The sequence below is a fragment of the Globicephala melas genome, chromosome 18 (assembly GCF_963455315.2).
Source record: "Globicephala melas chromosome 18, mGloMel1.2, whole genome shotgun sequence".
Lineage (NCBI taxonomy): Eukaryota > Metazoa > Chordata > Mammalia > Artiodactyla > Delphinidae > Globicephala > Globicephala melas.
The window spans coordinates 73604058-73675880 of record NC_083331.1 but is presented as its reverse complement, the minus strand read 5'-3'; the positions used below and the strand labels follow the sequence as shown (position 1 = coordinate 73675880).

The 71823-nt window shown below is 42.3% G+C and overlaps 2 protein-coding genes across 3 annotated transcripts in view; both read left to right on the top strand.

Annotated features, from left to right (window-relative positions):
* The window catches only part of ARGLU1 (arginine and glutamate rich 1), a 25277-nt gene extending 5849 nt beyond the window's left edge, over nt 1–19428 (top strand). The window contains exons 2-4 of the mRNA XM_030856773.2: nt 2779–3004; nt 5288–5371; nt 18591–19428. Of these exons, the coding sequence (XP_030712633.1) occupies nt 2779–3004; nt 5288–5371; nt 18591–18755 (475 nt within the window). The 3' untranslated portion in view covers nt 18756–19428. The remainder of the gene's footprint in view (nt 1–2778; nt 3005–5287; nt 5372–18590) is intronic.
* Nucleotides 19429–26684: 7256 nt separating this feature from the next.
* Nucleotides 26685–71119, top strand: EFNB2 (ephrin B2). 2 transcript variants are annotated; one of them, XM_030856776.2, is made up of 5 exons: nt 26685–26983; nt 49791–50074; nt 66339–66431; nt 67158–67271; nt 69002–71119. In XM_030856776.2, exons 1-5 carry the CDS (start codon nt 26862–26864, stop codon nt 69388–69390), a joined length of 1002 nt encoding a protein of 333 aa, XP_030712636.1. In that variant the 5' UTR covers nt 26685–26861; the 3' UTR covers nt 69391–71119. The 2 variants fall into 2 exon arrangements, with proteins under 2 accessions (XP_030712636.1, XP_060144041.1); XM_060288058.1 differs by lacking the exon at nt 66339–66431 and having other exon boundaries at nt 26728–26983.
* Nucleotides 71120–71823: the final 704 nt, after the last annotated feature.

Here is a 71823-nt window from a genome sequence, read left to right as displayed (position 1 = left end):
TTAAATTTTTTTCTGAGTGCTGAAGTAGCAATTTTAACCTTACTGAAAATAACAGCGACAGCAAAAATTATATCCTTGATCATGCTTGTAGGGGAACAGCTCTGCTCTGGTGCCCTGACCTTGCCTGTCTCCTTGTGTAGGGCGCAGCAGCAAGGCTTAATTACAGTCCTGGGGGTGTGCCGTGGTGCCTTCAGGAACAAAGGGGGATGAGCAGCCTTGTAAGAAACTCCACTAGGCCATTTCTCATCCTCTGGGTTTCAGTTGAGCTTGGGAGTTTCCGCTTGCCCTCCCCTTTAGGCTGGAAAACTGCTGAGCTGTACTTAGAACGGACTCCTTAGCAGCAGCCACCTGTTGCCTACATTGCTTGTCACCCTGTACGGCCTGTCACCTGGCCTCTCTGGTTTGGTGTCCATCAGTGGGAGCAGAGACACAGGGAGCTGACAGCATGCTGATCTGGCTCCTGCTGTAAATAAGGAACTGGATTGGTTTGAGCTCTTTTCTCCTTGCTGACCAGATCTGTGGAGGTGTGGTCCCACTGGCCATTGTGCCATATTGCTGTCCTCTAGGGACTGTTTGCCTGACAGAAACCCTGAGCATGTGTCAGATCTCTTCCACCTTTACCAAATTCCTGAGTTAATTAGGCAGCTTTTCTACTGATAAACAAACCCAAAGCCTTATCCAATTCTTTTCCCTCATCTTTTACTTTGTGTGGAAAGTTTTAACTGGAACTTGGTTTACAGTGTTGTGCTTTAAGAGTTGTACCATTTTTGAAATTTTAAAATGAGGTTTCTTTGTAGACGTCGCTACATTTACTAATTTTATAAGAACCAACTAACAGAAGAAAGTGTGGGGCGGGGTGTGTACGCTTCTGAAACTTCGTGTCATGAAAGCTTTCCAATTCAGCAAAATAGGGTATTAATCCTCATACAGCTGTCATCCAGGTTCAGCAGTTGTTAGCTTGCTTGTTTCATTTCATATTTCTGTCTTTCTCTTTGGATGAAGTAGAGAAACAATATTTTTATGTTTGGAATGTAGTTTAATTTCCATTGAAATAGCTGCCTGATGGCTTTTAGGTATTCCTGGCCATTCTAGCGTTGGGGTGGATATCTCTTCTCTTTTACTAGGCTGCTATAGCTAAAGGCTTATTGAAACTACCCTAATACTATATTTCATTCAAAGTTAAAAAAGGAAAAGGAGTATAGATAGAGAGTACATGTTAGGCTTTTGTGGGGGGGGGTTTCCCGCAGTGAAAATCACCAATAATTTAGTGTTGGGGAAGAGATATTTAAGAAACAAGAATGGTTATTGCAGATATCTAGAACCTAACAGAAATTATGACTTCTCAAGTAGTTGCTATCTCGCTGACAGAAGTATGTAGGGATTATAAATGCAGAAACAGATATGAATCAGAATATTAGATACATTGGTGTCAGTATGGTAACACTGTGAATAAATAACAGGAGTTGAGAATGAAAGCACTTCAGTGGGAATTGAATCACCCCCCAGAGTAGAGTTGGGTTGAAGTGGATTGGGTATTTAAAGGTCACTTAGAAACTGTAAAGCCTTTACTAAACAGATAAATTGAATGACTCATACATATGTATGAGTCATCAAAAGATGGAAGGGTTACAGATTTTGTTTAATTTTGTGGATTGTGAGAAATATGCAGCATTAATAGATTGACCTCTTAGGATTTAGGTATACTTCCAGAGTCTCTGCATTCATTCCAGCACAAATTATTGTCTCAAGTAATGCCGTTCAAGAGAAATACAGTGTGAGCCACATTAAAAAGGAACTAGTGAAATTAATTTTAATATATTCCCAGTCTGTCTCAAAATACTGTCATTTTAACATGTAATCAAATAAAAGTACATGAGATCTTCTATATCTTTTCTTCTTACTAATCTTCAATTCAAACCAGACATATCTGGCTAGTGGCTATCATATTGGAGATCATTGGTATAAAATGTGCAAGGTTTCCACCATAGTGCCATGATAAATGTCAATATTTTCAGCACAGAATTTCATTTTGAGTGAATAAGTTCATTTATAATACCTAAATGGGGTTAAAATAATTAAACGATATCATGCTTCATTGAACTTTTTAGAAGTGATACTAATATATTTCATCCACTTTCCCATATCTAGAAGAGCTTTGAATTGAAAGTCAGTTAACAAAAGAAAAGGTGCAGTAAAGGGCAAAAGTTTAGAACCTGAATAAGTTTGCCTGTATTTTTGCTAAAAACCACAGTATGTTGCTTTAGCAGTCTGAATCTCTTTGAGTCTGTCTTTATTCTGATCTTGCTTGGGATGGGGGAGGGGAGAATGAATTTAGCTGGTCTGAACTGCTTGCTACATAATAGTTTCTCCTGACTTGTCTGTAGCTCAACCCTTAGACTGAATGGATTGACAGAGGAGCAAATCATATATTTAATAGCTTGTCTTTTCCTTATGAAGCTGGTAACGAAAGTAGATTTCCTGTTTCAGATTCACTCTACAGTTCCTAAAACTACTGCATTAATAAGCTGTTTGTGTACACTAGTCTTTTTGTATTTACTTTAGAAAGTGACAAAACCATGATTTTATATTTATTTGAATTTCTGTATCACTTAATCTTTTGGTATCTATCATTTCCTTGAATGTTACATGAAAATGAGTTGTAAAATCTTAGAAATATGTAAGCAGACTCAGTGTTTTACAGACTCACAACTAGTTCTATTTCAGTTCTTAGGTTTATTTCTTACATTATCTAAGTCCTTTCCCCACTTTGTTTGCTAGTCGGCAGCAGGAAATAGAAGAAAAACTCATCGAGGAAGAAACGGCACGAAGAGTGGAAGAATTGGTGGCAAAAAGGGTGGAGGAAGAATTGGAGAAACGGAAGGACGAGATTGAGCGAGAAGTGCTCCGAAGGGTCGAGGAGGCCAAGCGCATCATGGAAAAGCAGTTGCTCGAAGAACTCGAGCGACAGAGACAAGCTGAGCTTGCAGCGCAAAAAGCCAGAGAGGTAACGCTCGGTCGTTTGGAAAGTAGAGACAGTCCATGGCAAAACTTTCAGTGTCGGGTGTGCCTCCTGCGCAGTTCAGAAAGAGATGGAATGCAGACCAATTCCTTTCTCATCTAAACTTAACATTGCTGCGAAAGTTAATTTTTTAGCCTATTCACATGTGCTGACTGATATTTAAAAGCTATTTTCATAAAACTATCCAAGGATACTTTTTGATTTAATGGAGCTGGCTTACATATTTGAGAAGTGTTTGAAACTTTTGCCATGGCTGCAGGACTTACATTCTTTTTTTGGGAGGGTGGGGGGAGACAGGGAGTGGTAAAGGGAAAAGGATAAAAATCCACCTGTGGTTACGTGTTCTTCTTTTCTGTTTATCTCTCTTATTGCCTAGACTGTGAGAGGCTTTTTGCCTTCAGTCAGATTAAAAAGAGCAGGGCCTAACATTGAGTGATAGCACCTGCTTTTGATAAGTAGGTTTTCTTGCTCTTCTTTTTTTCCTTCTTTTATCCCTCACCCCCTACCCCAAATCCTGCCTCAACACAACGGACTAATTCTAGCATTCTGATCATAAGGCCCTCCATTTTCCTAATGTGTTTCAAAGATCTTTTTAGGAAAAATGTCCAGATTATTCGTCCACTTTTTTAGTATCTACTAACAACTCCTTTTTTTCTCTAGAGAGTTATGAAGGAACAGGTTGTCCTTGTCTGGAGTCAAGCTAAACACATGATTTGTTTTATCAGCAGCTGGAGCAGAAGTTGAAAATGTCTTTCTGTGAGACAGTAATTTGCTACTGAAGCTTTATGGCTTATTTGCACTGATTACTCCAGGATCCTAAAACTTGTTGAAAGTCACTGGAACGCTCAAGGCAAATTACCTTACAGCACTGAGTGTCCCTCAACATAGTTTGCATAGTGACTGTGAATTCCATTGGTGTGTGCCATAGGAAATCCCGTGGTTATATTTTCTTGAACTTCAATGTTTGACTCAAAATATGTGACTCATTGTCATTTTTAATCTTGGCATTATTGTGGACAAGTTGACATCTTATTAAATCTCTTGTTTCCCAGTAAGCTTAGTTTTTCAAATGCATTTTCCCTTGTGCTGTCTAGATATACATGTCTATATTTGGTGGATATCCCAAACTCTGTGCCATTGAGTATATGAAATTTTTGTTAGTGCCTTTAATATTGAAGATACTTTTGGAGTAATGGTGCTGTCTTGTAGCGAGTTATTAATCATAGGAAGATTTTTTTCTCTTCATTTGCTTTTTGTTTCATATTAACAATTTTTTTTTTACACGGACACAACCCTCTGACAGTCTTTCCAAATATTAAAATCATTTGAATATGTATGCTGTGATCTCAACACTGCCCAAACCATCAAGCAATCTTCATATAGCTTGCATTATAAAATCTCATGAAGTTCTCCAAGAAAAAATAAATTACAGAATTTTATTTCCTGACCATGCACCCCCTGGATTCCTGAATTTCAGTTCAGATTGTAGATGACAAGATAAGCTGCCTTTAGAAATTGTCAACATCTGAATGTTAAGTCCATTCTCCCCATGGAAGAAGCCCTTAGTTCCATGAAGTATGGATTACCATTTGTATTTTTCACTAACAGTAAATGTATTTTTCTTATTAATTGTTTGCCTTAGGAATGATGAATTACATTTTTTGTTCCTTCTTACCATAAACATCTGCATTCCTCAGCTCAGCCTTCCTTGTATGTTGTTTCTTTATAAATGGTTGAGCTGCTGATGCAGGTATTGCCAAGCTAACAGTACAAATCATTTTAAAGAGGAAGCTGGCGCGTATGGCAGCCGAGGAGCACACTCTGCAGGACACTGGACAAGACAGTAAATATTCAACTTTTAATGCTGATTAAAGGAGTATAGGTAAAGAATACGTAGGTATACATAATTGGTGAGACAAATATTCACTTTATTTATATTTTATATATTATTTTTTTAATTTGGTAAATACTATCCAGTTTTGTAGTTGTCCTTGTTGATTTGTGTGATATTAAAGTATTAGTAATAATTGCCAGGAAACTGTCATTAGGGAGGGTTTAGTTGGTTGCTGTTTGGACTGGGAGGGATGATTTAAATTTAGTACTAGAAACAAATTTTAGTGGCTGCACAGTTTATCATTTGTCAGACAGAAGGTAGCTATAAAGCTACCCTGTTTAGTCAGATCGAAATAATTCAGAGGAAGATTAGTGAATATTTTATCAATAAAAAAAATTTATTTTTCTAACATCTTAACATGTCCTCCCCTTTAGGAGGAAGAACGTGCAAAACGTGAGGAGCTAGAGCGAATACTAGAAGAGAATAACCGAAAAATTGCAGAAGCACAAGCCAAACTGGTATGTATGAAGCATTCATGAAAAACATTTTAGAGTTCTCGGGACTATTTTAAGGGATTTGAGGGAACAGTAGGAATAGTTGAGTAGATTTTAGCTACTGTCTTCTAGAGGAATCTGTTTGGGGCAAGCCAGAAATTCTGATTAATCTGGAGAAAGTTCCAAAATTCACAGTGGTTTAAAACAGCTTTCCTAGGGGAAATTGTACTGTCCCCATCCCTAATTTCTTCTGTACCTAAAAAGACAAAAACAAAAACTTGAAGGTTAAGTTCTTAATTAAGTCTACTAATACGCAGCGTTTCACTTGGCATTAGTTGCTTTGTTACCAATTACTAGATAGAATAAGTAGAGAGTATATATTTGATACTAAGTGTACCAGATTAATAAATTTTTTTCATATTTCATGTTTATAATCTAACAAGGAATACAGAGACTTACAGAATTACAATATGAGATACAGGTGTAAAAGGAGATACAATTTTTACATTTTAATAAAGAAGTCAGTATAAGAATATTGAAGTAAATTTTTTAAATAGAAAAATGAATACATATCACTTCTATTTTTCTTTCCCATTCTGTATTTTAGTACTTCTATTTGTTTGTTTGTAGCATATGCTAACATTTAAAATAGAATTTAAAAATAGGTACAATTTTTGGTGTAGCAGGGTTTTCCCAATTAAAAGTATGAATATATTTTGAAGCATTCTCAGTATGATGTAAAAGAAAGCTAGAATTAAAGGACTATGGATATAAATAAATCAAAAAATGAAGAAGGATAGTCAGACATTATAAGGGAAAATTTTCTTTTCCTTATGAAGATGGCATATAGGAATTCTACTTCAAAGTAAGAATATAAATCAGAGATAGAGGGAAATTTACTTAGAATGAATGAGGATTAGTGGTATTTACTGCCCAGGAATGAAGACATGACCCTAGAGGGACTCTTGGTTTTAGACAAGTTTTGTCTAGTTAGAAATGTGTTGAGAATAATGCAGCCATAGGAAGACATTTGCTGCTAAGTCATACTCTTGACTGGGGGAGGAAGGCAAGATGGAAGCTCCAGTTAAGCGATTCAGAAAAAACAAATTCTGTGACTGTGTTTATAAAGGCACAGAAAAAGATCTGGGAGGATCTAAGTAATTAACAGTGAATCCCACTGGGGGGTTGGTGAAGGAGGACTGTAAATAACTGTTTTATAGTGAATAAGAATGTGAAAGTTAAAACCACCAGCAGTTGGTTCTAGAGTATGATCTTTTAAAAGATAATCTGCCCCAGATAAGAGCCAAACTAGAAATACCCTAAACAACTTACTGAACATGACACAAGGGATTCTTAATATCACTGTCCTGGTTACTGTGAAAGCCACAAGGAAAGGGGAAGACCTACTTGTGCTTTACCAATGAAAAGACCTTAAAATCTGCTTAGGTGGAAGAAGCACCATGAATATGAGGTGGGTGAGAAGTCATAATAAGATGTATCAATACATTGCTGATTAATACATATGTGATAACGCTTTTTTCTTTTAGTGATTCCACATAAGGAGAAAATCTCAGTGCAAGTGCGAGAGAAAGTAAGAGGGGAAGTGTGCATCTTAATTTTAGTTTTGAAGGTTGAGCTTTGAAAGGTAGATACAGTCTTGTTTGTAAGGCCATGGGTATTTGCAGGAGAGATGAACAGTATAGTTGGTGCTAGAAACATTGAAGCAAAATTACCCAGTACGTGGGATAGAATTCCTCTTAGAACGTGGTGTAAGAGACTGTATAGGGAGTTCAGTTTGCAGATGTCCTGAAAGGCCAGATTGTGACTTCTAGAGCAAAGGTTCTAAGCTTGGTATACCCTGCCAAGGTCTTGATCCCTTCTGACCCTGGGGTAGCTGTCTGAGTGCCTGGGGACAGCTTGGCCTCCTTACGTTCCTCTAATAGCCTTCTTTGTTTACCCAAATGAACCATAAAAATAGGAGATTAGCAAAGCATATTCTAAAGCAGTGCTTTTCAAGTGGTGGTAAAGTTGCCCAGGTTTTGTTTTTGTCTTTTAATCCCAGTTTGTCTCAGACCTCTACTTTTGCAAAATACAGTTAAGATGAATTATTAGAAAAATGAGGTCAAATTGCTATAGAAGTTTCTAAAATGCTTATTCTTGGCTTCTGCATATCTTATTGTGGGTCAGTTACAGTTTGCACTGTCGTTGGTCCATGGGCCATCCTTAGAGTAGCACTGCTCTAGAACCCTTGAGTTTGACTTCGTATTATTAGACTGCAGTGACGCTGCTCTGACTGCATGTTATCAATAAAACTTCAGTGAAAGGGTATCTTAGGGAAGAAGCAGCTTGAATTTGAGGAAAATTGGTAAAAATCTGGACATAACTAATTTGCTTCTTGTTTTCAGTAATGTTGGAAGCATAAGAAATTATTGTTCCTGTTGGAGAGAATTAATTTTTATTTGGTTCTATTGGTGGCCATGTCCTTGCAGGGAAAGTAGAGTACCCTTTGTGTAAGAAGAGACAAGAAAATGTTACTGTATAAACATGCAAGGCACACTATTGCAGTTTCTCTCATTTTTATCGTCCTTTCCCTTTCCTCTCAATTTTGAGCACAGTTCTTTAATCTTTATACACGTTTCTTAGTATTTACACTAGGAAATACTACATAGAATGTATTGAAAGTCTTGTTAAAATAATAGACATATGAATAAAAAGCAATTTGGAGATAAAAGTAGTCAGGATGTTAAGTTCTCTTAAAGGCATTAGTGTATTAATTGTGGAGACAAGGACAACTCCAAGAAAAGTCAACTAATGATATGGAACTATTTGGTACGTGGTATGAGTTACATGAGGTAACTGACATAATTGCCCTGGGAACCTTCCTGGAAGAGATACCACTGCTCTGGACCTTGATGGACAGTTAGAAATTGAATTTAGGGTGAGGACAAGAGGGTGAGGAAATGAAGTAGGGCGAAGACCTTTAGGGAAGTACAATTAGAAAAAAAGCAAGAATGTGTGGGATCTCTTGGGATAAGCAGTAGTAGTTGTAGTAAACCCACTTTATGTGTAGTCAGAAGTTCAGGTTTTGAAAGCAGATTAGACAGGTTGGAAAAGAGTGTACCCTGGGGGAGATTTCTTGTCTATAACCATGAAAGAATAACACAGTGATCTCTTGTAAATCAATAAAGGAGACCAACTTCCTGAAAGGGGTGGGGGGGGACTACTTCGAGAGGTAAAAGAGGTAACTTCACACGAGTAAAATGAAAAGTAGCTGTAGTAAATTCCTGAAAATAAATCCCAGCCTTAATGGGAAAACAAAGAAATGCCCCCTCTCTTTTCCTTTTTCTCTAATACTATATACCAAATTTGAAAAGACTTTTTTTCCCCGTTAGTAGCAAGTGTTGGCAAGAATATGGTATAAAGAGACCCTTTATATAGTGCACTATTCTGGGAGTTTAAATGGATGTGACCATTTTAGAAAATAACAATAAATCAGTATATACCAGGAACCTTAAATTTTAATTCTGCGCCTAAGAACTTACCTAATGGAAACTGAATCCAGTACAAATCAATTCACACACAAAAATGTTTTCCCCTTATTTGAATAGTGAAAATTGCCCAGGTTTTTAGATAAATTATAACACATACATACAGGGGATTTTTCTGTAGTCAAAAAGCATCTGATAATACAGGGGAAGTATGATTTTCCTAATTTGAAATGTATATTTGTACATTTAATAGAAAAATATACCAAAGTACTGAGAATAGTTATCTCTAATTGGTAAGCCTATAAGTAATTTTATACTTTTCTCCAGTTTCTACTTTTTTTTTTTTTTTTTACAAGTAATGTGTATCACCATTATGATCAGGTAAGAATAACTAGTAAAGAAAGTAAATTTAAGCCACACTTAGACTAAGTTTTAAGTAAGCCCTCGTGACAAAACTTCAAAGATTGCTCCCAGTAATGTCTGTAGTAAGGAACCAGATTAGCTAAGCCATACGGACTCTCATATATGATACATGTTAAGTGGTCTAGACCAAGAGTAGTTTTTGCTCATTTTAGTTGCAAGTTGTTTATCAAGATACTTGATTTTATCTGTCCATAAGGAGGCAAGAAAATATTAACGAACATACGTATTTGATTTATAAAATCAAACAAAAACTAATCCAAAAGTGGATTAGCTTGACTTGGCTTTTTGGCAGATTGGTTCCTAGTTCTTGGGTTAGTATTGGCATTGCACAGCTATCATCAAACATTTGAAAGGCTGTTGTTAGTACAATGGAGAATTTTAAGTTTCTTTAAAATGTTAAAAGTAGTACTTAAAATTTTTCAAAGTCCTCTTCTTCACACAGTTTTTAGTGATGCGTCTGGGATAAGCCCAGATACTATTCTGAAATGTGTATGAATCTTATTTATTCAGAACAGGAAACAGACTAAGTGAAGGTGGTAGGTGTTGCCATGGAATGAAATGTTCTAGGAGGTTATGTCAGTAGGAAAAACGACCCCTCAAACTGTCTCCTGAAATTCTGGGTCTATAGTATATTTCCTCTCTTTAATATTGAAATAATTTTCCTCTTTTCCCTTGCCAGTTAGGGAGATTTAGCGTGCTCATTGTGCTGTGTAACACGTGGTATCTCACCAGTTTGAGAGATGAAAAGATAGTACCATGTTTACAAGCTGACTATATATGAAATGTATTCCACATACTTAAGTTTCAAGTAAACCAGATCTCACTTTGCAATTAAGAGATAGCTCTGAAAAGAGTTCTTAGGGAGATGTAAGAAAGAATTTTTTAATGTTCGTGTAGTAGACAGAAAAATGTCTCCTGCCCCCCAAAAAAGATATCCATGTTCTAATCCCTAGAACCTGCGAGTGTTACCTTATATGACAGTTAAAGAGTCTACACAGATGTGAATAAGTTAAGGATCTTGAGGTGGGGAGTTTATCCTGGATTATTACTGTGCCCTAAATGCCTTTACATATATTCTTATAAGAGGGAGATGGAAGGAGATTCTACCACAAAACACAGACAGGAGAAGCCAAAGACAGAACAGAGAGAGATTTGAAGATACTGGCCTTGAAGACTGTAGTGATGTGGTCAGAAGGCAAGGAGTCCTCTTAGCAGCCACCAGGAATTGGAAGAAGCAAGGAACAGACTCCCTTTAGATCCTTGAGAGGGAGCACACCCTGCTGACACCTTGATTTGGGCCCAGTAATCCTGATGTCGGACTTCCGGCTCTCAGACTAATCATGTGCTGTTTTGAGCCTACCTAGTTTGTGATAACTTGTTACCTAAAAATGTGCAAGTGTTTTTGGTATTGGACAGTGGGTAGAGGCTGGAAGAATTTTGAGGTACATGATAGAAAGTGCCTAGACTGTTAGTAGGAATATGGGCTTTAAGTGCACTTCTGGGGACTTCTCTGGTGGTCCAGTGGTTAAGAATCCGCCTTGCAATGCAGGGGACGCGTGTTTGATCCCTGGTCGGGTAACTAACTAAGATCCACATGTCGCAGGGCAGCTAAGCCCACTCGCAGCAACTAGAGAGCCTGCGTGCCGCAACTACAGAGCCCTTGCAGTCTGGAGCCCATGCGCCACAACTAGAGAGGAGCCCGGGTGCTGCTACTAAGACCCAACACAGCCAAAAATAAAGAAAGAAATCCCTTTTTTAAAAAGGCACTTCTGGTTAGGGTTAGAAAGAAAATGAAAGCATGTTATGCAAACTGGAGGGAAGGAATTCCTTGTTATATAGTGGAAGAAAACCCAACTGAACTGTGACCTACAGTTGTGTGAAAGGGAGAACTTACCTAAGCGATGAAGCTCATGTACAGCTGAAGATATTTCTAAGTAAAGTGCAATCTGGTTTCTTCTGAATATTTATGTAAAATGCAAGAGGAGAGTAATTGAGGAAAGAATCAAGAAGTAAAATAAATGAGAACTTGATTTTTGGGGAAATATTTAGCCTATTTAGATTGCAAAAGATGCTAAAATTAGATTCACTATTAGAAAAACTTGTTCTGGAAAGAAGTCTAAGGGTATGATTGGACATCCTTTTGCTAATGCTGAAGAGTTTATGCCTGTGACTCATAGGTTACCTCAGCCATTTTAGCAAAAGCCAGGATTAGATGAGATTATCCAGAAAAGACCTGTGGAAGAGCCTGTTGTCTAGTGGCCTGATATACATGGGAGACTTACAGTGTTTTTGAGATGTTATATCAGCAGAAACACTGCCAACATGGACTGAAAGGGAGAGAAGACCTAATGATGAAAGGCTTTCAGACTTCACTAACATAGGAAAAGGTGATATGAAGTCAGAACAGAGATATGAAGGTACTGGCCGAAGGAATGTGGCCCTGGAATATCAGCATCTTGATTTTGTTGCAGTGATACTGATTTTGGACTTCTTGCCTTCAGAATAAACTTCTGCTGTTTTAAGCTATCCAGTTTGTGGTAATTTGTTACAGTGGCTACAGGAAACTAACATAGTTGGAAAGAGAATGGGGCATTTATGCTAGAGTGAGTGTATTATGTAAGTTGAAACAGCACAGTACTTAGGATGGCTCATAATGACATATTTATACATTTTAAGAGATAGGAAAATATGGTATGCCATCAAATGTAAATGTCAATTAAATATTTTAATTTGAAAGAGTGGGCAAATTAGGTAAGGATTTTAAATCACTGAGAGGCTTGTTCCCAGTTGATAAGGCAGAAGGTTGATTTAATGATGTTCATGTATTCTTGGCAAAGATTTTTTAAAAACTTTCTGGACATTAATGTATTGCCGTCGTGTGGGGTGGTGTGAAGGATGGAGACTAGAAACGAGAAAGCCACTGAGGTCAGTGAAAAAGATGGGCACTTGATCAGGTGGGAGTAGAAACAGTAACGAGAATAGTTGAACTTGGTGAGTGATAAGGGTGTACAGAGGGAGGGAGAAGAGGAAAAAGGAAGGAAAGTAAAAGTCTATTGTGGGAACCAGGGAAGACCTGATGTAATCCTGCTAAGAGCCAAGGATCACCAGGCATTGAAGGAGAGCTTTCACAAAAAGGAATGAATACTGAATAAGACAAACAAAAGAACTGAGTAAAAGAACAGAGAATTTAGGCTACAGAATATTAAAAGAACCACATCTAGAACAGTGCAGTTTTTTTGTTATGTTTATAGACATGAATGGTAAAATCCTGAAGGTATCAGATTTCTCTTTTGGCAGTAACACAGAGCACTCTCTCCAGAGGTCTGGAAGGCAGTGAGTTTTGTACCCAATGTTTCTTTTCAAACCAAGCTCAACTATCAGTCAGTTCCTTCTTGAAGCAATTATTTGTACTTTAAGTAAAAGGGGGCTAGAAGGAGTGTGGTGGTATGATTTCTCTTTAGATGAGTAGCTAATGATATCCCGTAATGATAGTTAGTGTATATCCTAAGGAGGTAACTCTCAGAATAACTAAATTGCCATGGCCCCTGGAGGAAAAGAGGGAATTGCTTTTTTCAGTCCTTCTTTGTTATTTTCTTTTTTAAACCTTGTACATGAATAACATCATAATAGTTTGCTAAGGGTCAAAACTAATTACATTAAATTTCTTTTTATAATTTTTTTTTACTCATTGTTTATCTAAAAGGGGACATACATTATAGTTTTTATGGAGGGGAGGGTGCATTAAAGAAACGAAATTGCAGAATGGCAGAGTGAAACAGGAGGTATGTTTTGGGAGGTTAAAATGCAGAAATTCACATTTCCCAGTAGGGGCATGATTCCTAATGGTAAGATTTTTTTAGTTCTTTCCATCATCCCAGTAATCACTCCTGATAAATATTTCTATCTTTAGATTTTTGCAGTAGGACCTCTAGGTAAAGTGGGAGGGGAAGACAAAAGATACTGGGAAGGGGGTTAAGTAGACCCTTCTACTATAATGGTATGTTTTGCTCTTGTGTATTTCATCTCAGCAGTCATTCTTTTTGCATGGGGTGCAGGGTTGAAAGCCTTTTTGAGACCAAACAGGGTCCTGGGTGTAGTGGCTGGGAAGGACTGCCCCACTGTAATGGCTCTAGTATGGTGGGTGTGTTACCTTTCTCTTTGGCCTCCCTGATGTCCACCACGTTAGTCTTGTAGGAGAATTTAGTGTTGTTCACCTGTATCAATACGAATGTGCATACCCTACCCCCACTTGGAATAATGTTTTCTTTTGCATACATTTGAAGCGAGAGGAGAGGAACAGTGTATATGTGCCAGCAGATGGGACCATCAGGAACAAAGCAGCCTTTCAGTCAGTTAACTGCAGAGGGAGGTGGGAGGCAAGGCTTTAGAAGAATACCTAGCAAGTAAGGTGTAGAGTCATATCACACTTACAGATGGATAGGCAGTTTTTCATCACTTGAAAGCCACTGTATTAAAATGAGAGACAGGTTTGGTTTTTCTCAACTAGCCTGTTTTTTTTTTTCTTTTTTTTTGCGGTACGCGGGCCTCTCACTGCTGCGGCCTCCCCCGCCGCAGAGCACAGGCTCAGCGGCCACAGCTCACGGGCCCAGCCGCTCTGCGGCACGCGGGATCCTCCCGGACCAGGGCACGAACCCGCGTCCCCTGCATGGCAGGCGGACTCCCAACCACTGCACCACCAGGGAAGCCCATAACCTGCTTTTTTTTAATATATAAAATTTACTTTTATTGTCAAGATTTATCAGTTTATCAAGACATTCATTAACTTCCAGTTGAAAAAGTTTTGTAACTTTCAGTTCAACATAGTTTTCTTATTTTATCTTTATTTATTTATTTTTGGCTGCATTGGGTCTTTGTTGCTGCGCGCGGGCTTTCTCTAGTTGCGGCGAGCGGGGGCTACTCTTTGTTGCAGTCCATGGGCTTCTCATTGCTGTGGCTTCTCTTGTTGCGGAGCACGGGCCCTAGGCGCGCGGGCTTCGGTAGTTGTGGCGCACGGGCTTAGTTGCTCCGCGGCATGTAGGATCTTCCCGGACCAGGGCTCAAACCCATGTCCCCTTCATTGGCAGGTGGATTCTTAACCATTGCACCACCATGGAAGCCCCAGTTTTCTTACTTTAGAGCTAAAATAATTGTTTTCCTTCTCTGGTCACTGTACTTAGGCCCTCAAATATTTTTTGTTTGGTTTAAAAGATAATTTCCAGCATTTTAAAGTATTGCACTTTACAGTGTGTTCTCTCATAATTATCTTATTTCATCTCATAATTACCCTGTCATAATTTCATGGTTATTGTCATTGCTGTTAGAGCCATTCTTTATAGTAAGGGTCAAAAAAATAAGATTTTCCCAGGATTATTGAAGTACTGAAACTTAAAGACCAACTATGCATGTCATAAAATTCTTCTTTGTTTTACAAAAACCTTATGAGTGTTAGTTTTACAAATAGGGAGTCCTCCCCTGATGTATTAGAATTGTTGAAAACTTATTACAGGCCACATTTTAGGATACACGTTTTTTTACATAAAGTAAATACACTTGTATCTGTATCATTCTTTTTATTTGAAAATGTCTTTTTGTTATTTCTGCAGTTTTATTGAGATATAATTGACATAACAGCACTGTATAGCATAAAGATTTAACATATGATTACCATGATAAGTTTAGTGAAAATCCATCATCTTTTTTTTTTTTCTTTGCCAAGGTGTAATTGAATATGCTTAGTTTAAAGCTGTAATAGAACAAAATACAAATATTTATACATAAAGACGGGAAGGACCTGCTTGGTTTCATTTTTTTAAACCATTCCATTGTCAGGTACTTGTAATAGGCATTATGTGCTTAAGCACTGGGGATAACACTTAGCTATCACTCCTGGTTAATTACAGCTCTCCCTCTGTACACACACACACACACACACACACACACACACACACACACACACACACACACACACACACACACACACACACACACACACACACACACACACACACACACACACACACACACACACACTTTTGTCTCCTGTATTTGTAGACTTCAATGAAACTGAACCTTTTCTTTCTCTTCACTGAAATCTAAAGATAATTTCAGTGCAGTAGAAATGGTATTTTCTGTCTGTGAAGGAAGTTACTTTTTAAATCTTGTTTAATTTTTTGATTAGGTAATATGATCACATGATTCAAGATTTAACAGCCACACAGTATTTTTTAAAATATATTTTCCATAATATATTTAATAGTCCATATTGATGAATATTGGGGTTTTTCCAGTCTTTTACAAACCACGTTGCAATAAACTTGTTCAATTTTGCATGTATGCAAGTATGTTTATAGTATAAAATCTAGAAAATTAAATTGCTGGATATAAAAGTACTGCGAAATGTAGTTTGGGGTGGATAGTGCCAAAGTAGTTTTCATAAATTTCTCAAATGGGTTGAAGTTGTGATGTTCAAACCGGTTAGTCCCCAAGCTTCTTTCTAATCTGCTTTCCTAGGGGCTGAGTTAGAACCTTACGGAAAAGCGAGTCTGTGGTGTTTATCCTGGAAAGAGTTTCCAAAGCACAAGCGTGCCCCCTAAGAGTCTTTATTAAGTCTTGATTCAGTTGCATGTGCCATGCTCTGACCCCAATGTGGGATGATTTATTAAAACTGGATGAATTTGCATATGAATTTACTAATGGTGATCAGAAGCAGATGATTATTTCTCTTGTAATTATCATTGAAAGTCTAAACAAGAGAATGGTGATTTGCAATGGACTTTGACACACAGGTAGGATTGTCGTAGGAAAGAATGGCATGAGCTGAGCTGGTGGAGGGCAGATAGAAAGGATATGGAAAGTCACAAATAGTATGCTAATCTAGGAAGTTAGGCCATGTCTGTGCACAGTGGAAATCATTGGAAGGCTGAGGGCAGGAGAGCACAGTGCTCAGGAAAGGTGAAGCCAGCAGCATTGTGTAGGGTGGATTGAAGGGCAGAGACTGGAAACAAGACCATTTTAGGTCTGCGAGAGATCTGGGGCCCTGAACTGGCACGGTGGCAGAGGGAAGGGACAGAGCTCTAGGGGAGAGAATATAAAGGAAGAGAGGGATATAAGGGGGGAATTGACAAACCTGAGGGCTGTTTGGTTGTGTCGAGGGAGGAGGGAGGAGGGGAAGGAAATAAGCCATACTAGATGCGTGGCAGGAGGGAGGCCAGAAAGGGCTGGTTCATTTTAGGGTTAGGCTTGAAGAATTTAAATCTTGAACATGTGGAGTTTTGAAGGTATTGAAGAGGTTTCCCAGTTGGATGTTCCTCAGCCAGCTGGAAATGTAGCTTAGGAGAAAGGTATGGGAGAGGTACTTCAGCTCTCTGTTGGGTTTCCACCTTATGAGAATATAAAGATACAGAAGTTTGTGAAAATCCACTTGCCCATCTTGCCTGCCCACCTAATTCCCACTCCTTCAGTTTTGGGTCTTCCTCACCTCTGACCGTACTTGGTAACAGTGGATTTGGCCCACTGTCTTCCACCTTTTAGGGTCATGATCCTTCTCCTTACTTGCTCCCCACCCCACCGGCCTCCATCTTAAAGTAAAACAAACCTCTTTCTGGTGTGACTTATGTATTTAAAAGTTGGTTTGTTTTTTTTTACCTATAAGATAAAATTTAAACGTTTTATTAAGTTGAATACTAGAACTTGTCACCTTTTCCATCTTCTGCCATAAAGCCTATAATTCAGTCACATTGACTTTTAGTATTCCTGAAAAGAAAAACCTATCCATGGAGGACCTTAGCCTTTTGAACCTTAGTGTTTCATTTATGGGAGGAGAGAAAATTTTTAAAAGACAAGTTCAAGTGAACAGAAGAATGAGTAAAGGGAAAGGCCACTAAACTTATTGTTAGTTTTTGACCATCTAAAAAACAATTTCAGTAGAATAATGGAGATGTAAGCAGTGAATTTTTAAAATTTGACTTTGAATGGAAATAAGGCATTCGAAGGATGCAGTGTGTATTTTAAGATCAGGGTCAGATGGGGGGGGGAAGGACAACTCAGTGATGGTAGCTGAGATTTAAAAGTCAAGAGTTAGAGCAGGTTTCCTAAACCTTGGCACTGTTCATCTTTGGAGTTAGATAATTCTTTGTTGTTGGGGAGGGGGGCTGTCCTGTGCCTTGTAGGATGTCTGGTGGCCTGTTCTCTGCCCACTGGGTGCAAGGAGGGCCACCCACACACACGGCACACACACGACACACACCACACACACACCACACACATGAGACACACACGCGCACATGCCACACACACGAGACATGACACACATGCACACACGACACACTACATGCACTCACGACACACATGCACACAACACGGCACACACATCGACGCACGACACGAGACACGTGGCACACATAACGCACGCACACGACACACACATGACACACAGCATGTGCGTGCACACAGCACACATGCACGCACACGGCATGCGCGCGCGCACACACACACACACACACACATTGTGACAACCAACCACACACTTCCTAATGTCCCCTGGGAGAGGAATAAAACTACAGCTGGTTGAGAATTACAGGAGTGGACATGAAATCTTTGGGGAGAGGGAGCAACTTGACGGAGCTCGTGAGAATGACCTGATTTTCTTGGTGCAGAGGGGAGTCTTCTGTAGAGAGCACAGGAAGGAAGTCGGTTGCTTGAGACTGAAGGAGTTGTGAAGGAGTCAGAGGCATTGCAGGAATTTGATTGATATCTATTTGAAATTAGATGGCGTTTTATAGTTAGCCAGGTCAAAAGGTCTCATTTTTCTCTCCAGAAAAAAACTTACTATTTCATGGTTGTATATTGACAATATAATGTAGTTCTGTTGGGGATTTTTGTCTATAATTTTTGTATGCCTTTCTAATTATAAACTTAGTTATAGTGATTGGTAATGACATACTCTGAAAATTCATGCCTTGATTCGTATTTGACAGTTTGTTAATCTGGTGCATCGAGGGTGTAGATAAAATAAAAATAGGTAATAGGACAAAAATGTATACTGATCTCGACATGATTTGTAGAAACTTCTTTTCATTTTCAAAATGTTCCAGTGCTTTCCTACAATTTGTTCATATATTTTTCATTAAAAAAAATCAGAAAATTTTGGAATAATTAATAAGGAGTTCTTTTCTAATTCCTAGGTATGTTTTCCTGATACTTTCTATGCGATCTTAGGCAAGATTTTTTAAACATACACTTTTGTGTGCCCCTGTTGATGAATTTGTCACACAATTTCTGGAATATTACTAATAGAAGACATGAAATTCTAGTTTTTTACTTTTACCTTTCAGGCTGAAGAACAGTTGAGAATTGTTGAAGAACAAAGAAAGATTCATGAGGAAAGGATGAAACTAGAACAAGAGCGACAGCGTCAACAAAAAGAAGAACAAAAAATTATCCTGGGCAAGGGGAAGTCCAGGCCAAAACTGTCCTTCTCATTAAAAACCCAGGATTAAATTGCAAACTCTGAACTTTTTACAAAGAAAAATGGAAAAACTTTGTATGGTAGCTTCATGTTGAAGTGGTTTTTTTTTTTGTTTGTTTTGTTTTTTTTTTAATTTGGAAAATCTGGAAAGTTAGCTTGTTCTAATAGGGGCTATGCTCTGCAATTCCTTTTTTTCCCCTCCACTCCTTTAATGTCCATTAAGTCAAATCCTTATCAGATCATTGTTATCTTCCACAAAGCGATATTTTTTCACCTGTTGGATTCTGTATTAGTGATCTGAAGAAGAGCAGATCACTTTGTAAACTATGGATGGTCTGATAAGGTTTTTACTGACCCACTGACTTCACCGTTATACTCTGTTTACTACATCATAATGCTGGTTTTGCTGACTTTTTGTTTTTTTATATATTTATAAAAAAAGAAAAAGTTGGTAATTGCATCGGAAGCGCCCAGGGTGTTGCCGGACCTTTGTGGTATATTGTTAACCAGTGTCCTCGTGGTACTGTTACTCTTGATGTTCCTGACACAGGTAAGGATACAGTTGGTCAGCTCTGATACAACATATACATACAGTTCAGTATTGTCTCTGTTCAACTTGTTTTTATTTCATTGATGAAATCAAACCAGCATTCCCCATTGTGTAAATAAATGATTTTGCTGAATAAAGTAAAGTCTTAAATTCATATGTTGAAGCAATTTTTTTTAAAGTTCTGTTAAGTCTTAAAAGAGGGTGGTTTACTTTTTGATGGTCAACAATCTAGAAATCCTAGGACTATGCTGTATATTTCTTTTCACTTTTAACATAGGATTTATATGTACATTAAATATACTTGAGAATTAGTATTTAATGGCTATTTTACAGATACCTAATTTATGCTGATACAACAAATTATGACAACAGGATTACCGTTAAGAATGACTAAGCACCCAGAAAAAGATTTAAATTCTCAATCCTGTGCCTCTATTTTAGGATATAAGTATTATTACCACAAATTATACTTAATAAAGACTAGAAGAATGATTCTAAAAAGTTATACTGTTTTAGATTATTTTCAAAGTGGGCCATCAGAAAGAACTTAGCTTTGTACTTTTATAGAAGGCTTAGGTAGTCAAATCATCTTCAGTGTAGGGTACCTGCACGTTTTTTGGGGGGACAAACACATTTAAACTTCCAAGCTTTCGTTTTGTTTTTGCATGTTATATCTTATGGATGACTTTGCTACACTAAAATCTGCCTCATTTATCTTTACATATGTTTAAGTGAACTGGTATTAAAACATTTATTCAAGAAAAGGATATGGATATAAAAATGCTACCTGAGATGCATAGATATGTCATCAAAGTAGAGAAACTTTCCAGTATTTTTGAGACAGTTTTGATCAGTCTTTTAAACGTGAAAACATAACTTCATGAGATGACTAAATGGTAGATTATTTTGTTTGTGCATGCTAAGAAAAATGCTGTTGCTTTAGTTTGAGCTCTTCCATAAGTCTCATTGTGGTAAGGAACAATAAAATAAGTTTACATATCTTTAAAGATAGGATTTTAAATAGGCATGAACTCGTGAGAACTGACTTTTAGTAAACATGATACCTATTACTCGAAAACATTCACTTTATTTACCTGAAGAATTTAGGTTAGCTTTAATTATTTCATGATTCTTACACTTTTTTTTTCTAATGTAACCTTTTTTTTTTGGTGCCAGATCCATTGTACCTAAGTTGTATATGCAAGTTTTTGGAAATGTGCATTTAAAAGTTGTTTTGGTATACAAGTGTTCTAAGCATTGTATCTAAGAGAGTAGCCTGGACTTTAAAATATTAGAAATCAGCTTATGCCTGCCTTTTCGTTTTTAAAAAATTTCTTCCTGCCACATATAGTGTGAAATCACAGTAAGTTGCTTAGTAACGTGCTGCAGTATCTGCTTGCTGTTGGAGGCTCACATCAGATAATGGAACTGTTCCTGTGTCAGGCTGCAGGAAAGAGGATGTCATTGTTAATAAAACGCACCCAATCCTTTCTGTGCTACAGCAATGTGTAGTAATTTGTTTTCTTCATTTGTTTCCACTGGTTTTGTAAAAAGTTCAAATTCTTTCCAAACTATTAGCAGTTCAGATGTTCCCTAATTTATTAAGTATGCCTTTATTCACAATTTGTTTTTTAAAGTTGCTCTTAATGCATTATAGAATTAACTAATGACTGTTTATTTTTATTACAGTATTTAATATATGTAGTTATTGCCATTTATATTGTGGAGTTTGCAGAATTAAATCAATTGTATAAACTAAACCTTTAAATTAGCTATGTGTGAGGACTCTTTAATGCTTGCAAAGAGGGGAAGGGGTTTGTAGTTAAAGGTTTACTGCTCCAGTTTCTCTTACGAAGATGTAGCAAATTAGGCTGTGTCCTCAGTTAATTTCTGAGTTAGTTGTGCTAGTAACATATGTTCATAGCTTTTCTGTATGGCCACCAGTACTTCAAGAATTTCCCCCCAAAATAACAATAGTTTACAAAAAAAAAATTGCAAAAGGAAGTTTGTACTTTTTAATTTTCTGAGGTAAAATAAGTACAGAATCCTGGCCAATTGAACTCTGTGTGTTGTTTCTAATGCCTCATTTTATATTCGGGTCCTTCTTAACTAAAATTTCTCCAAAGCTGTTAATAAAACCAGAGCTTCTGTTACCATTTGTCCCAATTTTCTGCTCCTTTACCCCAGAACCATCCATCTGCTTTGTATTGGCCATAAGAAATTCTGAAAACAGTATATCTTAATTTTTGAGACTTGCCAGTCCATCCAGGAGTCTTATAAACAAATACCAGAGTGTTATTAATTAGCAGAAGGACCACCGAAGGTAAAAAATCTAGAAAGGGTGTTGAAGCCCAAGCAGGAGGCCCCATTCTTTCATTTGTTGAATTGCCAGTTTTGATTCTTCACCATCACCTTTGTTATTTGTAATGTTTCTTGTTTACTCTTATGTTTTGAGGGTGGGTTTGGTTTTTTTTTAACGTTCTGTTGTCCATAGGGAGTTGCCAGTGGTGCGGTAATTTGCTAATAACACTGCACTGTATGTTTTGTAGCAGATTTGCCATAGTTGGTTTTTAGATGATTAGATGGCATTGTCTGATCTATTATATATGGTGTATCTATAATTACTAGAGTAACTGACTTGCAGCTAGGAAGCAATGGAAGGGGGATACAGAGGGCCCAATAGAAATTAAAGTTGGTGTCTGTATGATTGAAATGCATTTTAAAAGAAGATTGTTCCTTACTTGAGTCTCCAGTGGTTGACCAGAGGATGTTGGAACAGTCTTGTTTTTTATACATATTTGTTTATATTTCCACGTCTAAAGCCAGTAGGTTTCAGAGTAAAAGAGTAAAATCATCGTTCAGTAGTTTTACTGTCACTCAGGCAAAGGTGTGTGTGTGTTCAGTAGTGTCAGTATCTTCTAAGATTAATACAACTGCTGGTCACTAAACCTGGTTTATTAGGGTTCGAATAAAATGGGCTTTTTGTCCTTTGTATACATTTGCATGATGATTGTTGCCTTCCTCATTTTCCAGGCTTTCACCATCAATTAAATTTATGACAACATGAATTAACAAAGGAATATATAATTGCAGTTGGCTCTGTTGAATAGCTTACTGTAAGGTGGGATAAAGGAGCAAAAATGGTTTGATGGACCCATAATAGGAGATGGGTTGTCTCCTTATGACTGCTGTCAGTAATACCCCTTATATGCTGAGAGCAGAATTTAACTTTATTATAACATACAGTATGTGTATATCATATCAGTCCGCAAAGTGGGAGTCACAGAAATGCTAAAGTTAATGAGTGATAAAAGTGCCCAGCTAGCTGTTTTGTTACCTGCGTGTTTATCTCCACCGAACTACCTAGGCGAATTTGGAATGGTGACTAGAAATAGCTGGCCCTCTCAACTTGTTGGATTACATGTAAGGAAATGAGGTCTTGAGCCAGGTACCCTACCTAGTTGGAGCCAAACCTGTATTCTTTCCACATAGGCTGCTTTTGCGTTAATAACGTTATAAAAGCAATGATAATTTGAGCTAGAGATTTAAATTACTGTAGTGGAAAATAATGGTTATTTTGATTCCATAAAGAATAGGTATGGTCTGTAAGGTATGAGTTAAGAAACTTCCCAAAGGGAAAAATGATTCTTTTGACCAAGAGCCCCATGTAATGACTAATACTTTTCCTACCAAACTAATAAGTAGATATTAATGTGCTACAATGTGTAATAGGAATTTTAGAAGCAGATAGATGGACAGAAATGTATGGCGAAGTTGATCTAAAGAGTTTTACTCTTGTTTTGAAAGGTCTTCCCGTGGAATAAACCAAGCAAAGTGTCATTTGTGGGAGAGTTCTAAAAATTTCAGTGACTTGTATGAGGTAAACTGTATGCAGTTTAGTAGAGTCTTCCAGCTATGTAGAAAGTTCATGGCTTGGACAAGATTTAATCAACATACATAAAGCAGAATAATCTTTCTGTAACATTACATTTAGATAAGGCTTTTGTTCTTTGTTTTTATAGGAGTTAAAGATGTCTTTCGAAGTACATCTTACTGTACAAGGAATATGTAAGAAACAACTATAAGTTCTAAAGACCAAAGCTTGCGTATGGATTCAAAAGGGGCAGAAACCTGACTAGTAAGGCACACTTACTTGGGCAAAATTCATTGCCCTCTTATTTTTTAAATTTTTTTTTTTTCTTTTTTTTAGCGGTACACGGGCCTCTCACTGTTGTGGCCTCTCCCCTTGCAGAGCACAGGCTCCCGACGCGCAGGCTCAGCGGCCATGGCTCATAGGCCCAGCTGCTCCGCGGCATGTGGGATCTTCCCAGACCGGGGCACGAACCCGTGTCCCCTGCATCGGCAGGCGGACTCTCAACCACTGCACCACCAGGGAAGCCCTGCCCTCTTATTTTTAAAACTGGAACTATCCAAATTTTATATTTGCCACTTCATTCTACATTTATTCAAATTTATATCCATCAACATTTATACTTGGCTATGTCTTTGAAATCCCCCCAATTTTTATTAGGCTTTTAGAAATTTCTTCCTTAACTCTGGAAACAGTTGAAGTAACTTTCTTTGCTGAAATAAAATCTCATTTTTTGATGTCGGGTTAAATATGTGATGGTAGAATTACAGATTTGCAAAAATAACCACGTTTCTCCAACAATTGTAAAACAAAAGTCCAAATACAAAGAGGTATTCAACTGATGTGACAGGATTTAAAGTTTCAATGTCTTGTACATGCAGATGTTGCTGATTTTTTTTCCTCGCATGATATATGTACAATAGATACAAGTGGCTTGAGGTGATGCTTTTAATTACTGAAATTACTCTCTAAAGAGCACTGGAGTTGCTACTGCTGATACTTTTCACATAGTTTCTACAGCTAATTATATTTACTGAAAGTAAGTTAATACATATTCACACACTTAAGTTATACAATAGGAATCTTTGTGTAGGGATTTATTTTTTGGTCAAATACACACTTCGTTTTTTAAAAAAAGGAAGCAGTTTAAACATGTACATTTTTCCCAAGGTAAAGGGCTTTGGATTTGAGAGTATCAGATTTACTAAAAATGGGAGCCAGGGTTATTTTCAGACAATGCAAATTTCCTTTATTTCCTCTAGTTTACTTGGCGAGAGAGCATGTAGGTGCTAAGAGTTCACAACTTAAATTTCACAATATAGGTTTGCTAAATGTGAAACAGTTACTGAGATACACTCAGTTTTAGTTCTTTTAAAAGAGTATATTAAACTAGATTTATATTAAATTTCAAATGAATCCCTTAAATGTTGTAAGCTTATTAGAAAACGACTCTTTTGCCTTTGTGAAATAATACCGCCTGCTCCTTCCTGGTTTTTCAGTCCTCTGGGAATCTGACGATGACTTCGAATCGGTTTACTGTCTTTGAGCCTTTAAAGAAAAATGTTCCTTCAAAGTGGAGGCTTTCATTTAAAACTAGAAACTGCAGAAAATAAAGTTGTTTTCTTCGTTCACATACTTGGAATAATATGAATGTATTCGGTGCCTCGCGTGCCTCAGTGTTTTCGGTCTTAACAAACTAGTCTTCACAATTATGTAACACTCCCAGTTAAAATGTACATTAACGTTTAATGTTCAAAAAACGAATACTTAACTCACCCATAAAGCCCTACAAAAGTTATTACAAAGAAGAGTGAAAAGAAAACATAAGTATCTAAACGAGATGTTTTTACCATATATATTTTCTCTTTTAAATTTAAATTCGTGGATAATTTGCCTTAAAAACAAAAAGAATTTGTAGGAATACTGGCCGGTTCTTTGCTTTTAAAACATTAAGGATGAGAACTGTTACATTTGTACTGTGCCTGATTTGTGCCGAGCTCTCCCTGCTGTTGGTCAGGTCATTTCTGCCGACCCTCCTTCGGACCCTCTACGCGGTTAGCTGCGCGGGGTCTGGGTCCGGGTGGCCCAAAGAGTCGTGCTCTCGCCGGCAGAGCGCGCAGGCCGGCCGCTAGTGGGCGCTGTGGGTCCGCGGAAGCGGCGGCGCGGTGGCGCTCGTCCCAGAGGCTCTTAGGCAGGCGCTTCGCCGGGAATCCAGTGGAAGAATTCCTGCCGCCTCCCTGTTTCGGCGCTATTCGTCACGGTCACCCCTAAATTCCCGGTCACTCTGGGGAGGTATGAGCGCGGCCCGGAGGCTAATTAAGGAGAAGATCCCGCGGCGGGCGCGGGTGTGCCGCCGCGCACTCGGGGGAGAGGTGCTGCCTTCGCGGGAAGCGAGGTGCGGAGGGAGCGGGGCCCGGGCGGCCGCGCCCCGGGAGTCGGCTGCCTCGCCGGCGCCGCGTCCCCGGCAGTCGTTTTGCGTCTCCCGGCCCCACTGACTTAGCTCGGGCCCCAGCCGACGTTCGGTACCGAAACCAGGTGTGAAACACATCACTGAGAGGCCTGGTGGGCGCGGCGAAGGGCTGCGCAAGCGGGGTGTGAGCCAGTCTACGCAGAGGGCGCTCTGCAGTGAAGGAGGGAGACCCACGGGAAGCCCACTGCCTTCCGCTCCGCAGGGAAAGTTTCGCCCTCGACGTTGTACCTCTGCTGAAGTTTGGACACTTGCCGGGCAATGAGAGCGCGTGCTGGGCGCGGGGGCAGGTGCCCCGGGCTGTCCCGCTCCCCACTCGCCCGCCCCTACCATCTCGGGGGGCGCCGGGTGCACGCGCAGGCCCGTCGCCTTCGCGGGCTCCCCCGCGCGCCGCTCGCGCCGCCGCCCGGGACAGGGGGCGGGGCTCACCTGTCAGCCCGCGCCCCGCCTCGCGGCGCCCAATGTCGGGCGGGGGCTGCTGACGGACCGGCCGGCCGCCCAACCGGCTAGCGGCTGCCGAACGGCGGGCCAATGGGCTGCACGGTGTGGGGCGGGGCCCCGCGTTTATAGTGCTCTGACAGCGCGCTGGTCGAGCTGACTCTCCTCGGCGGGGACGGCGGCGCCGGCTGAGGCGAGGAGACGCGCGCGGAGCTGGTCCCGGCGCCCTCCCCGCACACAAAGGCCCGCGCGCATCCGGCGCCCGCGGCGAGCACCGAGCCCCTCCTGCCTGCTCCGCGGGCTGGGAGCCGCGAGGACTGTGGAGGCTTCTGTGCGCCCGGAGACGCCCCTCGCCGCCCGCGCACCGCGCTCCGCGCTCCGGGACATGGAACCGCGCCGAAGCGGCGCCCGCGCGCTCGGGCCGCTGCCCGCCCCCCTGGATCTATAGTGCGAGGCGGCCCGCCGCCTCCGCCGAGCCGTCTCTTGGCCTTTGTGTCCCGGCCGAGCGCCCTCCCTGACGCCCCGCGCCCGGCACCCTGGAGCCGCACGGGAGCCGGCTGTCCGAGCTGCGTCCGGCGCGGCGACCCGGAGCCCCGAGCCCGCCGCGCCGCCGCGCCCCTCGCGTGCGCTCCCGCCCCGCGCTCTGAGGGCCCCGAGGGCAGCGCCACCGGCCTCGGCGCCCGCTGGAGCTGCTCGGCGCGCCCCGGAACTGCCTGCAGTCTCTCCCTTGTCTGCCCAGAGGATTGGGGCTCCCGGCCCGCACCTTGTCCCTCCGACGCCAGGAGTGCGCGGAGCTGGGAGCGGCTTGGCCATGGCCGTGAGGAGGGACTCCGTGTGGAAGTACTGCTGGGGAGTTTTGATGGTTTTATGCAGAACTGCGATTTCCAGATCGATAGTTTTAGAGCCCATCTATTGGAATTCCTCGAACTCCAAGTAAGTCGCGTCCACGACCCCCCTCGATCGCCGCCCCGAGGTCCGCCGCGTCGCGCTGTCCCGGCGGGAGGAAGGGTCGGGCTGCGGAGCCTCGGAGCCTGTTTCTGGACCCTCGATTCCTCGCGCCCCCGGGTCCCCCACCACATTTTACTTCGTGGAGACTCCGCTCGGCCTTCCAGCCGGAGCGCCGGCCCTAAGGGGCGCTCTCCTCGTCCTCCTTCCCCCTGGGAGCTCCCCGGCGCTAAAAAAAAAAAAAAAAAAAAAAAAAAAAGGCCCTGTTGACTCGGGTGTCGCGTCCGGGAAGGTGTCCGATGGCGAGGCCTGACCCTCACTTCCTCCAGAGGACGGGAAGCCGGGCCACCAACAGGCTGAGCGGCACGCAGGGGCTGGCGGGCTCCGGAGAGGCAGGGATGCTGCGCTCCTGAGGAGCGGCGGAGCGCGGGCCGGGGGCAGTGAAGCGCACCGCGGAGAAGGGAGCCTGTGCTCCCTGGCACGCCCGAAGCTCGCGCGCCTGGGCGCCGCGCCGCCTGCCCGGGGGGTGCGCGGGGAGCTCGCCTGCTCGGGACAACTCGGGCAGCGGGCCCTTTTCTCCTCGCCCGGGAGACGGGCCTTAGGCTGCTCCCGGGGAACCCTCTGCACGTCGGCCTCTCCCTTTGCTTCTGAACCGATGGCCCCGAATTCTGTGGTCCCGACAACTAACTTGATTTTTTTAGGGACGCTGTCTGCAAAAGCTTAATTAAGGCCCTGCCCAGTCGACGCAGCTCCTGAAGCCTTCGCGCTTGGGGAGCCTGGGCGGGAATGGGATCCTTGGATCCGACTTGCTTTTATCAAACAGTGCAGCCGGGAGAAAGCCAGGCCTTGCGGAGGTTTTCAGTCCGCGCAACCAGAGTACATTTAGAATTTAGAAGAGGCGATCCATCCATAAATATATATGGCCGTGACTCGTAGTCGTCTGTGCGTTCAGGGTTGCATATTACCTCATTCTGGGGATACATTTCGAATCCTAGCCAAAAATATTTTACAGAATCATGGAATTTTAACCTTGGGAAGCTTGGGGAAAGTATGAAGACACTGGCTGTTCATACTTTGTCAGAAGCAAAGTCAATGACCTATTTGAAGTTGAGTAAATCGGCCATGGATTTAGAAATAAAGGGATGGGGGATCGATTTAAAGATCACATCGTAATTAAATAATTACATCCACTCTTAAGAGTGGTCAGTTTCAGATTCACCAACATGTTAACCAAGAATTCCCTATTAAAGGGCGAAAGACGTCACCGCTGTAAATGGGATGAAACAAGAGATTCTTGCAGGATGCTGGTTGGCGCTTCCCAACACTGCTCCTGTGTAGAAGTTACTTAATGCAGCCTCCTTCCCTGGAGCCTGATCTTGGATGGACTTCTTTTTTTTCCCTGGGTGTAAGATCATCGTAATTGCTGAGAAAGCCGCGGCAGTGACGGCTCTCGTCCACCACCGCAGCGTGAGGCGACGGGTGGTGCGGGAAAGCGCGGGGCTGGGACCTGCGGCCCGTGAGCCGGGCCGGGAGCCGGAGGAGCCGCCGGCTTCGCTTTCTGCCTCCAGGGGTCACTCTTTCCTGCGCGATGCTCGCCGCGCCGGCCGCGCCTCTGCACCCCAGGCCTCCTGCTCTGCCCTGCTTGGCGCTTTCGCTCGCCGGCCGTCTTCGGGAGCCGGTTTTTGGTTTGGCGTTTCCCTCCCCGCCCCCCAACAGGATTTACTTTTTACATTTCTATCTTGTTTAAAGAAATTCCCATTAATCCCTTCAGCGTTCGGCTCAGTAGACGTTATCTGGTTTGTAGGATCACAAATACCTACTTGGGGGGAAAAAAAAAAAGGTAGAGCAGTCATTATTTCAGCCTAAGGTTTCGACACGAATGTCTTCTTTCCCTCGTGCGCTGGGGGAAGGGAGTGACTTATATTTCCTCACTGATATTTACTCACTAGCCTTCTGTGAGGGTCGGGCTGTTTTTCTGAGCTGTGGCCACTGATTTAGACCGTCCTGGAGGCCTGCTTTTGGAGAAGCCTCCCTCCCCGTACAGACGATGTTGCTGTTGGCGTGATTGCTCCTTGCCCTCAAGACTAGAATTTCTTTTAAAATTCGCACGTAATGGCTGGCCTAGAGGAAGGGATCATTTGTCCCCTGGAAAAGGTCTGCTTAACAAAGTTGTGCAGCTGAATGCTAGCTTGAAATATCAGAAAGATTTCTTCCTGGATGAATGATATGAAAGAGCCTTTTCTAAGTTTGAGAATGAATTAAAAAAACCCAGAAAAACCCGGTGCCCAGGAGTTGCCTATTTGTTGGGGAAGTCTCATGTTTATTTCCAGGGAAAAGTTTCCGTCAGTAAATGGGATGTGGCAGGAAGGTAATCAAAGGCATTGAAGTTGCACATCAGTTCCTCGGGACTGTGGAACAATTCATTTGTAATGAAGCAGCCATCAGTAATTAGATTTGTTTCATTCCGAGGTCAGCTTTTTTAGCAGGTGGTGGACAGAGGGAGCGTGCAGCAGCTGTTTGGATACAGGGTCCAGAAAATCCTTTGTAAATTCACCGTCTCCATAACTACTTTAATCACACTGTCTGCCTCTCCCACCCCCGGGAGTTTTTGCAGTAGTGGGAAGAAGTTCCAAATACTGAAACGGTAATCACTGCACCCATAGGTTCTGGAAGAGTTGTGTCAGTTGTAGCCATTCAGGTTGTGTAGTTTGTTGGTTTTTTTCTGTTTTTTGGTTCTTTTTTTTTTAACTCTGGAGAGAAAAGCAAAGCCTGGCTTAGCATTTCAGTAGAACAATTTTTTTCCAGCACGATGTTTTTGCCAAAGTAAAATGGTTGGCTCTTTTTTAAAAAAGTATTGGTATGGTATTCTAGAGTGAGTTACACTGACTTTGTTGAAAATTTCAGCAGAGCATTCATTTCTTACGTCTAGGGGTGCGATTCCCTAGGCACCATATACTAGTTAACCAAGCGTTTTGCTTTTCCCAGGTCATTTTCCCCTACATAATGGTGAATTCCTGGTATTGATTGCCTTGATACAAAAGAATGGCTGGATAATATCCAGATAACCTATAATACATGGGCTCCACCACAGTCAGGCTCTGAATAAATACGGATCTGTCAGAGATTGATAAAATAAACTACAATGGATAGTGCTGTTTAAACAGTCCATTCAGTACCATATATAAGCCAGCCTGCCTTCCATTGTGTCTGAAATTCTTATTTTTGTAGGTAAACAAATGCACATTCAGCACGGATTGAATAGCTCCTTGAACTGTGCTCCCCAGTTTGCGTTTGGGTTAATCTTGTCGGTTTTAATATAGAGAGGAAAAAAAGCCCAAAGCACCAAGGGGTGGAATTGTTAGTGCTTTCACATCTACATTCCTCACATTTTGTCTGGATGATAAACTGTAGGCAATGGACTGTCGCTGTTCCACGGGACGACTGAGAAGGGAGAGCACAAAGACGGGGCTGCCGCGAGGTCGCACAACATGTTTGGGAGCCGTCTTTTCAGATGAGGACAGAATTTATTTGGGAATCGTGTGTCCAGGGACTGTACTTTGTAACCTCAGCAATTACAGCTTCGAGCCTCAGAAACGGGAGCTGGAGGTTAAGATGATTCTGTTAAGCACTTGCTTCTAAATCTTTCACAAAGCGGAGCTCTTGACACTTGTCCCAGGATGCAAAGAAATGCAAATGACTCCAGCATTCCGAAGTGTCCCTGACTCCCAGGCTGAAGCAGGGAGACAGGTAAATTAGCTGTCAAGCCCCAGACCAGCTGAGAACTGCCGATGGGCATGGTTTCTCCATACATAGTCAGCTGGAGAGTAAATGGTATGTTTAGAATAATTATCAGTAAACCCTCTTATCTGGAAATTTACAGAGAGGAATCCTCTGGTCGGTGGGTCAGCGTGATAATTACCCGCAGAGGGGCATCGCTACCTGGCCTTGCACTGAAATGCTTCAGGTAGCGCCGGGGAGGTTGAGGGTGACACCCACCATCTGGCAACGGTTCCCAGCGAGGTCACCTAATGGGAAATGATTTGAGATCCCAGCATGACTGCAGTGACGCGTCACAGGAATAGGAGTGGCGGGGGAAGGAAATACAGACTGGAGACCCTCTTCAGAAAAGAAAAAAAAAAATCTAAGAAGGACATTACTTGAGCATTTCATGAAAACTTTATTCTTAAATTCTCCCACTGCAAATTAGACGAAAAGAAGGAGGGCTCTTGTAAGGAAAATAATCATTGAAATGATACTCGGGCCCACCCAATCTCCGCCTTCGCTGGCTGCTGACCTAAAGAGCCTGTTTTCAGGTCATTTATCATATATCTACATAGATTTGCTTATGAGCTCGCCCTTTGTGTGGTGGAGTAGAGCCTTAAATAGGAGTGTTCAACTGTTTAAAATATTTAGGTTAAAATATGCAGAACCTATAGAACTAGAAGCTTCTAGTCGGGAATTAGTTCTTTCAGGGAAGAGCTGCCCCCCATCCCAGTTTTTATTTATTTATTTATTTTTTATTTTTTTTGTGAAGGGGGGAGGAATTAGAATGAGGCTGGGAGAAGGGTAGAAGAAAAGCAAAGAGGGAAGGGTAGGGTATGGGACAGGGTTCCGAACAGCTTGGAAAAACTCCTGTGGCTTCATTGTCTCTCTAAAGCCAAAGAACACAAAGACATAAGCAATTCAGCCCTTCTCCCATGATGGAAAATGTAAACCGTGGACATGGCTCTCCTGTTTGACTTGTTTAATTCTCATTTTAAATTCAGTACTATACGAGCCGTGTGAACTCTGAAGATTTCTTTAGTAATCCATTTTGTAGTTCCGAATCAAAAACAAAGTGAAAGGGTCTGACACAATTTGCTTTTATTTTTAGGCAAATCAACCCTGGTCATAGTTAATAAGGGGATTACAACCCAGACTGGGTCTTTACAGATGTAATGTAAATCAAGGGCAGAGTATAAAGAAACTGATCCCTTTTGATTGAAGTATGGTAAAAAGGCATAGAGAAACTAGCAGCGGTAATCTGATTGTATGGCAATAAAACCACCATTTTCTGTCTTTCAGATAAAAATAATGTGGTAAATCCATGCAGTTCATAAGATGTAAAGGCAGATAAAGGGTGAAGCCATGGCAACATATAGATTAGCTGGATGTCGGCAATGACATGTCTCTGAAAAGGGTGTAGAAAGGAAGGCCCTTGCTCCAGGCTGTTGGCTATTATGTGTGAGCCACACAGACTTGGAAACTCGGATTAGAAAGTATGAAAGCCCCACTTGTGGCCTGGGATGGTTGAAGCCGGGAAGAAAAGATGCTCAGTTCTTGCTCATTGGTGGTGGATAATATGGCAAAGGTAGATTCCATTGACTGCCTTTTCCAGAGATTGAGATTGGGGGCTGATTAAAAACTTCAGATCACTGCAGTTAGTTCAGGCCTGCAAGGTTTTCCTTTTTAGCTCCTGGCCTAACAGTGGCGGCCGTTCTGTAGGATTAGCTGCAGTTGGCGGTGCTCGCCTTCATCTCTTTAGGCTCCAGGCAGGGACCTGCTGGGAAGGAACAGAGCCCAGAGGGGCTAGGTAGGCCCAGAGGGATCCGAAAAGAAAACACAGACCTTTTGATTTCAGCCATCTTTCAGCCCCGGAGAAGCCGAGGTAAACATTATACATTGTCCCCCTCCCTCTTCCAGAGAGCTCTCCTCTGAGTTTTGTCTCTCCCACCCTGGAAAAAAGCATATAATAAAACAAATAACAGGGGGAATTGAGTTGTCATTCAAATCGGTAGTAATCCAGTATGCCCAAACCAACGGGCCCAATGGAGATGGTGTTTCACTCCTGTGAGTTGAGCTGAATGGGACAGGCCCCCTTCGTGTAAACGATAGGATTATAAAAGTGTGAGTGTTGCCAGCTTGAAAGTTAAAAACAGCAGAAGCTCACCAGGCTGTTGAATCTTATTGCCCCCTGTCCTGAACAACCTTGTAAATGAGCTGGGCTTTTGTTTTGGCCGTCCACACTTTCCATTTTAGTCGTTACCCAAAATCAGCCATTGAAGCTGTGATTGGGGGGCAGAGTGGCATCACAGTTGCGTCAAGCCGGAAAGGAGATTTGTGCTTTATTGCCCCCTATTTGGGGCCTTAGAAAAGTCCCAGCATTTCTTTAGGAAAGTCTGAACTCTTAAGACGCTGACAATACTGAAAGCTTACAAACACCCCAAGTGTCTGTCTTGCTGGCATGGATGGAGGGGATTCAGGGCTGGTCTCTGAACATGGGAACTTTCTAGAGGAACACGTTCTATGTCTGAAGATCTTCACTATATCCTAAACGTTCTATTTCAGACCCATTTCGTGGATTTTGTTGCTAATTCTCAGAGAGCTGACTCAACTGTTTGGAGCTATGGATTTATTGCATTTGTTGCCTATTTTTCTGGTCATCACTGTGTCGCTTTCACCATTTAAAAACATTTAAAACATTGCACAGAGACCTGCCCTACCCAGTGCCAGCTACTTTACCTTCCTTTCTAATTTAATTCAGAAAACATATCAAAAGATCCAGTGCATTTGTCCAGATTCATCAAAGAGAATGGACACTCCCTAATTTACAAGCTGGTCACATCCCAGCACCTTGCATTCTACATCTGACAATGATTGCTAATGGTCCATTCAGCCAAAGTATTTGCTTGTTAGCAGGGAACAGAGCATGATAAATGTCCAGCAAGCTTGCGGCCTCCTTCCGCCTTTCAGATGCAGACTGGTGCATATTTATGGTAGGCAAAGGACAAAAGGAGGGGCTGAATTGCCCTGGCCTCCAGCTTTCTATGAGGAACGGGGTTAAAATGATTAAAGAAATGATATAGGAAAGTCCTGCCACTTGTTTACAAACCAGCGTCCAACATGTAGCTTTGCGTTCTACCTGCAAGAGCCTATTGCAGGAGCATTAGGGATAAGGATGGTTGGATCCGGCGACCCAGTGAAAAGAGTAGGTGATAAATTATGAAATGTTTTCCATGCACACTGAATGCCAGGTGCACCAATTTCTGTGGCTCCTGCAGAGAATCAGCAGAGGCTCTTTATTTCCCTTTTGATGTATAGATATCAAATATGTAATTCTAGTCCAAAGCATTCTGTGGCTTTGGACACAGACATGCTGTTTTCAAATGAAAAACCATAGTAGGAGACAGCTCCATTGAAGGGAAACAAGTTGTTTCTGCTCTTAGTAATCCTCCAAACAAAATATGAAGAAAAAATTGGCAGTAGTGAAGTGTTAATAGTTTGCTGTTTTCCATTCTCGAGAGCATGGGTAGGTAAACGTTCTAACTACTCAGTGGTGGGCAAGCATTCAGAAGGCTACGCATGAACTGTGCTTTGAAAACTTCATTTTCTTCATGTTTTCTATATGAAACTCTTAAACAATCCAGTTCATTTTCTCAATTCACGTTTGGTTGCATCCAGTTTTAATTACAGTCCTTGGATCCTTCTACCAGTACTTGTTGGTTAAGCCTCTCTTGCCTCTGAGGTGTTACTCTGTGCTTTTCACATACTGATGACTCCCGTATCCCGCCAGAGTAGTGATGAGTGCTACCCACATATCCCTGTGCACATCAGAAGCTCTGACCTGCGGAGCCAGTGTCTGAAATGCCACCTTCCAGCCTCTCTGCAGCCTCTCGTGTTCCAGCTGAGGAACCCGAGGTCCAGCGTGACACCACCACCTGCTGAAATGCTTCTGAACTCGGTCCTTGCTTTTTCCCCCTGTTAAGGTGGCTCACTGTGGTCTGAAACGTTTGTCCTGAATGAGAACTGTCTGATGAGTGAGTGGGGCTGAGCCAGTTACGTTCAAGTCCCGCTCAGAATGCATCTACCTGCAGAAGAAGTTAGAAAATGCCAGTTTTCACTTAGCTTACCAGAACTATATTTGGGGTACATTTTAGATAAAAACAGACTCTCCTAAGCCCTGCATCCCCCTTTGTCTATGGGAAAATGGATCTTCATGAGAATGGACTGTCCTTAAAGTTCACGATTTCCCTGAAATGACTGCTCTCTCTTTATGGTGTAGATCAAACATAACTTCTTTAAATCTTTTCTCTGTAATCCCACAGCACTTTAGTTAAATACCGAGGGCACTGGAGGAACATAGTACATGGCGCTGTCATGATTCACATGCAAGTCTTAATCCCCTTCGCCACCCTGCCTATCCCTAAGAGGCAGGCACCAGAATGCTTTCATGTCATCAGTCTCTGCCGGCGAGCACTGACATCCAGTGAGTATTACGGAAGAGCAGACACAGCCCAGATGTCTGTTTCTGGCCGCTCCCATTAACAAATCACCTGCTACTGGAGATCTACCTCCAGCCCCGCGGCTCTAGAACTTTAGGGCATCAGAATCACTTGTTAAAACAGGCTTGCCGCCCGCCCCCAGAGATCCAGATTCCTGAGGTCTGGGTGGGACTTGAAATTCACATTTCTAACAGGCTCTCAGCTGATGCTGCTCTGAGACCACACCTTGAGAACTGTTGCCCTGGATGGAATTCGTTGGGGTAACAACTTGTTTTGGGTAACAGCCCAAGATTAGATGATCATCCTCTTAAAGGCTGTTGTGGATCCCTGAAGAAATCCGTGGCCCTTGCCTCCCTACTCTCGGCCTCCGTTCTTGCTTGGTTGATTGTTGACGGTAGATAATTCGTTGATTTGTTGGACAAGCATTTATGAACTGTGAGGTCTGTTACACGAAGCTCTGAGAATACAGTGAAGAGCAGTCTCTACCCTCAAGAGACTTCAATCCTAAGGGAGTAGGGGGACTCCCTGGTGCAAGAAACACGTTCTGTGCCGTGGTGCATGGCAAGTGTGGCCGTGAGAACAGAGGAAGGAAGGGGATGGAGTTCCTCCCGGGGGAGGGGAAACTGAGGCAGGAGAGACAGCGGTCCAGGGAGAGCTCCGAAACAAAAACCACAGTAAGCAAGTCAAAGAAACTCATTTCAGGTAAGAGAGGCGAGTATCTACACTGTACTTCTGTAATCTACATTATTTCCTACGTCTGAGCAGAGCTCAAAGACAGATTCCCACAAATGAACAAATAGACCCTGTGGGAGAGCTGCCCCAGCGATTTCAGCCGCCTTATCCTCATGAGAATTAGCAGTACCTTTTGGTTTTCAGAAGGCCTGTGCTGATAATGGGAAAGGTCAGGCAGTTCAGTTGAGCAAAGCGAGCCGGGCCAGTGCTATTTTAGTTTAGTGAAGAGGACTGCCGTGGAATCTGGCTGTATGAGTCTACTCCCAGGTTTGTCATTTTTTTAGCTGTGTAACTTTGGGAGCAGAATCCTCCGTGTCTCTCACTTGTCCCGTCTCTAAAATGGGGACAGTAATCTAACAGGACTGAAGAAAAGCAATAAAACTGTGGTCAGGATTTAAAGACCTTAGCTCTGGACTTAGCACAACGAACCAATAAACGTCAACTCTTGCTGTTGAAAGTTAATTGAGCATCTACTGTGTGCCTGTCTCTGGCTCAGTTTGCCTTCTACATACAAATGCAGAATAAGTAAAATGCTAGTAAAGATTATGCCATGGCGCCTGCACCTTTTCAAGCCCCTGATGTTATGTGGTACCTTGCTTAGCTGCCAGACTTCCACTCATTCTTGCAGGCCTCTCTGCTGCAAGAGGCACCTTTTTATTTCCCTTCAGCTGCCAAGTTAGATGCTCTCTCCTCTGCTTCCTACCCTGACGCTTTGTTGTAACGTTTGTAACCCTGAATTCATTCAGCTTCTCCACCGTGGATGGGGGAGGGCCTGGGCTGAATCCCCTTTATGTGCAGGGTACAGTAAGGGATTGGGTTGTTCAATGAATACACAAAAGCAACCCATAGGCATGAGCAGTGTAGCCTTTTTGCATTAATGTTACATGCTGTTTCTTATTAAGAAACCTCCTCACCCGGTGGACACAGTTTGTTTCATTTAACAATGGTGGTATAGAGCACGTACTAGGGACCAGTGGCTGTTCCAGCTGCTCCACAAATACTGACTCATTAAACCTTCATAATAACCATCTGAGGGAGATACTTTCATGATCCCCAATGGGGAAACCAAGGCAGAGACTGGTTCATTATCTTGCCCAAAGTCATATAACTAATAAGTGGGTATCATCTGTATTTGAACCTGAGTATGCTGTTTCAGGGATCTTTCCTCGTAATTCTCCAGTTCTCTTTCTTAGGCTGTTGCATAGAGAGATTAGAAATCACATAATTAAATGAAGCATGTGTTTGCTCAAAGCAGTCCATATGAGGTGGATTAAAAGAAGGTTTTGCGTATAATTCTTCCTTTGTCCACCTTGATTTATAATCTTTCCTATGATGGGCATGCGATTCTAAATGGATCCTTTGAATCTTTGATAACGAGGTTCTACCCGGTGGAAACTAGATAGTTATGAAAGTCTATCGTATTAATGCATTTATTGCATGCTATTCCTTTGACTCTTAACGTTTTCCTTTATAAAATGGAAACATCCTATTGTTTCTTTGCTGGGAGAAGACAAGGTCAGGTTTCAGAGGAGAGTTCCATGAGGTTCGATGCCACGCGTGTGTCAAGCTAAGGAGATAGCATGACATCTTTTTTAGAGTCCAGTCACAATTAAATGCCATTTTATTTTGGATTTGGGGATCTGTGCCAGCTTCCAGCTTGTCAGAGCTGAGAAGACTCAAATCAAGTCCAGGCCTATTTCTACAGCAAACTGGGCTTCTGGCTCCCTGCCTGTGGATTCACTCAGTGTAGCCCATCTGGCTTTTGATGTTCTGCGAGTTCGGAGCAGCTTGTTTCGGGAAGCAGGGCCAGAGGATCGGTGGGCCTGGGGCGCTCTTGATTCCTGAGCAGCCTGTGGTTGCATCTCCCCAGGGCTTAGGGTCTGCTCACCTGCAGCCCTCAGGGGTCTCACACCACCAGGTCCTCCTTCCTTTCAGAGCTCAGGGCCTCGGGCGTCCTCTCACCTCTTCATGGTCCAGTTCCCGTCCCTGAGTTCAGTAGCAGCCTGAATAACTCAGGGTGTTTAACGTTGTGTTTGTTTTTTGGTCAAGCTCATTCCAGGCTGCTTGTGGCGACTGAGCAGGAAATGTATTGTCCCCAAAGTTACAGTGGTGCACCATTCACATCCCCCCCCCCCCCCCCCCCCCCGCCCAGTACGCGGGCCTCTCACTGTTGTGGCCTCTCCCGTTGCGGAGCACAGGCTCCGGACGCACAGGCCCAGCAGCCATGGCTCACGGACCCAGCCGCTCCGCGGCATGTGGGATCTTCCCGGACCGGGGCACAAACCCGTGTCCCCTGCATCGGCAGGTGGACTCTCAACCACTGCGCCACCAGGGAAGACCCCATTCACAATTTTTTTTTTTTCCTGCTTTATGCAGTTTGGGGACGATCTGTGTAGGAGTCAGTCTCCCAGTCCGGGGTTTCCTCCTTTTTGACGTTCGCAGCGCAGACCTGACTTGAGAGGCCCAGGGGAACGGCTGCTGTCACCCGCCCACAGCAGACCCGTCCCTGACCCTCTCTGGAGCCATGAAGAAGGAAGTGTCCAGGAGGCGGCCGTGTAGGTCGCTGTGAAGGGCTAGTGCACAGCCGTATAAATTGTGTTGGTAGATTATGCTTGCCTGGCAAGGGGGATCTCTGCTTATACCAAGAGAGAACTAGAGTCTTGTCTCTTTTTTAAACCTTACTTACGAACGTGCTCCTTTTATGATTACACAAACACCCGTTCCCGGGCGTGTGGGATTCCCGAGGTCCAGCGGGGAACACGACAGGCTCAGTCCTGGGGTCACACTCCAGCCTGGAGAGCGAGCATCACATCCCCTTGGTGTGTACTTTCTTTCAGGGCTGTTTTCCCCACCAAAAGGAGAGGTGTCATTCACCCATAAAACATGGGTGAATGGTCCCTCTAAATAGGCAAGATTCTTTGAAGTTAAGAGGGAAAAAAAAGTGTTGATGGAAATGAAAGGGATGAGCAGGGTTGATGGAAAAGATGCTCCTGAGCGCTCGATTGTAATACCACGCTAAGATCTGAAGTCCATCCCTTCAGGTTCTTAAAATGCCAGTCCGCTTCTTTCTGTATGATGTCCACGTGCTTTGCTTCCCTGCAGCGCTCCCACTCAGGTAGATAAGCACAGGGATGTCCACACTTAGGTCTAAAAGAGCAGAGAACCAGCTCTTTCTATAGGAAAGCCAGTTTTCTTTCTGGGGCCTCACCTATGAATAATGAGAGTTCCAGCTTCCTTTGTAGACTCTTGCTAAGAGCATGGTTTGGAACAAGGCAGTACAGGTGCAAACAAATTACACTTGAGAAAGAAGCTTGCACCGTCTCTTGCCTCCGAGGGTTATGAAATCCCCGTTTGGATGATGGAGGTGCATGGTCAGGCCAGCATGACAAAGGTTGGCCTCCGGGATTCACTCCCCAGCCGCTTTCCCACTGCATATCTCGGCATCCCAGACCTCCTTTTCCAGCACCGCCCCCCCCACCCCCCGCCCACCGCCGACTTTTGCCTCAGCTAGCTACGACATTCATGGCATGATTTTTTTTTTTTTTGCAAAGTTTTGAGGGAGGAGATGTTTGGATCACTTTCATAAATAAAGACCTTGATTTTTTTGTTTTTTTTTTTTGTTTTGAGTTAGGCGCTTGATTTTTGTTTTTAATTCCATGCCAGAGATTAACTAGTCTCCGTGAACCTGGGAAAAGAAAACCATGATCTCTGCCCGTCACATGCTTAAAGTCTGACTTAGAATGAAGATATCTATTCCAGCGTCAGCTCGTTACAGGCAATCCTTCTGTGAATTGGAGGGTTTTGTTACAGTGGAAATTATGGTACGGATAAAAAATTAAATACATACTTGTGTTATTTTTCTGAACGAAAATTTAAACGGTGAGCATCTTATTTATCTTTGAGCATTGGAAAATGAAATTTACTTTAGCCCCCAGCGTTTTGAGCATTATATCGCAAATAACAAACAAGATTAACATCACAAGGAGTCAGCTTCCATTCCATTGTGCAGCATCTTAGGCTGTGAAATTTGATATTATTTTGACTTGTATGGTAATTGTAGAATGACAGAGGGAAATGGATTAAGTTGAAATAGAAGGATACAGCACAGCGCACACAGACTGCCCAGTGCAGGTGGAGGTCGTTGGGCCAAGAGTGGGGCCCCTGAGCACTGTCCCTGAAGATCAGAATTTTATAAATAAAACTTTGCTTCATTCTGCACTTTACGGTTCTTTCAAGTGTCTACATAGATGAAGAGGCCACCTCCCCGGGAAGAGTTGCAAAACCGGCTCAGGGACCTAGAGGCTCACCACACCTGTGAATTTCAGTGCTTCTCATCTTTCCTTGCCTTGAAAAGATGCTGCTTGTCCTTGGTGTGAAGTCTGAAATGCACCCTGCCCCCCACTCTCAGCTCTCAGATTTGGAACCCGGTAATGGTCTAAATTGTAGAGCCTGCTTTTAGGCACCTCTTCTTTTCCTTGAATGCATCAGTTTCATGTTGCGGATGATATTTGTTTTTAGAAAAGTGTGAAAGAAGGGGCACCTGTGAAAACGGACAATTGTCCCAACACCCATACAGCAGAAAATGCCAATTAAAGCCTCCAATTACTACCTTATTTCTTGGAGCTTTAAAGCCACTGAGAAGATAGTGGTGCATTTACTTGAAGTTTTAAGGTAATTACTTGTTCCTCCAAGCGTGGTGTCTGGTAACCTAATTCTGTATCAGCCTGACACCCTATAGCGACACCCCACTATCTCTCTGGTTTCAGAATAAGTTTGGGCAGAAACTTGTTCTGATATGAAAGTGCAAAAGGGGGCAGTAAAGTGCTATCCACAAAAACAGAAAAATTGTTTCCCCCAGTATTTCTTATGGTCGATATGACCTGAGTCTTTCTTGGGCCCCAGTTTTATTCATTTATGACAAACTCCTCTGTTTGGGGCATTTGGAGTTGATCTTATTAAGCCATAGCAGCAATCTAACATAAAACGGAAGTGAGGCGAGCCCAGATATCCTGCCTGTGGACGAAATATGCCATCAAATTCACATACTCGTGAATTTAAGTCATTTTTTTTTTCTGGGGGATTTATGTTCCCAAGTGTACAGAGCATTTCTGAAAGGAATGTCGGGCTTCTGTGTTAATGCTGTGTTAGCTCCACATAGAGCTGGAAGGCCTCAAGTGCATGGGGAGGTTATGGGGTCAAGGCTTTGGGCTCATCCCTAGCAGCGAGCATCTTTTGTCAGGAAGGACCTGGGAAGATGAGCCTCAGTGACAGCAAAGCAGCAGTGGCTTGTCCTCATTCACAATTTCAGACGAACCGGTTTACAAACTGACTGCTCTTCCTCCACAGCCTTTGACATTTAATTAAAACTAAAAGCATTTTCTGGGAAAAGTGCATGTTTTCCAAAATGTGGTAAACTCGAAGTGTACTCAATACAGAACTCCGGTTTGAGAATAAACCTATTCTGTGGTATGATTTGGGGTGTGCCAACTGCTAGGGTAATAAACTTGTTCCTAAAGCTGGGATTCAGGGTCCCTGAAATGTTAGCCAACTCCCAGATCTGTGCAGTTGAATGATTAAGCATAAACTGTACCCCATATTTTTCATCTATTTGAATAAACTGGTTGTGTGTTACTGCAGCTTTTGTAGATTCAAGAATTGATTTGTTAAATAGACCACAATTCAGAGAAGAATAATTTTATTTAGTTGCATTCTCAGAAAATACATCACAAAACAGTTAAAAAAAGTCTACAGGCCTTGAATATTCTGTTTTAAACCAGAGTGAGGAGAGATTGCTCAAGAACATGATGGTTTGTTCCTTGAAACTGTACATTGAAACGTAATGTTCCAATCTGATCGCAAAAGCATTTGACATTTATTGCAGAAAATTATGAAAAATACAGAAAGCTAAAAATTACCCCAAGTCCACCATCCAGTAGCCCAAAGCAGCCGCAGATGAAGGCCCCGTGTTTGACCAAATCTGTGTCTGTATTGCCAGCAAAATGAGCAGAAGAACACACCACCTACTGTGTATGTGTGTATATTTTCAACTGAACTTAGCCATTTACTTAAAATAATCATGTACTCTAATGATGTAGTTTTGAAACGAAAGGAAAAATCAGTTCTCCATGGAAAAGTAAAGTCTGTTCACTCAGACAATGAGTCTTCTTTTGCTTAGCAGTTTGCTTCAGAGGGAGAAGAGTATCACCTGTAGGTCTCTTTCCCCCCAGTTTGCACATTGGCAGGATTCGCATTGGTCCTGTTACGTGAGTAAGATGGTCCTGTTTCTCAGGCGGATGATAGCGGCCATAAGTGTGCAGAAAGATTAGGTATTTAAATAGATATTACAGTTGTACGTGTACGACAGTACACAGAAATGGCTCTGGGTCTGAGCTGACACTCTTTAAATGAGAAGCACTGTGATCATGGCTGTCTGCAGGGGGTTTACGTGACCCGGTCATTTGTTTGGACAGAGAAAGTGGCCATTCCTGTCTACATCCTTTCATTCTGATCTCTTTCCTTCTCTGCCAGTTTGATAGTTTTGCATTTGGCTACAATATATTGATTTGCCCTTGTTTATATGGTAGTTTGGCATATCCTTCAATTATATGCCTCCACGTAGTATTTCCCTCAGGAGAACGAGGACTTCTTACTTCAAATCTCCTTTCCCAGACTCTTTCAGCATCAAGGGACCATAGTGCTTTGGCTGTTCTTCTAGGGTCACCTACTTATTTTTGGCAACCTTGAAGACAAGTGTAAGAAGTCGTTGCACATTTGTCCTGAGGTGCACGTGTTATGGTCAGCTGCAGATGCAGCAGCGGGAAGGGGAAAAAAGAGAAGCAAGGAAAACGGGGCATCCGTGGGGGGCTGGGGAGAGCAGCTGTGGCTCCACTACCCAGCGGGCCCCGAGCATCTCAGCTCCTTGCTCCCGTGGATCTTGCTGTTCCATCGGGCCAGGTTCAGGAGTCAATCAAGCAACCACTGCCCTCATCTGATTTACCCTGTGACACCTGGGCATGCGATGCTGGTCGACAGAAGGGTCCAGACTTGAGATCAGAACATGTGATGTTATGATCAGTCAGAGACAGTTGTGTGTCGTGACCCCTGAACTCTTAAGTGGCAGGTTTTGGCTTTAAATGCATATTATGCTAGTTTTTTCAACGAGCATGTGTTCCTAGAGTGGGTTAAAACATTAAAGAATATTGTGTCGCCAGGGAACTCTAGTCAATATCCTGTGATAAACTAAAATGGAAAAGAATCTGAAAAAGAATGTGTATGTATGTATAACTGGATCACTTTGCTGTACAGCAGAAATGAACACATGGTAAATCAACTCCAACAAAGTAGATTTTTAAAAAAAAGAATGTTGTGTCACATATGGCTGTATTATTTTAGAAGTTCCTACAATGATGACTATGAAGTATAAATGTCTAAGTGAGATTATTAGAGATCCAATTTAGATTATTAAAGATTAAAGTCTAATGTGTGTTATTAGATTGATTCCCTGTGGAAGTATTAGAATCTAGTTTGGTGAATAACCTTTAAGAACTTGGATTCAGGTTGATAGGTAATTGGAAGGTAAAAACAGATTCTAATATCAAATCATTTCATTTCAGGGACTTCCCTGGCGGTCCAGTGGTTAGGACTCCGAGCTTCCACTGCAGGGGGCGCAGGTTCGATCCCTGGTGGGGGAACTAAGATCCTGCCTGCCACATGGTGTGGCCAAAAAAACAAAAAAACAATCACTTCATTTTGGGCAGGGAAACTTTGGAAATCCTACTCAGAGTTTCCATTTTATTCCATGTTATACCGTCTCTGGATTTAGTTCAGAGTCATCACGTCTTATTGTCTTGCTTGGGAATGATTCACTGGGAAAAACCATAGGAGTTGCCTATTTCTGCTCAGCACACCCCACTGCTGTGGCATCCCAGGGAAGCCCTCCAGTGAGAGACACAAAACCACAGCACCAGTGCCCAGGAAGCAGTCCTGACCCCAGACTCTCTTGATGGGGAGGAGATGCAGCTTCCCCGTCCCAGGAGCACAGCAGGGTGGCTTGCTCAGACTTTGAGTACGTGGCCCAGAAAGGGATCTGGCCTCCTGTGTTCGCTCTCCTGTATAAGACAAGAGGCACTGTGAGTCTCCTTTGTTTTTTGTTTTGAATTAAAAACCAGCAGATACTATTAAAGAAGACTTCTGACCACTTTTTTTTTTTTTCTTTTTGGATGTGGTTTAACAGAAACAACCTCACCTCTGTGGTATGGGTTACAAACATGGGGATTTTCCTCTAGGTGTCTTTGGCCACAAAAATGGACATAATCTCATCATACAAAAAGAAATCTGCATTTCATATTCACTAGGCAGAGTCAGTGTAGTAATTTAAAATTAGCTAGTTGTCACCACCCTAATTATTCTTTAAAAAAAAAAAAAAGGAAAACATTTCCAAAGTCAATAATAAGACAAGTCTTATTGACTATTACCAAATATTCAGGGCATAGATGTGCTATGTGGTCCGACTTGTTAAAGTCTCTGAGCAATCCTGAGGTAACAAAATCCAAATGTAAGTGACCTGGCTTCAAAAATAGAACTCTGTGGTTACTGGCTTGATTATAACCTATAGGACGCATTGCTTTCCATTCGAAAATGATATTATTAAAAAATTCACCCCGTTTCCTTTCCATGTACATTCTGCAATTCTCATGAATCATCTGGATCCATCTGTAATATTACATTTAAAACACAAGTTCCATGTGTGGTAAGTTTCTGCCTCACCCTTTGGTCCTTGGCTTCCCAGGACATGGCAGGGGTAGCAGATGGCCGCCCTTGTGATGGACAAGAAGATGAATCCATCTAGCTGCTGAGTATGCTGATCTCTGAAGCCTGGGCAGATGCCTGCATGTGGATGGACTTTCTCTTAATTTCCCTTAACTTCATGGCTTGTCTATGAAAAGCTCAATTTAGAAAAAGCTGCATTTCCCCAAACCAGATTTATGCTTTAACGTGATGCAGCGAGAGCTGAGAAGTGTGCAGGCAAAGGGGCTTTTCCCGTCGCATCTCACCTTTGGCCTGGCGTGTCTTCATCTGGTTTGCGTGTCAAGCACGTGTACAGGGACTGAATGAAGACAGTGGTGGAAGGTGCTTTGATCAGTGCTTAGCGAAGAATACGTGCTCAAAAGCAGCAGTGCTTCTGTTATTAGTGCTTCTGGAGGTGGTGAATTGCCTTGCATTTCAACTAGGAAGGGATTCCAGAAAACTGCCAATATTCATAAATCCTGAGAGAACGGGTCCAAAACTCCATCCACAGTGCTGCTTGCCGTCCAGAAGCACCATCATACCGGAAGTGATCCTGCTGTGCTCTCAGCAACTCCCATCCCAACTCGAGCTCATCCTAGCTCATCCTATCTTCTGTGCCTGTGATCTGCAAATATCGATAGTTCGTGGCACTAAATTTGACTTAAATTTATTGTGTGTATCTTAGCTGCCATTTGTTCTTTCATATTTTAAGCATCTACCAGATGTCAGACCTTGGGCATTCAGTATTGAGTCAGCCACACGTGGGACCTGCCTGCCCTCAGGAAGCTGGATTGTAAAGTCCTGGCGATCCAGATCCTAGTTTTCTGTCACTCAGAGCATCTGGTGTGGAGGTGCCTTAGTTGTTACACTCACGTTACTCTGTTTGCTCCCATGTTGTGAAGCACATGGATGGACCTGGAGGGTATCATGCTTAGTGAAATAAGTCAGACAGAGGCAAATGCTGTGTGTGATCACTTACATGTGGAATCTAAAAAACAAAGCAAACTCGTGAATGTAACGAAAAAGAAATGGGCTCACGGATATAGAGAACAAACTAGTGGTTACAGGGGCAAATCAGGGCAGGGGATTAAGAGGTACAAACTATTACGTATAAAATAAGCTGCAAGGATATATTGTGCAGCACAGGGCATATAGCCAATATTTTATAATAACTATTATATATAATACAATCAATTATATGTATAATTAATTATATAACAATTGATATTAATATTATTATATATAATATCATTGATTATTATATATAATAATTATTAATATTATTTAAATGGAGAACCTTAAAATTTTTGAATCATTATGTTGTACACCTAAAACTAATGTAGTGTTGTAAATCAGCTCTATCTCAATTTAAAAAAAAACTGTGAAGGCCCCAGGGGAGCAAAGAGACTGCTGGGCTTGATGTACTTAGTGATAACGTAAGAAACTTACCATTTGGGCTCTCACCTCAACCACAGCCTTTGTCTACTGAGAAACCATAAAGTCAGCAATTAAAGAGACTGGTGTGCTAACCAGCTTGTATATCTGTATACCTATATATGCTTAAAAAGTAAACCTCTAAAGCACTCCAATATTGGGTTCTTTTATATGGATTTAAATAAGGAAGCAAAAAAAAATTTTTGTTTTTAGTTATCTATTTTACAGCTATCAGTGTATATATGTCAACCCCAATATCCCAATTCATCCCACCCCTGCTGCCCCCGCTTTCCCCCCTTGGTGTCCATACGTTTGTTCTCTTGAAACCATTTTTCACGGTGAAGGAGCAAATCCTTGCCTAACTTTTTGCCACAGTGTCTTCTGAAAAGTGAGCTAATGCTTTTCAAAGCATTAGGAATAGTGGGTTTTATCGGGATTCACTTTTTATGAGTGTATCAAATACGCTTATTGAAATTGAGATTCCTCTCTTTCTCTTTTATTTTGAAAAGCCATCCCATGGGTTGACCCCTCCGCATACATTGCTCCTCTGTCACTGACGGTTAAAGCTTTTTGAGTGATTAGTACCTTCTGAAAATACAGACTGAAGTGCAGAGATCCTTGTAGCCAAACCAGCCCATGTGTCCTCTGTTCTTGACTTGACCCCATCAGCCCCAGCAAAAACTAGAACTTGGATTTGGTGAGTGAAGAGAAAGTCATGAGGTTCTCACATGGGCAGGGAGGAAATCAACAGTGAGTCTTTGGTTAAGCAGGAAAAAATAATCTTCGTGAAGGAGACAGGATCTTGGGAGCATTTTGAATGAAGGAAGAGCTTGGTGAGCCCAGCTTCAGACGTAGGCGAGATGTGGGAGAATTCTAAGATGCGCAAAGATGATACACAGCTTGGGGGTGAGGGCAGGTCTGATGCATTCTCTTAAAGGAATGAACTGATGGACAAGAGGATGGACCCATCTGGCTGCTCAGGATCCTGATGTCTGAAGCCTGGATGGGCTCCCGGAGGAGGTGGTCCAGGGTGAAACTCGCTCAGTGTGGAGATCAGAGCTGAGAAGAGGCAGGTACCGGTGTCCAGGCTGCAGACTTCTGTTGTGATTCAGGAATACTTTTCACTACAGCTAACGTGGGGCTTGCTCTGTGTCGGCTGGTACAGAAGCCGGTTTAGGAGAGAAGATGTTTGGAACGGGGGTGGGAAACCCCAGACAGGAGCTGGCCTCTGGTTCTCGGGTGCAGTGAAGATTTCCTAAGAAGGTCGAGGAATAAAACATGAGGAGAAGGATGTGTCAGGAAGGTGAGCCTTGTAACCATATCTAACTTACGTCGACTGCCAGGCACTTTGCCCCTGCTTCCCAAGCCCAGCAGAATCACTGAGGCACGGGGGCGTGGGGCAAAGACTTAAGCCTCAGACATTCAGATTCAGTCCTTCAGTCTGTTCATCAGAAACCAGAGCTGTGTTTCAACCACAAAGATGATGGAGACCACTGGCCTTCGGGGGGGCAGGGAGAAGACCCTGGAGGCCTTCAGTCCCCTGGAGTTGAATTTCCCATGCGCCTCCCCAGAAAACTGCAGAAATGGCCAAGAAGTTCACAGAGAGGCTCTTACTAAGTGGTGATCTACATTTGTCAACAGTTCTAGAGAATCCTATAAGGGTGCACACATGATGGTCTGAAATTTGTCATTATTATAAAAAATAGTCATTTTGAGTTCTACTTCACAGAAAGATTTTGTTAGGTGATTCTCATTCACTTTTTCAACTTTTTTTTTTTTTAATATATGTCATATATCCTTGCTTTAGCAAGCTCAGTTTAAAAAAAAATAAGAAAGAAAGGGGGCCGCCCTCCCTTTGGGATTGTAAAAGAACACATTCCCAAGGAAGAGTGACAAGCCACTGTGTTCAACATGTATTTTTTTTCCCTGCCATAAAGAGTATTGGTTTTTAATATAAATCTGTAATGTAATTTCTCTTATGTTCTATGATGCTTCATAATCAACCTCATGCACTTTTCAGAAAAATTAATACTGTTCATTAACATTCATCATCATCTGTTCCCTCAGTATCAATTTGAAATTGGCGATGCCCATCATCCTGGTTTTCTCTCTCTCCCTCCCTCCCTCTCTCTCTCTCTCTCTCTCTCTCTCTCTCTCTCTCTCTGTCTCTCCCCCCCCCACCCCTGTGTCTGTCTCTCTCTCACCGAGTCTGTCTCTCCCTCTCTCTCTCTCTCTCTCCCCCCCCCCGTGTCTGTCCGTCTGTCTCTCTCTCACCGTGTCTGTCTCTCTCTCTCACCATGTCTGTCTGTCTCTCTCTCACCGAGTCTGTCTCTCTCTCTCTCTCTCCCCCCCCACCCCGTGTCTGTCTGTCTGTCTCTCGCTCACCGTGTCTGTCTCTCTCACCATGTCTGTCTGTCTGTCTCTCTCCCTCCCTCCCTCCCTCCCTCCCTCTCTCTCCTCTCTCTCTGAATTATGACCCATTCATCGTCATGGCTGGTGGGCCTCCCTGGTTCAATAAGAGGTTGGATTGGAAGGACTCAGACGTGATGCTTTGTTCTCCGGCTTCAATATTTTAATGAGCCTGCAGGCTTGGCTCCTTCGGAAGGAACAAGAGGGGATTTCTAAGTGTGTTTTTAGTGTTAGCACTTGTCGAAGGATGTTCGTTACGAAGCTCTTGTTTCAGTTTCTCCGAGAAACTCCCCATTAGGAAAGATCTTTCCGCAGCATGGCTGGGAGAAAAGAGAAAGGGGAGGAGGGCGCTGTGGTCTGTGAGCACCAAGGGGATATAGTGTGTCAGTGGTTTGGGTTCTAAAGATTTGCTTCTAAGAATTAACTGGAGCAAATACATCTCAAGGGAGGGGGGAAAAAAGGTTTGTGGGGCAAGGACAGGGACAGTAGTTGCTGTCTTCCCCAGTCGAGGACTTTTCATCTTGCAGCTGAATCAATACTCCAGCTAATTATTTCTGGTTGTTTTTTTATGGGTTTGTAAGATGTTTCTTTTGTTTGGGGTAATAAAAAAACCCATTATTTGATCAGTGACTGACTAATTATGATAAGTAATTTGAAACATTCTTGATGAAACTTGTCTGTTAATTAGCATCAACAGCAAATGGAAACTAACAGAACAACAAAGTCTTAGCGCATCCACTGCTCCCTGGAATTGCTGCCCTCTTTCTGTGGCGTGCCCAATAAACTGAGGCTGCCAGTGGTTAAAAAATAATGAGCAGATGGGAAGGTCTGACTCACCACCAAGGAAAAGTCATTGTGAAGTTACACAAAGGAGCACTGAAATATTACAAGCGAGGGGGCGGTAAAGAAATGTCAGTAGGTTGCCTTGATCCTACTGGGTAAAGTCAGGAATGTGGTTTCTTTTTTTTCTTATTTTTTTTTTTCTTTAAAGCTTAATTCCTAAATACATTCATCCCATGCTGATCTGAACTCAGATATGTTTGGTCAATAAAAGTGTGGCTCTATAAAACTGTGGTTTGGAATTCTTGATGTTCTCTGGCCATATTGTCATTATCATTAATACTGTTACTTGTTTATCAACTCAGTGGCGCTTTTTTTTTTTATGCTTTTAGATTTCTGCCTGGACAAGGACTGGTTCTATACCCACAGATAGGAGACAAATTGGATATTATTTGCCCCAAAGTGGACTCTAAAACTGTTGGCCAGTATGAATATTATAAAGTTTATATGGTGGATAAAGACCAAGCAGACAGATGCACTATTAAGAAGGAAAATACGCCTCTCCTCAACTGTGCCAGACCAGACCAAGATGTAAAATTCACTATCAAGTTCCAAGAATTCAGCCCTAACCTCTGGGGTCTAGAATTTCAGAAGAACAGAGATTATTACATTATATGTAAGTATAATTCTATTCATTTATGTTATAGAAATTAGGATAAGCTAAATAGGTTTGTATCAATTTTTGTTTCCTTAAAATTATTACTGTGGCAAACAATTGGGTGGGAATCTTTGCTGAAAAGTTTTTTAAAGAAGCCCTAGTTGAATGAGGGACCCCTGTACTAGTACTCCTCATTAACATAGATACCCAAAGAGAAAAAGCCTCCTAGAGTTTTTGTAGTATTGAAATAAGTGGATATATATGAATATATTCAGCATCTCTACTGACAAAACCATTTTTAAGAACCATTGGTGAGATTTTGATAGGTGAATCTTGTGCAATGACTTTTCTCTTCATCCATCCATTCATCCATTCATCCATCCATTCATCCATTCACTCATTCATTTAGTATTTACTCTGTGCCAGAAACTGCATAAATGCTAGGGGTTCAACAGTGAACAAGATGGTAAAGTGGTACCCATTCCTCATGGAGCTTGTAGGTTCCAAGAATGGGAGTTACAGGCAACCCACACTAGTACATGGGCGCCATTAAAACCAGGTTTGGAAGAATAAGAAAAAAACTTGGGTTTGTTCAATGAATTACTTTTTTATCTACCTATACAATAATTTGACACATGGTTTTAGGAACAGATACTGTGTATCCTTTGGGTCCTATCTGAGCTACTGTTCACTCCTGAGGCTGTGAAATCTGATGAAACACGTGCCTACTGGGTGCAGGTCACCAGCTGGCACAGAGTTAGATTGTTCCAGGCCCAGGGTCTGTCTGAGTGCAGTCTGGGTGACTAGGATAGCTGTTCACATCAGGCAAGCAATGAAATGGTTTTTCTTGGTTTCTTTGGTGGGAGTCTGCACTCACTCGTCATGATGAGCTCCAGGTCGTCAGAGGTACTGAGCTGCTGTCTGCTGGGTGTGCTCTCCCATCTCTGGGTGATCAGGTTGAAACTCTGGCTTTCTCTACCTCCTAGCTGCTCTTGAGAGTGCAAAATCAATAATTCATTGACTACTTATTAAATACTCAACAATATACACTCATTAGTAATTAAAACAAAGGTGGTCATAGCCGTCTAATCCTTGTTCTTTGCTGTGAACCTGAAATGCCACAGAGGCTGAAAACGTAGTTTTAAACCAACGTGATACACATAGAGTGGCTTAGTGAGAATAAGTAACAAAAAGAGAAAGTGGTGAATTATAGATTTTAAAGCACAATGATCATAAAATGAAAATAAAAGCATTTTGAGGGCTGGGACAAGCAGATGGGGTGGTAAAGTGTATGAAGTAAGAGGGAAATCTTTGAAAATATAAAATAGTCATTAGACAAAATAAATGGAAACCTTAAGCTTTTGGAAGTCCAACAGTGTCTTAAAAAAAGTCTTTTTAAGTAGGACTGTTTACCAGGACGTTTTTAGCATAGCATTTATAGGGACCCACCCTACTGAATTCATTAAGCAGGTTAAGACCCCTGAATAGGGTGGGGAAAAGGACGAGGGGGTGCCTGAAGATAGATGTTCCTCAGAGTGAAATACGTCTCTAAAACTGCACCTGCAGCCCTGGCTGCCGACTGGCTCTTCAGGGAGGTAAGCCACCACACCCGGAAAAGCACGTGGTAGCCCGGGATACAAGAATTGTTCTGAAAATAGAGATGAGGGTTTCAAGTTTGAATGCTGCTGGTTGGGTGGTTGTTACAGGCTGGGTGGGGAAGGGCCCAGGGCTCAGAGGGTGGCCAGGAGCTCAGGGAGACTCAGAGCACAGAGTTGAAAGACTTGCGCCACGTCACAGACATAGGAAGACACTTCAGATACTTCGGGAAACGCAGGCCCCGTTTCCCACCCATCCTCCAGCAAAGCCAATGGATGGACAGCTTTCCCTGAAAGGGAAATGAAGGATGAGAAGTACAACTCTCAAAAGAGTTGAAAAAGTTAATGCTGACTTTCCATTGCTTCTTTGAGAATCACAAGGCACCCAGACAATTAGATTTTTCAGAGTCAGTGCTTTCCACAGCCAGTGATCACTCACACATACACACAGAGTCACACTCCACTTAAAACAGTACTACACTAGGCGGCATGATGGAACACTGCCCGTAACACTGCAAATCACCACTTCAACTTTGAGAGAGTTAACAATGTTGGTATTTTTGAGTTGCTACAAAGCATATGACATGTGTTTGACTCCAAATCTTCCTGTCTAGCTAGTAAGCACCTTCATAACCAAGAGTATTAGTATGAACAGCATCGTTATTGTGTCCTGGTTTCTTTCCATAGGAGGGAAGAAGAGAAGTGATAGTTTGGGGCAGTGCTTCATAACCCCAGAGGGGAACAGTCCAAGTTGCCAATGGACTGACTTGGAATTGATGTTGTTCGGTCATTCCCTAGATGAACTGATTCCAGGAGCACTGGGCCAGGAACCCAGAGACCTGGGTTCTAGTCGTGCTGTGTGAGCTTAACGAGAAAGTCACTTCATTTCTTTGAATTTTGATTTCTTCTCTAGAAACTGCTTTTACTGTTGTTGTTGTTGTTATTCTGGCTAATGATGGAAGTCTCTAGTTCCAAACCGTTTTATGGTTAGACATACACATCCAGTATGGGATCTCTCGTCAGGGTGGCTCTTCTCCAGTTGAATGGACAGGATCTGCTGTAAACTCTTTAAAGACATTGAATTTGATTTGTAGTGTTACCAGGTTTAAAATACTGGCATCACACTTTTAAGTTCTAGAAGTCAACATTACTTTTAAACTGGGAGTGTACTTTTAAACCTACCGAGTATCCACTAAATTCCCCTAGGAAATGACACGACAAAATGACATGCATCCTCATTAGTTTTTCTCCTAGATGATTATTTGCTTTGACATGTGGCAAAATGATATATATGGGTTTTCTTAATGTTGAGAATTGACTTTTTCAGGTGACCTGTTTCAGTCATTAGACTTGGGTTTAATTTGCATAATAAAATCTCCTAATATTAAATGATCCAGAGGTGGGGAGGTTACAACCATTTGGTCTGTTTGTCATTACATCCAGATTCTTCATTGCCTTAAAAAGAAAGTAAACATTTTATATAATCTACAGTTGTTTTGATCATGTCTTTAAAAATTTTTTTAAGTTTATAAAATAACTATCTGTTCTGAAGTGGCCCATTGTCAAGGGAAGCTCTGTCTTAGAAAAACACACCAGTTAATACAAGGCAAGCATTCCTAACTGTGTTCTCAGCCTTCATACATAATTGTGTCAAAAGCTTTTCTTGTAGACACTTTCTGTGCTTGGTTTCCAGTTTCTTTTTAGAAGTGATAACCCGGAGCTGAATGAGTCAGAAATTCTGGTGTGGAGGCCCTTTGCAGTATCTGCCCTTACGAAGGTTCCATGGCTTGGTCATCCAGCCTCAGCATAAAACCTTGCAAAATACCTACAAAGAGGTTTTCATCACACTACCAAAATCATGTGAGTCAGAGATGGATGAAAATGAATGCCACTGTGTGGATACTTTTTAAGTGAACGATGGGCACAGCCCAGCTGTTGGAAAGAACACCTTATGCCCGAGGCACCTCCCAGTTCAGCTTTGTGTGGTTTTTTACATTATTTTACCTCAAATCTGTAGCCAAGACATGGATTTGTGGAATAATCTAAAAGTCATCATTTCTAATGCCTGTTCGATTAAACGTTGCTCTGAAACTACACCCTGCTGTGTTCACAGTGGTCCTTCCAAAAGCCACTCCTTGCTTTCCTTGCCTGGGAAAGTCTTCCTTGAGAAACACTGAATGAATTTGAATGAGTCACCATTTCTTAGGCCCTTCACTGGTTTCATTCTCCAAAGCAATTTTTAAAAAAAATTTTATCAGAGCATATAAAATTAGGAAACTCCTCAGTCAGCTTTGCTGTTTTTCAGACATCAACTCCACTTCTGAGCAAAAATGCAAAATAAATTAAAATGCTTGCACACAAATATAAGGAAACACTATTCTTAAAGAATCAAAACAGAAGAACAGCAGATTCCATTCCTGTATTTTTGTTGAGTGTTTGTTTTCCTTTTTTTGTTTGTTTGTGTTTTTCTTTTCTGTTTTTGATTTACTTATTTCTGGGAGTAAGTGTAGCAAGTGGCACTAAAATATACTGAATGTACTGTAAGCCCTTTCCCTAGCAAAATGGTTATGGGAGGTTTCAAATATACTTTTACATATAGATATCTTTTTTTTAATTATTTTTTTTTAATTTATTTATTTTTGGCTGCGTTGGGTCTTCATTGCTGCGCGCGGGCTTTCTCTAGTTGTGGTGAGTGGAGGCTACTCTTTGTTGCAGTGCATGGGCTTCTCATTGCGGTGGCTTCTCTTGTTGTGGAGCACGGGCTCTAGGCACGCGGTCTTCAGTAGTTGTGGTGCACGGGCTCTAGAGTACAGGCTCAGTAGTTGTGGCACACGGGCTTAGTTGCTCCGCGGCATGTGGGATCTTCCCAGCCCAGGGCTCGAACCCGTGTCCCCTGCGGTGGCAGGTGGATTCTTAACCACTGCGCCACCAAGGAAGCCCTAGATTTATTTTAGAATATATGTGTGGCCTCTGTAACGTGATTATGTGCTTTGATTAATGACTTATTTATATGATAAAGGTAGCAAAATCTACATTTCCATCACTAAACATCAGCAAGTTCAAGGTCGTGACAACATCAGCCTGTCACTTATCTGGCTTTGAGGTGGGGATTTACCTTCGATACCTTGCATACCATTGGTGAATTCAAGCATTTAAACACATTTTTATTTTTAACCTACGATGGTTGGCTTTGTAATAGAATGGTCATCAGAATCTTGGGTGTTTGGAGGATACACACACACAGCACTTAGAGCGACAGATGAACATGGTAGTTAGCTGAGAGTCCCAAGTCAAGCAGATCTGGGTTCTTGAATGTCCTTCGGCAAGTAACTTACCCAGTCTGCCTCAGTCTCCTCATCTGTCAGCTGGGGATGATGTGCATTTAGATGGGGTGATGTATGTAAAGTGCTTGCCTCCATGGCTGGCACCAAATAAGGACAACTGAGGGTCTCTTTGTGGGGAGGCGAGGTGGGGGGCTGGTGTGAGACAGCCTGTGCTCTCCTGAGAGCTGGCGGGCGGGGAAGATGGGCTCAAAAAGTGTCACTTATTTGAAATGCCGTCCACAAAATGAAATTCCAGTGATCGTCCAAGTTTCAGTAATGCTGCGTAACTTAATTATAAGATCTTCCCTCTTTTTTGTCTTTTTGGAGTGTTATAAAAGTTCTTTTGTCCTTGGGCTTTCCTTACCAAGAAACACGCATTTATGGATTTTTTTTGTTGCTGGAATTGCCCAAGCTTGTTAGTAGATCCTCCCTAAGTCTCAAAAGAGACAGACTGGGAGGAGGGTTCTACACATATAATCATCCCCCACTTACCATCTCACCAGCCTTGCCAGGGCCTTTTCTCTGTTCCTTGTTACACAAAGGAAAGGCTTATTATTATTGATCATTTCAGCAACATTCCAATGTAGTATAAATATTCTTTTAGAGAAAAACGTACATGTCAGGGTTGCCTTGTCACTGAGACAAGCTGGGACACTACATCATTTCACTAGTCTGGTAAGGAAAAGCATCATTTCTTTTTCTTTCTCTTTTTTTTTTTTTTTTTTTCAGCCGTGCCACGCAGCTTGTGGGATTTTAGTTCCCTGACCAGGGACTGAACCCGCACCCCCTGCAGTGGGAGCACGGAGTCTTAACCACTGGACCACCAGGGAAGTCCCCCGAATTTCTATTATTTTTTAACTTAACATAAAATCCTTTTCTGACCATATTGAAGGCTCTCTCCTAGAGTATATCAGTAAAGCTCCTTGTTCAATTTAATATGAATACAGCTTAAATTCTTTATACTTTAAGGAATAAAATCTCAACTTCTGCTCAGTTGCAGCTTGTGCTGAGAAGCTTCTGGCTCGCGGGTCTGATGGAGTCATGGTCATTGGGGTATTTATCCCGTATCTGTCAGGGTTTAGGAGGATTAGGCTATTGTAGATTGAGACTCTGTTCATATTCAACTGCGTCACCTAGGCAGTAGTGACAGCTTATCTCATTTAAAGCTAGACAGAGATTGCCCTGTGAGCACTGTTTCTTATTCCCAAAATAACTCATGAACGGACAAGATGACTGGTTCTTAAAGCAACGGGGAGAGACTGAAAACCTCCTATGTAAAATAAGAGCAGATGAGAAATGAAGGCGATTCCTTGGAAAAAAAGGATTATTTAGGAATTGCTCAGAGTAAAACTGCCTTTACTATTTCATAAAATACATCTTAATATCTCTAGCACCTGTATTTATAGCTTTTGCAAAGTTTACTTAGACTTGTAAATAACTGAACAGTCCTGGAGACATCTTTGTACAAGCATGAGAATGAGTTCTTTCTTAATAGCCTTTAAATATTTATCATCAAAATTTAAAGCAAAATAAAGTACTTTAAGAAATAGCCAAGAGGCATTAGACAGACATGTAAAGATTACTTGGCGAAAACTTATTTATATAGTTTTTAAGAGTCCCACGTTTGTTCCTAACCGTCTGAAATCTCAGGCTGGGTGTTTGATCACTTAGAGGGAAGTGTTACGGCCTCACACACTCTTTGAGACTGTCACTTTACAGTCTCAAAGGACAGGTGACAGAGGAATTTTTATCACTGTGAGAAAACAGAACTTGGAAAGTGTGAGTAGTTTAGTACAGTTCACACAGCCATTGAAATGTCAGGGGCAAAACTCAAACCGGATTGTCAGACCCTTAGACCAACGTCATTAGTTTATGACAGTGTCTCCTGGGTCACCAAGCATATACATGTACACAAAGCAAGAGGAAAGATGGTCTAGTCCAAAGCACACTACTTACAGAGTATGGTAAAGAGAGTACGAGTACATACACGTCACATACATAGTGACAGTCAAGAGAGCATATGTACATACATAGTGCATACGTAGCAATGCAAGGATGCTGCTCGAACTGGATATCAGACAACTCTGTGTTTGTATCAGACGTGTTGGGCCAGAGGCCCTGTCCTTTGTTGTAACGTATAACTAACTTCAGTCATGGGCCCCAAAGTTGACCTAAGAAATTCTACAGAGCAGTAGGAAAGGAGAAAGGGCCATTGGTTAATGGTGGTTGTAATAGAAATTTGTCGGGTCTCCTGAATTTTCTTTTTTCTTTTTAGAGCTACTATCAATCAATTCCATTTCGTCAATAAGACTGTGCTTTGTGTTTTATCGAGTACAGTTGACCCTTGAACAACACAGGTTTGAGCTGCTTGGGTCCACTTACATGCAGATTTTTTTCAGTAGTAAATCCTCCAGCACTGCACTGTCTGCTGTTGGTTGAATCCGTGGATATGGAATAACTGCGGGTACGGAGGGCTGACTATAAATTGTACTCGGATTTTCGACTAGGTAGGGGTTGGTGCCCCTAACCCCCATGTTGTTCAAGGGTCAAATGTACTTTGAGGCCCTCAATGGGAAGTGGCTAAATAGTAAAATTAAAAATAATAAAAATCTCTCAAATGTACAAAAGAGGTAGTAAGAAACTTCAAATTTCCTTAGCCAAGTATACAAGTGCTACAGTTTGTGTGGATGGATGGGTGGATGGGTGGATGAGTGGACAGGTGGATGGATGGAAGGAGGGAGGGAGGGATGGATGCATGGGTGGATGGGTGGATGAGTGGACAGGTGGATGGATGGAAGGAGGGAGGGAGGGATGGATGCATGGCTAGATGGGTGGATGGATGGATGAGTGGATAAGTGTATAGATGGATGGATGAGCAGATGGATGGACAGGCAGAACCTCTGTCAGGAGCGTAACTGATCACTTCACAGAGGAGCTAGGCTGTGTGTTGCTAAAAGACAGTCCTGCTTTGCAAATGGCTTTCTGCATTAGTGGAGTAACCCAGTTTCCTTGTTCCTGATGTTAAACCAGGAGATGAAGGTATTCTTTTATTGAAGCAAACATGTGGAAAATTGCTCTGGCTTCTTGGAGCATAGAACACATCCCCTGAACGGAATTAGGTTCATGTGTAGGGCAAATTCAGACAGGGCACTTTACCGGGGTTACCACTGGTCTCTAGATGGTCAAAGCAAATAACATCATGTCCATCTAAGCTATTATGCCATCAGAGTGGTGCATTTTCTCATCTACAGTGTTATGTTCTAAGCTGTCAGCAAACATTAATTCAGTCACTGGTGAAGCCCTACCACCCAGAGGTGAACTCTGCCTCAGATGGAGGTTTTCCACTTCAGTGCCGCGGTCTCCCAATTACTGGGTCATTAATATCATTGCAGGCGATTAGTGACAGCAGACTGAGCATGAGGCTTCTGGGATGTGTGCCCTCCCCACTGTGAACTTTTCACTCTGACCCTTCGCTCTCTAGACATTTCCACATCTCCACAAAGATATGTCAATGATGAAGACCGTCAAAAACTCGGGATGGGCTAGAAATTGTGTGCTAGAAATAATTCATGCAAACACATGTTTCTTCATGGCTCAGAATATTTTTATTAGATGTTATCACTATCTCTTGACCAGGAAGTCTCATATTTTTAAAAAAATCAGAATGCTTAAGTAAAGCTAATATAGACAATAGGGAATTATGTTTTATCTTTAGAACTCTGACATCATTCTTTTTTTTTTTTAACGTGAGTTTGGTCATTATATTGAAGTGGTCATCTGGCCCCCTATTTTTAAAACATGATTCTTCTTCCTTAGTAGGTTTCAGCCCATATTAAGGTTGACTCTCATGTATAAAGGTAAATTATGCTTTAACCATTGACTATCACATTCTCACAATTCATTCTGAATCATTGTGACACTAAGATTAACTCCCTGAAAGCACGCTAGATGTAAAGTTTTTTAATGAAATCTTGTTGAAAATTTTTCTTGCCTAATGAGAGGTTCTACCTGCATAAATCATCATAACTTGTAGCAATAAAATTTTAGACTCAGAAAAGGATGTTTTCCCGCAACAGAATTTATGAAAAATCAAGACATCAAGGTGTTGCAAGCAATATTTTGAGGGGAAAGAAGGTAAGCCACTCATAAATGATCTCGTGTGTTTAAGCATGCCTCTTGTAAAAAGAGGGGCCAGGTGATTTATTACCAGGCCTATTTGATCTTTCTCAGGAAAGTGTCAGAGCACCCACTGAGCCTGGAAGGTATTTCTGTCACTGACATATCCCTGCTATGTGTGCACATACTTGCACACTCACATTTACCACCTGTTCTTTTCCACTCTGGTTGTATATAGTCAGTGGCTTTTCAGGACTATCTCGTCAAAGATGACTATGACTCTTAGCATCTTCAGTGATTGTCACTACCTTAATTTTTGTATACACTTCTTAATGGTGAAGAGGTTTAATGAGTAAGCTGTGATGGAATTTCTTATGTTCTAGGGATGGTGTTTACTACCGTTCTCTCTATAGGCTGACCTCCCTCAACGTCCAAGTCTCGCATAACACGGGAGATAGGAAATATACTAACATATATTGGCACCTTTAGACTCAGTTCTTTGTATCTTTGTATCTTCCCTCTTCCCAAAAGAGTGAAGGTGGCAAAGTAATATGTCATCCAATCTTTCAGTGAATACAGAAACAAAAGCAGTTTACAAAAGTTTCAGGGTTACATTTCTCAAAACTCATTTCTAAGCTGTCAGTAGAATATCCTATCATTGCTCATGGTGAACATTTAACATTGAGGAAATAAAATTATACCATTTTATTCGAGAACATCCATTTACACGGGATACTTGGTATCTTTACTCATATTTTAATATGGGAGGATGGGCTAAATTGTGACTCTGGTTTTTTAACTCATTTTTCCAAAGCGTTCTGTCTAGTGGAGAAACTACTTAATTGTGCTGTAAAGAAGTCACTGGGGCTAAGCTAGTTGTTACCTCTTAATGCCTGACTTACTGCTTTCAAATTTCAAAACACAACCAGAATGATGTGGGTTTAGTTCAGGTGATTCATCCCATTGTTCTGGAACACCGTTTCCTTGGGTGAAAAACACACACATCCTGTAACTTCCTTTGTATTTTTCTTTTGTCAAATCGAGGCCATTTTAAGAAGAATCTATAAAACTTTTACTCTAAGATCAGGCATTCTGGGATAAACTGCCGTATGTGTTGAAATCCTGCTGAACTTTTTTTGATATTACACCAAGCAAAATAGTGAGGCCTTTGGAAAATCATGGTGGTGTATTCTCATTTCTTTGACTATAAATCCACAGAGAAAAGCATATAAAAAGGAAGAAGTTAGAAGAAGTGATTTTTTTCATCGTCCTTTCGGCACATTATACAGATGTTTTTGCTTCAGAAGTTTTTATTAATTAAAGAAAAGGGCATTTATTTTTGGCAGTCAGGGGTTGTTGTCATTTCCATGGTTAGAATTTTTCTTCTAAGTTGGTATCTTAAAGGATAACCGTGATACCCAAGGCATTGAACTACACTGAGTTCTAGAAATTGAATTCCTGTCTCTTTAGTACATTTTTTGAATGTGCATCATATATTTTGAATTTGAATTCGTGTCAGGGTGTGAAGTAGGGTAGATCTTAGCTTCCTGAGTTTTATATTCACATTAGGTAGTTATATTTTTATCAGCCTTCTGGTTTTCAACTTACATACCTCAGTTAATTTTTTGTTTTTAGACACTCAAAAATTTGTCAGCCCTGCTAGAAGAAAACAGTAACCTAGTTTATGTGTCATATTTATTTTAATGTCATGGCTTTACTTTTCACGTTTCTCACTTGGTTCTGCTTCTTTTATTTCCTAAGTTTGCCAGGTAATAGGCATCTAGTTCTTCTAGTTCTTGAGTTGAGTTTCAGGAGACTGATATGTTGAAAGGCTGCCCTAAGAAATCAGAATTAGCAGGGCCAGTGTATGATGACATGATGGACAAGAATAGTGCCAAGAAGATGATAGAGGATTTTCATAAAATGCTCTTTGTTGTGTAATCAAATAAGAGCAAATTTTGTCATGTGCAGTTTATATAAACACAAAGTTTTCATTCTTACTAAAAAATTGAACTCTCTCATTTTCCTGACCCTGTATGCTTATTATCTGTGTCTCTTTGGTGGACCTCTTTGATGAAGTTCATAAAAACTATTTGCTTTGGAGTGTCCATCAACCCCCCACCCCATCCCAGCCCCATCCCGGTAAGCCACATTTAGTATAGCGACTTCCCTGGCGGTCCAGTGGTTAAGACTCCACACTTCCAACGCAGGGGGTACGGGTTTGATCCCTGGTCGGGGAGCTAAGATCCCACGTGCCGTGTCACACAGCCAAATAAAAAAATAAACAAATAAGTAAAATAGTATAAAATGTCCTCAATAGTATATTTTGATGTTTCATTCTTTCCATGATAACCTAAGAATACTCCTTCATAGGGATGCATTTACTCTGTAGAACTTTTTTCTGCTGCCCTCATTCCTAACCTCTTTGTGCATGGGACCCATATTTCGGCACACATCCAGCAGTTAATTCTCCATCTGACTACCGAAGTGATAGACTGAAATAAAAACAGCCAAGATCCAAGGCAGCAGCTTACCCTTCCTGGTGTGCAGAGCAGTAACAACCAAATGAAGACGCATTAAAATGCGATAGGACTTCCTCTCCGTGGGCACAGTCTAAAAAACACAGCCAGAAATATTCCTGCCCTTTCAGTCTGCTTTGCCCACTGGTTCTTCTTTTTTCTACTCAGATAACCAGCACACCGTAGATAAGTTCGTGTACAAATAAATGGGAACGCCCGGATGTTGGCGTAGTAGTTTTCGGATGTGAAGGGAACTTTTAGGCATTGTGAACTCAGGGTACTTTTTGCTGAGCGATGATCTCCACCCACTTAAAATCAGGCCCTGGGGGAACAATCTAGTGATTTCAGTGCACTCACTGCATGCAGTTAGATCCCTGAAGCAAAAGCTTTTAAAAGCACGCTATAAAATGCCCATGTATCTTTATTAAACCTCTTTTCTAACTAGATATACTTTTCTAGTAATTTTTAATTTTATAAAGTCTATTTTTTCCCTGGGCCAAGGAAAAACAAAGGCCTGGCACTAAAAGCTTAGATATAACAGTGTTAGTTTTTCTATCTCTAAATGATTAAATGCAGTTTCATAGTTAGTACAGTAATACTGTGATTGTGGTGGCATTAGATGCTGCTGCTAGAGAGACGCAAAGGAAAGCTAAGTAGAATGAGGTTAACCGTTTGTTTTTACTTTATCCAAGTTAAAAATTCCCAATACATTCAAATCAACAATAAGAATAATTGCAAAACCGTCTCCTGAAATGGAGGTAGATTTTGTTCCCAAGCATTAGCAATTTCTTGTTGTATTTCAAAGTCAGCCACTAAGGCTTTTAAAGCTTCTTGGTGACTGGCTGTTGCAGCAGAAATCAGAATATTAATCTTGAGGCTTTATTGCAGAATTCGCTGCCAGTAAAGAGGCGCCATGAGGACAGAAGACTTTGAGCTGCGCCATTTCTCAAGGTGGTGAGGTGGGCAGGCAGCTCTAGCGTTAGGCCCACGCTCTCTACTCTCCATGTTAAGCAGATCGTGGGGAAGAGACATTAATTTTTACTAGGAGATCAAATATAAAGTAAGTTGAAGTTACTCTGAGTTATTTTATAATTGAACTTACTATGAAGTTGACCTTCTGAAGTTTCTGTTGGTGCTCACATCTTGAAACAGGGTTTTCCGAAATCAAGTTATCTGTAGTGAGGTGGATGGACCTAGAGCCTGTCATACAGAGTGAAGTAAGTCAGAAAGAGAAAAAAAAAATACCGTACGCTAACACATATATATGGAATCTAAAAAAAAAAGGTTCTGATGAACCTAGGGGCAGGACAGGAATAAAGACGCAGACGTAGAGAATGGACTTGAGGACATGGGGAGGGGGAGGGGTAAGCTGGGATGAAGTGAGAGAGTGGCATGGACACATATACACTGCCAAACGTAAAATAGATAGCTAGTGGGAAGCAGCCTCATGGCACAGGGAGATCAGCTGGGTGCTCTGTGACCACCTAGAGGGGTGGGATGGGTAGGGTGGGAGAGAGGCACAAGAGGGAGGAGATATGGGGATGTATGTATATGTATAGCTGATAAACTTTGTTATACAGCAGAAACTAACACACCATTGTAAAGCAATTATACTCCAAGAAAGATGTTTAAAAAAAGCAAAAACAAAAACCAGGCTTTTCCCTGACTGCTTACATCATACCTAACTTGGGGCAAAAATCTTTCCTGGCGGAGCATCTAACCATATTTTTTGGGGGTGGGGGGGCTGCACCACTCGGCTTTCGGGGATCTTAGTTCCCCAGCCAGGGATCGAACCCCAGGCCCCAGCAGTGAGAGCGCCGAGTCCTAACCACTGGACCGCCAGGGGATTTCCTCTGAATTTTAAAGTTTAGCCCCCCTTTAAGCAGCCAAGTATTGGGAATGCTGTTTTGTTGTTAGGAATGAATTTTTCAGTATCTTCCAGTAGCCTTTGCACCTTCCAAGCTGACTTAAAGGGGAAAGATGCAGAGCCCAGAATGCAGCAGAAGAGCCCTCCTCACTCCCAAAGTTCTGCCTCTTGGCCTGCCCTCCCCCTTCTCCCCTCATCCTCCCCCATCCCAGCAGTGGCCTCGGCCTCCAAGAACTCAGCAAAGGCAGCATTTTCAGGTGCCTTCTGTGCACCTCCAGGGCTTGAGGGGTTTTTTCCTCCCCCAGGCATAAAAAAAGTTTCCACTGTGAAAGATGCAAAGCCGTTTCATCTCACACTACCCAGTTTTCTTCCTACCATGTATAGTTTGTGGATGTTAGATTATAGATTGCAGTTGAATTTGAATGCTTTTGGAGTTCTTTACATTTGGGAGTTCTTCAGATATCACTTTGAGTAAACAAAAGGGAGCTCTCCACGAAGGCATTGGCATTCAGAAAAGGCACTGACCTACGCATTAAAATCAAAAGAAAACGCCACTCAGATTATGTGCACCTCTTGCACTTCCAGACTGACAAAGCAGAAGTCATCTGTAGTTTCTGCCTCTGCAGATGCAGTTCTGAATTCTGTTTACCAGGGACTGTTCTCTGCCATGCCTTGTCTGTCCTTTCTCATATTCCTTTATTTTTTTCTTTTAGACCTGAACCTTTTACCTTTTTATCTCAAGGTTAAAATAAATATTCAGTAAATCTATATTCCTCCCCACACACACCTTTTTTCTTTCTGGGTACCACCCTTCAGATCTTATTTTTATCATTTGTTAACTTAGTGTTAAACTTTTAGCAAGAAAAACTTAGGCATTGAACTTTGCATTGGGGTGCATTTATGTGTATATTAATTAGAAAACATGGAGATTCCACTTGAATTAAGTAAACTTAAACCTTTGAAATTGTCAGCCGAATAAAGACATCCGCTTTCCACTGTTTCTTTCTATATAAAAGCATATCCTACATCTTGAGAAAGATCAGATGAGAAAACTGTGAATAAGTGAAGATCATAGCACTGCTCTGAAATTGGCCAGAAAGAGTGCCTGCTTGTAGATATCCATACTGTTCTAAGCCTTTAGGAGGAAAGGATACTTTGAAATTTAGGTACATGTTTGGAAGAAACAAAAGGGAAAGAAGATGGAGAAAATGGGGGGGAAAAAAGATTTTTTTTAAGAGTCGCAGAAGCATGCAGAGTTAGTTCTTAGGTATTTGTTCTAATTTATCTGCCACACATTTTCTCAACAATCTACAAGAGGATACTATCTACTTTTCACCCTAAAAAACAAAAAACTGATGGCAACTTTTGCCCAGTTTCCCAGGAGAAACTCTGTGTCAGCAATAGAAGAAGAGTGAGATATGATTGTGAGGCTGGACTTTAAGGAAACACTCAGATAAGCAAAGAGATATTTTTGCACACAAGAGGCAGCGATTATTATTAAGGAAAACAGAGAAAGTAAAAGTCGCTAACTTGAGAACACAAAGACAAGTCAATCCTGGCCTTGTTTTCCAGCCAAGATAATTACCCACAGCATGCATATTTCCATGCATGCTTGTCCAACTTGTCTGCTGCCCCACCATTTGGAAAACAAACAGCCCATTAAAAGAATGTCTTTGGATGAATTTTTTTCAGGAAATCTGTCCCTTTTTCAGTGCTTTTAAAAGTATAGAGTTAGTTGACAAAACTTTGATAATTAAAGTAGAGAAGGATTTACCTGGCAGAATTGTTTATGAAACATTTACGTTCCCTGCCCCTTGAACTGTGGAGGAATGAAAACGTCTCACTCCCCACCTCCTTTTCTCTTCTGGAACTTGACCTGTAATTTAAATCCTGTCCCTCAGCAAGGTACCTGGCAGCCTATCTTTTTACAGCTTTAGTTACAGCGCTCTTCAGAGAACTCACCATCCTAAAGAGATAGAACAATGGGTTGAAACAGAGTAGGGCATAGGCTGTTGGTAAAAAACAGACACCGAAAATGGTCAAATGTTCTGTCTTTCCTCCTCCTTCTCGCGGTGGGAAGGGCATCAAGCTGGTGGACCTGAACCAAGTCCTCACCTTAGGTCCTGAGCCGTCCCAGGCCCCTCAGAGAGCAGTGGGCACCTGTGAGTCCCTCTGTGCATTCAGAGTTCTTCTGCACCAGGGAGCTCGGTTGAAGAGTTTGACCAAGGTCGATGGTGGTGGTAATAACACATCCGTTCTTTCGGGTCGAGTACAAAATGATGGAGGAAAACTCCAGAATTGGAAGACTTGCATTCTAGTACAACCTTTTAAGCTCAAGCAAAGCTGAGGAAAGAAAAGGGGCGTGGGAGTCTCCTCTCCAAGTGTTTATAGAAGTTGGATGCTTGACAAACAGGGAGCATCAAGGTAATTGTTCTTGAGGCAGGAAATCTATAGTAGAGGAAGCAGGTGCTGTGTGATGATTACCACGTTTTGAAATTACCGTATTTACTATTCTGCTTTTAGGAGGTTAACTCCAAAATAGTCAGGTTTTTGGAAGATGCTGTCCCTTTTATCTGTAGAATCAGACAAAATCCGTTAATTATAAAGGGAGGAGAAGGCACTTAAGTACATTGGAAACCAGAGGTCATATGTGCGGCAGTGTGGACGATATCCATCTTTCTTTATTTCTTTATTTTTTTCGTTTTGCCTTTCAGCATCCCATACTTTAAGAAAACTTGTGACTAAGGGTGAATTCTTATTTTCCAAATTGTTTTCAGACATTTCATGTTCATGTAAACTTGGCTTATTGATTTCCTGATTTTTTCTTTATTTTTTTGTTTTGTCCATTTTATTTTTAATCAGCTACATCAAATGGGTCTTTGGAGGGCCTGGATAACCAGGAGGGAGGGGTGTGCCAGACAAGAGCCATGAAGATCCTCATGAAAGTTGGACAAGGTAAAGACCGTCTGCTGCTTCACGGAGCCACTGATCTGGTCGAGCCCCCAGCTAGTATGGCGCCAGCGTTGCCCACACGTGCCTTCACTCACTCTGCAGTTTAGTTTCCAAAGTAAACTTTTCTCTGCACCTTGAGCCACTGACAGATTTCCTCAAGTTGTTGCAACCCACTTCTTTTACTGGAGATACTTCTAAAAGTTGAGGTCAGCCAGGTACAATGTCTATTGCCATGTCTGTATCTACAGATATATTTTTCCTTCTTAAAAGCAAAACACCTCTTTGGTTCACCATTAAAATATCCAGAATACAAACTAAGCTTCTGCCATTTTGCCCATTTCTGCATCTTGACTACAGAAGACTTGTGTTCACTGAGCCTTTTCACACAGAGATGACCTCTTGTGCAGAAAGAAATATTCTTCTAATTAGAAATTGGGATAGTAGTCAGTCAACTCACTCAGTTAAATTAAAATGTCATCTGCAGTGCTCTGCCTGCCAAATGCAAGAATCCCTACGGTTTCCACAGATGGCCTCACCATCTAAACCTCTGAAATAACTAGTAGAACCGTTTTGTTTTCAAAGGAAAATTATATTCTTGCATCTCACAGTACTTTGCATAAAGAATCTTATGTTCATTTCTATTTGTGCCTCTTGAGATATAGATCCAGCTCCTAAAGCTAGAGCCCATCAGATGTCTGTGCTGTAAGTAATCGCTTGTTTTTCATATAGATGCGAGTTCCGCTGGGTCAACCAGGCATAATGATCCAACAAGACGGCCAGAACTTGAAGCTGGTACAAATGGAAGAAGTTCAACAACCAGTCCTTTTGTCAAACCAAATCCAGGTATAGCAGCGTGACCCATGTGTGCCTAGGTCTGTGTGTTCCACACTGCTCGTATCACAGCAGGTAGAACAGAGTCCAAGTACTTCTGCACCAGGAGGATGAACTTGTAGCTCCCGCAGTCAGTAATCTTTGCTCTCGGTCAGTTGTTGTCAATTACTCAACCAGAATAAAATAATTAATTCCCACAGAAGTCTTACATTCAAAAGAGTAGAATTCATCATAATTGGCTGTAAGTGCCAATTATTAGCACTGCTCTTTCAGATCAAAGCTGTTTTCATTGGCTGACACTTTATCGTGCTGTTTGCAAACCTAGCTTCAAGCCAGTGTTAATGTATATATAACTGTACCAGTGCTTCATCTAGTTATATCTAATCCACAGAGAGCCTGATTGATCCTCTTCTACATTCAAGATGGTAACATCTTAAAATGTTGCGTAATGCCACATTTTTCAGGTGGTTTCGTCAAAAATTTTTTTTCACATTTTCAGTGTAGAATAAAATATTAAACGGATTCCTGGCAGAGGTTTAGAATACTGGATAAAATTGACTGCCGTTTAACTTCGGTTTTTTAGCGGTCTTTGAACAAATAGCTATGTGTTTGTTACCACGGGAATGAATTTTTTATATGGTGGTCGCTGAGCAGACGTCAGCAGTTCCGTATTAGGGATCCGCATGCCTAGTTGGTAGTCGTGCGAATTTAGCATCTGTAGCAATATTCCATCTCTTTCCAAGCTTCGAAGAGGAAAGTTGTTATTTCTAACTTTCAATGACAAGATGTGTCAAATTCTTATGACAAACTGATAAATGGATAATATAATGATGCCAGGCAATTTTTTAGTGCTTAACATTTGGGTTGGCAGTCTGTTCCGTGTGAGAGTTTTCTGCTGCCTTCCAAATATATTTTAAGTGTAAATCAAATAATACAAACGAGTTACGGGTTGAACGTTTTCCCAGGCCCCATCCCTCTTTGCAGGCTCTCCAGCCAGCCGTCGGCAGGGCTTGTCTTTAAAGGCAGGCGGTTTGGATATTCCCATGAAGCCACGGTAGCCAGAAAGGGCACGAGAACAGCATGGCCTGGGCGGCAGATGCTGACCTGGAGAATCGGCCACTTCCCTTCTTCCTCCTGGTGGTGGCCGCAGGCTGGCTGACCTGGGTTAAGGCGTGGGGCAAGATCAAGGGCTGGCTGTCGCAACCTGTCCACGCAGCTGATGGATGATGATGTATAGAAGGGAAGCAATGAGGTCTGGGAGCAGCATCAAAGTCCCACCTGGAGTTCCATCTCCCCGATGGCTGGCTTCTGCCGTTTGCATTTAGCTATTTTTTAAAATTGAAGTATAACTGACTTACAATGCCGTGTTAGTTTCAGGTGTACGGCACACTGATTCAGTTTTATATATATACATATATATATATATATTCGGTTATGTATAGATATTCAGTTATATATACACACATATATTCTTTTTCCGATTCTTTTCCCTTATAAGTTATTACAAAATATTGAGTAGAGTTCCCGGTGCTCTACAGTAGGTGCTTGTTGGTTATCTCTTTTATATATAGTAGTGTGTATCTGTTAATTCCCAGCCTCCTAAATCTATCCCTGCATTTAGCTATTGAACGAGGCGCTTGGTTTGCCAGTCTAGCTGCCAGGGAAGTCTCTGGCCAGCCAGCAGCCGGCCAGCCCCGGCGAGAGCGGTGACTCTTCCGGCTGCTCTTTCCCACCCCCTGCAGGTTCCAGCACAGACGGCAACAGCGCCGGACATTCTGGGAACAATATCCTCGGTTCCGAAGTGGCCTTATTCGCAGGGATTGCTTCAGGGTGCATCATCTTCATCGTCATCATCATCACGCTGGTGGTCCTGTTGCTCAAGTACCGGAGACGGCACCGCAAGCACTCGCCGCAGCACACGGCCACGCTGTCGCTCAGCACGCTGGCCACGCCCAAGCGCGGCGGCAACAACAACGGCTCGGAGCCCAGCGACATCATCATCCCGCTGAGGACTGCGGACAGTGTCTTCTGCCCTCACTACGAGAAGGTCAGCGGGGACTACGGGCATCCCGTGTACATAGTCCAGGAGATGCCGCCGCAGAGCCCGGCGAACATTTACTACAAGGTCTGAGCCTCGGCGGTGCCTTCGCTTTCCCGGAGGAAACTTACTGTCCCGCTGCCGCCCGCGGAGGGTCCGAGGCCCCCTGTGTCTGCGACGGACTGGCGCACAGCGGGGAGAGGGGACACTCCTTCTCGGGAGAGCCCTGTGGAGTCGGACAGCTTACTAGTCTGTAGCGTTTCGGCCGCGGTGACAAAGGATGCGCCCCGGCAGCTGGAAGACTCGCGTGGAAGATGCGTGTGGGGACCGCGCGCGCCCCGCCCCTCTCCTCTTCCGGGTACCACGGGCGTTCGGGCCTCCGCAGGAGCCGAGGGGAGACAGAGCGGTCGGTGGGCGGGAGCATCCCGGGCAGGTGTCCCAGGGCCCCCAGGCTGCTGGGCCTGGAAAGGCCGTCCTCCGCCTCGGGCGTGGCCCTTCCCCCCCGAGCTGCACCCCGGACTTGTCTTGTCGCACAGACTCTGGCCGTGTGAGGCTCTCGGAGAGCGCTAGCTTTTAGTCCTCACTGTTGCACACACTCCTGTCATCCAGGGCGCTGCAGGCCTTCACATGAGATTTCTTCTCACGCCACACTCCGTATCACTAATGAGACATTAATAACGTTTGGCGTCTCCTGCTTCATCTGTTTGCAGCAGCTACCGCCGAATGGGCGATACAAGGATAGAAATTTTGTTTGCTAATAAGGAGCCTTCCAGTCAGATACTAGGCTGTCAGCCCGGGAAGGTGAGGAGTTCACGGGAGGGAAGGCCGGGGGAAAGGCCGTCTGCAAAGGCAGTTCAGCTCTGCCACCTCTGAAGCAGAGTTGGGAGGGAAAACTCCAATTAGATAGCACAGCACTTTGGTTTTGCTAAGATTTTAAGAGGCAAGTAGGAGACACAACGACACACACGGTAGATTAGGGTGCATTTGAAGGAATTCACTCTTATCAAAGAGCAATGCACAGGAAAAAAAGAAATAGTCCCTCTACGCTGGGTGGAACAAAGGGGCATTGTTGGTAGAGGGCCAGGCTTGGAGGGACGGATGGACACCGGCAGGACTCTCGTGGTACTGGCAATAGGATGTACAGCGGTGAAGCTGTAGGAAAGTCGTCGGTCTGCTTTGGGTAATGTTTAAGGCAGACTCAGCTGCTATACTTATCACATTTTATTCAACACAGGGAGAGCATTTAGGAGATTAGCAGAGAGCCAAATCTGACCTAGAAGTTTAAAAGCCAAAGGTCACACAGGCTGTAATTCCATCATCATCGACGTTATTAAGGCATTCTCATATATAAAAGGTAGGTCAGACTCCCCGGCCCCCCCAATGCCCCTTCCCCGCCACTCCCCTCCCCACTGCGCCTTAGGACACTTTGGTTTATGGCGGTGCTGTCCTGGCCGCGAGGGCCAAGGGGTAGGTACTGAGCGAGGCCACAGCTCGGGGCCCTGTATCAAGGTGAGGCACACATGGCAAACCTCTTAGAGTCCCGAGGACCGAAATAAATTATGATGTCGAGGGGGAGAAGGAAGGTAGGATGTATTTATAATAGATATATAGAACACAAGGGATATAAAGTGAAAGATTTTTACTAATATATACTTTAAGATTGCACACGATCCACACCAGAAGATGGGAAATTCATTTGTGGCGATTAAGTGGTCCCAATGCTCCGTGCTTTAAAAAAAAAAAATTGGACAGCTACTTCTGGGAAAAACAACATCACTCCAAAAATAACAATAATGGGAGCAAACACAAAAATAACCCAGTCCTCTGAAGGCATCTTGCGTCACCGTAGATTAGGAAATGCAAGCCCCAAATACCAGGAAATCGGTGTTACTGCATCGTTTTCGACAATGACAAGACGTGCCGGCATTTATTTTCTGTGCTGTGTTTTCCCTTTGCCCTGTGAGCTGAAGTGTTCGCTAGAATCCACCGGGTCACATCGAGGGGGTTTCAGCTGAAAGTTCAGCCTGACCCCCTTCCTTCCTCTCTCCCCCTCCCCTCTCCCCCTCCCTTCTGGGAAAAGAAGTGAGTAAACAGGAAACCTACTTTTTATGTGCTATGCAAAATAGACATCTTTTAACATAGTCCTGTTACTATGGTAACACTTTGCTTTCTGAATTGGGAGAAAAGAATAAACGTAGCAACAGCATTTTAAGGTTCTCAAACCTCCAGTGAATACCTGCAAAAATGAGTTGTCACAGAAATTCTTCTCTATTTCCTGAACCTGAAAATGATGTTGGTCCAAAGTGCGTGTGTGTATGCGTGAGTGGGTGTGTGGTATACATGTGTATATATATGTATAATATATATCTACAATATATATTATATATATCTATATCATATTTCTGTGGAAGGTTGCCATGGTGATCGGCCACAGTACATATGTAATTCTTTCCATCACCCTAACCTCTCCTGTACGTGCATTCATACAAGATTTTCTTGTGAGCCATCAAAAATTACCTTTAGGAT

What these genes read in the sequence shown, in the direction of transcription:
- EFNB2 (XM_030856776.2), top strand. Translation starts at nt 26,862, where the DNA reads ATGGCCGTGAGGAGGGACTCCGTGTGGAAGTACTGCTGGGGAGTTTTG. An exon ending in CAGAGATTATTACATTATAT is followed by an intron (nt 50,075 to 66,338) that starts GTAAGTATAATT and finishes ATTTTTAATCAG; the next exon opens with CTACATCAAATGGGTCTTTG. An exon ending in CCTCATGAAAGTTGGACAAG is followed by an intron (nt 66,432 to 67,157) that starts GTAAAGACCGTC and finishes TTTTTCATATAG; the next exon opens with ATGCGAGTTCCGCTGGGTCA.